Here is a 72089-nt window from a genome sequence, read left to right as displayed (position 1 = left end):
CTTTGTTGGAGTTAGACCTAAGTGGTTGTAGACTTGTTACTCTTCCTCAGTCTATTTCCTCCATCAACTTCACATTTCTTACAGTCCTTGATATCTCTCGCAACATGTTTAACACCTCAATACCTATATGGTTGTCAAATTTGACTGGCCTCTCAACACTTAATATTGGAATCAATTCCCTTCGAGGTGCCATTCCTAATGTATTTGCTAATTTGGTTTCTTTGCAAGAGCTTGATCTTTCATATAATTTTATTGAAGGCCAGTTACCAGTAGGTCTGGGACATCTAACCAACTTGAGCAGTTTGGATTTATCTAAAAACAGCGTTACTGGTAAGATACCATTCTCATTTGGCAAACTTTGCAACCTGCAAACATTTGCTCTGGCGTACAATGGTATAAGTGGGGAGATAACTGAGTTTGTAGATGGATTGTCGCAATGTTTCAACAGCAAACTAGAATGGCTACTTTTGGAATCTAATGGATTGCTTGGGGGTAAATTGCCGTACTCTTTGGGAGCACTCAAGACGTTGAAAACTTTGCGCCTCGTGTATAATTCCTTTTGGGGTTCAATTCCAGATTCTATAGGAAACATGTCGTCTCTACAAGAACTTTCTCTCTCCGAAAATATGTTCAATGGAACTATTTCCAAAAGTGTGGGAAAACTATCGATGCTTACTGTTTTGGCTCTTAGTGATAATCATTGGAAAGGTGTCTTAACCGAAGCTCATTTTCAGAATCTCACACGATTAAGTTGTTTATACTTGTCTGTAGCTTCTGCAACATGGTCGTTGGTTTTAGATGTGAAACGTGACTGGGTTCCTCCTTTTAACTTGTCAGTAGCCCAATTTGATAGCATGTTGATAGGCCCAAACTTTCCGGCGTGGATTCAAACTCAAACTAAACTATTGTTTCTTCGGCTTAGGAATGTTGGCATTTCTGATACCATTCCGCAAGGCTTTTGGAATTCCTTCTCAAGGATTGGGGATATTAGTCTTTCCAGAAACAAAATTCGAGGACAGGTACCACACTTCCAATCTTATCATCTTTTACGTTACTTAGATCTGAGTTTCAACAATTTTGATGGTCAAGTCCCACTTTTTCCTAGTAAAATGATGGAATTTGTGTTTCTCCGTGAAAATATGTTTTCTGGAACTATGCCGGAAAACATAGGTGAAATATTGCCCTTGGTATCTTACTTGGATCTCTCTTCAAATTTTATAAATGGTACAATCCCCCCTTCTATTGGAATGCTAAAAACTTTGCAAATCCTTGATTTGTGAAACAACTGCCTGGCTGGAGAACTTCCTCCTCATTGGGAGGAATTGCACAATTTAATTATGTTGGACATAGCAAATAACAAAATATCTGGCAAACTTCCAAGTTCAATGCAATTTTTGAGTTCACTAAAGTGGTTATCATTAGGAAAAAATCATCTTGAAGGAAAGTTCCCTTCTTTCTTAAAGAATTCCACACAACTGGTAAACCTTGATCTTGCAGGAAATAAATTTTACGGAAAACTACCAGCGTGGATAGGAGAGAGCTTATCATCATTATTAAGGTTAAGCCTAAGATCCAACTTATTTGACAGGGACATTCCTCAACAATTCTGCCTTCTTTCAAGTCTTCAAATCTTGGACCTCGCACAGAATGATTTGTCAGGAGGAATCCCACAATGCTTAGGAAACTCGAGTAAAAGTGATGAAAAAAGTCTTGCAACTTCTTTAGAGAAGATGTCAGTATTTTTAAAAGGAAGAGAGTATGTCTATGAGTACACCATTTATCTTGTCCATTCCATAGACCTATCTAACAATAATCTATCGGGGGAAATTCAAGCAGTAAACAGCACAAAGAAACAGAGGCAAAACGACATTCAAGATCAAAACAGGAGAAGGAAAACAACACAGTACAAATTGGTGTATCAGCACGTGTGAAGAAAAGGTGCATGTGACTTAGTTGTTTAGAACTCCAGCTGTCATGTATTCATTGGTGTAGTTATAAGTGTTGGTAGTTATACTGTTTAGATAGCTGTTAGAAAGTTAGTTAGAGCAGAGTATTTCGGCGCCCATTTTACTCTCTTGTATACATGTATATATATAGCAATCATAGCTTGTAATTATTATTATCTGATTTCAATGAATTAGAATTAGTTCAGAAATTCTCTCTAGAAATTTCTTTCTTTTCATGGTATCAGAGCAGTGCTTTCGTTGAAGCTCTGTTTTTTTTTCCCCCTTTCTTGTTTTTTAAACCCTAATCCTGTTTCTGCGATCTTTGAAGCTTCTACAATGGCTGCCACAACTGATTCTTCACAATCAGTGCCTATTACCACAAATTCTTCACAATTTGTACCTTCTTGTAGCACAGCCATAGCAGATAAGTATGCTAATAACCCATATTTTCTTCCAGCCAATGAAAATCCAGGTTTTGTTCTTACCTCTCAACCTTTAACTGGACCTGAAAATTACATGAGCTGGGCTAGATCTGTGTTCTTAGCTTTAAGTTCTAGGAACAAATTTGGTTTCGTTAATGGTGTAATCACTGAACCAGACCCCAATTCTCCATTGTTCAATTCATGGAGTCGATGCAATACTATTGTATTGTCATGGTTAACCAATTCTCTGAGTTTGGATCTCAAAGCAAGTGTGATGTACATCAATAATGCTAGGGATTTGTGGATTGATCTAAAGGATAGGCTATCACAGGGAAATACTCCAAGAATGTTTGAGCTTGAGAAGGAAATCTCTCATCTTTCACAAGGTTCTCTCTCGGTGAGTTCTTATTTCACCAAATTTAAGACTTTGTGGGATGAATTTGCCAATTATCAACCCTTTACTGTTTGTAATTGTGCTTGCACTTGTGGTGCTAAATCTTCTTAATTGGATGCTCAGCATAAGGAACATGTTTTTCGATTCTTAATGGGGTTGAATGATAGCTATGGAAATCTTATTGGTCAAATTCTGTTACTTGAACCTTTCCCTTCCCTTAGCAAAGTCTGTTCTTTGATATTGCAAGAAGAGAAAAGGAGGAATATTGGTCATGGGGTTTATATGACTCATCCTATTGAAATTTCTCGCCGCAATGTTTATGAATAATGGAAATAAAGGTCACACTCCAGCACATTATGGTGGTAAAGGAGGGGGGCATTCTAAGAAAGAAAGGCCATTTTGTACCTATTGTGGACTGTCAGGTCATATAGCAGACAAGTGCTATAAACTTCATGGTTATCCGCCAGGATATAAGCCAAAAGGGGGCAATAAGGCTATGGCTAATCATGTTTCTGGTACTTTTGGGGATTTTGATGCCTCAAACCCTCATCAACTTAATGGTGGTCTGCCCACTGTTGGTTTTCAATCTGATCCAGCCCTTGCTTCACAGAATGTTTTTGGTATTTCTACTGGTAGTGCTGCCTTGCAACTTGGTTCACAACCTCCTCTGTCACAATGTCCAATGTCTCAGGCACAATGTGAGTAGTTACTCACTTTCTTGAAACATTATTCAGCATCTGGATCAAGCAATGGTACTCAATCTCTTCACCAGGCTGCTTCAGTAATGGCACCTGCTGTTACCACTCAATCCCTTACAGCTTCTAGCTCCACTTCACCTTCCTGCCCTTCCAATTTTTCAGGTAATCCTCATTGGATACCACCAGAATTTTCTCATTCCATTTTTTCTGCTTAAATTGTCAATAGGCATGCATACAAATCTAATGATTGGATTATAGATACTGGAGCTACGGATCATATGGTCCATTCTGTCTCTCAGCTTACTACCATTACTTCCATGGTTCAATCTTGTGTCTATTTGCCAAATGGGGAGGAAGTTTTAGTAACACACATAGGCACAGTGCAGATTTCTTCTACACTTACACTTACTGATGTTTTATGTGTTCCCTCTTTCAGTTTTAATTTGATTTCTGTCAGCAAGCTCACCAAGAACCTTCATTGTTGTCTTATATTTCTTGGGAATTGTTGCTTTATCCAGGACCTTGCTCATTGGAGCACGATTGGTCTGGGTAAAGAATGCAATGGGCTGTATTTGCTGCAAGACATTGCCTCTCACACTGCTGTTTCTTCACACACTGCTGCTCTTGCTGTTACTGATGGCTGTTCTTCATCAAAATTATGGCACAATAGACTAGGTCATCCTTCTTTTTCCAAGTTTTCTTTGTTACAAGGTGTTATAGATGTTGCTGTTCAGAATAAAACATTCTGTTGTGATGTTTGTCACTATTCTAAACAGAAAAGGCTTTCTTTTTCTTCTAGTGTTCATGTATCCACTAGACCTTTTGAACTTGTTCATTGTGACCTATGGGGTCCTTTTGGTACATGTACTCTTGATGGATTTTGTTTTTTCTTAACCATTGTGGATGATTTTACAAGATGTACTTGGGTTTATCTTCTTAAAAATAAATCTGGCACTCAAGTTTTCCTTCCTCAATTTGCTGCTATGGTTAAAACTCAATTCAATAGTCATATTCAAATCATTAGAAGTGATAATGGTACTGAGTTTTTTTTTAAAAGATTTTTTTCATTCCAATGGTATTATGCATCAGTTATCTTGTGTTGATACTCCCCAACAAAATGGCATTGTTGAGAGGAAGCATCAACACATTCTTAATGTTGCAAGAGCTTTGAAATTTCAATCCCAAGTTCCTTTATGTTTCTGGGGTGATTGTGTTTTAACTGCTGTTTACTTACTTAACAGAATTCCTTCCAAGTCATTAGGTAATAAAAGTCCTTATGAGTTACTTTTCAAGTCTGTTCCTACCTATGCTCACTTAAAGAGTTTTGGTTGTTTATGTTTTGCTTCCACTCTTTCTCATAATAGGCACAAGTTTGCACCTAGGGCTAAGAAATGTGTGTTTCTAGGCTATCCTTTTGGCATTAAGGGTTACAAGGTTTTAGACCTGGATTCTAATTCTACCTTTATCTCTAGGGATGTCATTTTTTATGAGCATATTTTTCCTTATGCTACTAATCCTCAGCCTTTTGCTTCATACCTCAATGATTTTGTATTTCCTCATTTTGCTTCTGATTCTGTTTTTGTCTCCACTCCTGCTTGGGTTTCTCATTGTGATCCTTCTCCTAGTTCATCTTCCACTACTATCTCTACTGATTCTATTCTCCCAGATTCTTCTTCCACTCTTCCTTTAGATGATCATTTACCTTCACCTCTTTCCTCTTCTTCTCCTCTTTTAGTTTCTGCAGATGCACCCTCAACACTTGATCCTCCTTTGCTTAGAAGATCTGTTAGAAACCATCATCCTCCTTCTTACCTTTCTGCTTACTCTTGTAAATCTGTGAGTACTAAACCTGCTTCTGGATTGCCCTATGATGTTTCTCAGAATTTGTGTTACTCTCATCTTGGTCCTGTTTTCCATTCCTTTGTCATGGTTGTGTCTTCAACTCCATCAGATCCTGCTTCTTTTCATCAAGCAGTTCAGTTTTTTGAGTGGAGGGATGCCATGGACAAGGAAATTCATGCTTTGGAGCTCAATGACACTTGGACTCTGACTACTCTACCTCCTGGCAAGACTCCCATTGGTTGTAAATGGGTGTATAGGATCAAGTATCATGTTGATGGCTCAATTGAAAGGTACAAAGCTCGCTTAGTTGCCAAGGGTTTCACTCAGCAGCTTGGACTGGACTATTCTGAGACTTTTTCACCTGTTGTCAAGTCTGTTTCTGTCAGGCTTGTTCTTTCTTTGGCTGCTGTGAACAGGTAGTCCTTGTATCAATTAGATGTTAACAATGCATTTCTCCATGGAGACTTGCTTGAGGATGTTTATATGTGTCTTCCACCTGGATTTCACAGCAAGGGGGCAACTAATCTGGTTTGCAAGTTGAATAAAAGTCTTTATGGTCTTAAACAGGCCTCTCGACAATGGTTTGATAAGTTTTCAACCACTATTCTGCAGATGGGTTTCATTCAATCCAGATTAGATTACTCTTTGTTTACACATACTCAAGGTTCTTCTTTTACAATTCTCTTGGTATATGTGGATGACATTTTATTGACTGGAAATGATCCCACCTGTGTTGCTACTTTGAAGAAGGTGCTTGATGCTAAGTTTGGTTTAAAGGACCTTGGTACTTTGAGGTATTTCTTAGGACTTGAGGTAGCTAGAACTGAAGCAGGGATCAGCTTAAACCAAAGAAAGTATGCCTTAGAAATTCTAAAGGATACAGGATTCATTGGTTCTAAACCTGTCAAGTTTCCTATGGAGCAAAATCTGAAATTATCTAAGTATGAAGGCAAGCTTCTTGAGAACCCTGCACAGTACAGAAGACTAATTGGAAGATTGTTGTATTTGACCCTAACCAGGCCTGACATTACCTATGCTATTCATAGGTTGAGTCAGTTTGTATCTCAGCCAAGAGAACCTCACTTGCTTGTAGCTAATAGGGTGCTGCAATACATCAAGGGTTCACCAGGCAAGGGTCTTTTCTTTCCAAGTAATTCAGATTTGCACATTAAGGCCTTCTATGATGCTGACTGGGCAGGCTGCCCTGACACCAGAAGATCCTTAACTGGTTATGCAGTCTACTTAGGTGATTCTTTAGTGTCTTGGAGATCTAAGAAGCAAGGGGTGGTGTCAAGATCCTCAGCTGAGGCAGAGTACAGGGCAATGGCTAGTGTAGCTTGTGAAATCACTTGGATTTTGCAACTACTTAAGGATTTGAAGGTCAATCATTTTAAGGCTGCAATGCTGTTTTGTGACAATCAGGCAGCATTATACATAGCTGCCAATCCGGTCTTCCATGAGAGGACAAAACACATTGAGGTGGATTGCCATCTGGTGAGAGATAAAATTATGGAAGGCATGATTAAGACTTTTCATGTAGCTACTAATTCACAAGTGGCTGACATCTTTACCAAGGCTTTGGGGTATTCATCTTTTGCACGATTATCAATCAAATTGGGTCTAAGGGATATTTTCATTCCAAGGCAAGTAAAGTCAGCTTCCTTAGTCCAAGTCACTGAACCTAAGGCTCATGACTTGAGGGGGAGTGTTGAGACTGATGCAAGCAAGAACAAAGTAAACAGCACAAAGAAACAGAGGCAAAACGACATTCAAGATCAAAACAGGAGAAGGAAAACGACGCAGTACAAATTGGTGTATCAGCACGTGTGAAGAAAAGGTGCATGTGACTTAGTTGTTTAGAACTCCAGCTATCATGTATTCATTGGTGTAGTTATAAGTGTTGGTAGTTATACTGTTTAGATAGCTGTTAGAAAGTTAGTTAGAGCAGAGTATTTCGGCGCCCATTTTACTCTCTTGTATACATGTATATATATAGCAATCATAGCTTGTAATTATTATTATCTGATTTCAATGAATTAGAATCAGTTCAGAAATTCTCTCTAGAAATTTCTTTCTTTTCAATTACAAGCCTCTCAAAATTGGTCAACATGAATCTCTCTATGACTCACTTGACAAGAAAAATTCCTGGGAGCATTGGGAATTTAAAAAGTTTGGAATCACTTGATCTGTCAAGAAACAAACTTTCTGGTCCAATTCCACAAAGCTTGTCGTCCTTGACATTCTTGAGTCACTTGAACTTGTCATTCAACAACTTGTCGGGTATAATTCCATCTGGGAATCAACTCCAAACTCTCAATGATCCATCCATTTACCAAGGTAATTCTTTACTCTATGGACCTCCTCTTTCAACAATATGCCCAGGGGAACAACCTGATCCTAAAGCAAGACCAAATGGAGCAGAAAAGAATGATGAAGTGGGATTTGAGTCGTTATCGTTCTACATTAGCTTGGTAGCTGGCTTTATTGTTGGGTTTTGGGGAGTTTGTGGCACACTTGTTGTTAAAAGATCATGGAGGCAAGCTTACTTCCAAACTTTTGATAATTTGAAAGACAAGATTTTTATTTTCATCAAGGTCAAAGTTGCTCGCTGGTCAAGAGAAAGATGAAGTTGGAGGAAAATTCAGGACAAGGAAGGACTGCTTAGTGCTTGTTTTTTATGAATCACGAAGAATTTGTTGTTGTTGTTGTTGTTTTTGTTTTTTTTGTTTTTTTTTTTTTGTTATTTATAATTCTGTTGTTGTGTACAATTAAGTGCTCCAACCTTTACTTTCTAGAGTGGTATTTTTATCTTTTATTTCTGTCCGTTTTTAAATAACCAGTTTTCACCAAGATGGTTTGTGAATATCGTGGCCACCGAAAGAACACTGCCACCGTCTATAATTTTAGCGTACTATAAATTTTACATTACAAAAGATTAAGTCTTTAACATATGGAAGCTTATGGCCTGTTTGGGAGTTTAGAGAGGGAGGAGAGTAGAGGAGAGTAGAGGGGAGGAGAGTAGAGGAGAATGATTACTCTCCACCTTGTTTGGATGTTTTTATAATTAGTAAGGGGGAAGGGAGTAATTAGCCCTTCCCCTTGTTTTTAACATTGTAATTTTATAAATATAATAAGGGTAAATTAGGTAATTTACTTTATCAATAATTTTATGTGCTCTACTCTCCCTCCAAATCTCTCCAATTTGGGGGAATTAAAAATGAGGGGGTTGGAGGTAGTTGAAACCCCTTCAAACCCCTCCCCCTCCTTCCTTAAAAAACTCTCAAACAAGGTAATTGAATTACTCCCCTTCCCTCTACTCTACTCCCCCTCCTTTTTTAGACATCCAAACAGGCCATTAAAGAAATAAACCTTATTAAATTGTCATCATAAAGTGTCAAAATAATGATGGGAACACACTCATCGATATTTTTCTTCTAGTTTGTACTGATTTGGACTGGTTGGCGAAGTCTCTCAAATTTCTTTAGAAAGGAATACACAAGAAAGGGGAAAACAAAGAAAACATGAACACCACGGAGGAGATAAGAAAATCAATGAGTAGGCACAAGCACCCAAAAAAAAAAGGGATAAAGAGCACATGCAAGGACGCACTGAGCTAGAATTTTGGGTTGAGGGTCAAAACAGGAATAATAAAAATTTTAAGATTCAAGAATTAAAAAATATATTCATGACTGAATATAGTATGAAAAGCAAACTAACACTCATTCAATATCAACAAAATACCACCAAAAAAAAAACACAAAACAATTATTTCACAATACATTTTAAATTAAGCATTTGTCAAAATAAAACAGGATTTTTTTTTTAAAAACTGAAAACAATCTAATTAATTTTATACTAAATCTAAATTCATAATAATTTTTCCTTTAACGTACAAAATCAAATGGTACTTTAGAAAATCATCTCTTTCTATTTTGGTTATAAAACCTAGTTTTGACATGATTTATTATTGAAAATGCTTGTCATGTAGAGGTAGTAGAAGAAACAAAATGAATAATTACACTAAAAACTAGTACGCTATTGATATTTCTAACCAAGCTTTTGACACATTTCAAAAAGAAACCTTTTGAATTTGCAGCTGATCGAGCAAGTTTTTCAGAATGACCAATTTGATTTCTAGGAATTATTCTCTGAAATCTGTTGGTTTCATCTGGTATCGGCGAAACAAAATCAGAGTTAATGATGTACAAGGCCTGCCCCAGTCAATGATGTATAATGCAGATTCTGTGAACAACTACTCCTCTCTATCCAAGAAATTGAGGCCATGGGCAAGGAAGGACTACTTAATGGGGTATTTTTTACGAATGGCGAATTTTTTTAATTAGAAATCTTTGGATCTCTCTTCCATTTTATTAGTGGTAGAATTCCCCTATCTATTGGCATGTTAAACATCATACAGATTCTTGTTTTGAGAAACAACTACTTGTCAGGGGAACTTCCTCCTCATTGGGAGAATTTGCAATCTTTAAATTTGTTCAATGTTGCAAACAACAACATATCTGGAAAACTTCCCAGTTCAATGCAATTTTTGTGGTCACTACAGTGGTTGTCATTGGAAAAAAAAAATTCATCTTGAAGGGCAGTTCCCTTCTTTCTTGAGGAATTGCATACAACTCGTACGGTAAATCTTGATCTTGCAGGAAATAAATTCTATGGAAGCTTGGCAGCATGGATAGGAGAGAGCATATCATCATTATTGAGGTTAAGCCTAAGATCCAACTTGTTTGATGGGGACATACCTCAACAATTATGTCTTCTTTCAAATCTTCAAATTTAGGACCTTGCAGAAAATGATTTGTCAGGAGATATCCCACAATGTTTAGGGAACTTGAGCAAAACTGACCAAATAAGTCTTGCAAATTCTTTGGAGCAAATTGTAGTATTTTCAAAATGAAGAGAATACGTATAAATCCAATTTTCTATTTCTATGTTTTATTCTCCTTTTAACAATAAATACAATTTTCTTTTTTCTCTCTTAAACCTTAACCCTTCCTCTAAACAATTTCTAAACCTCAAAATCCATAAATCGTCCTAAACCTTAACCCACCACAACTACATACAGACAAAATTTCCAGATTTGTACGCAGTGTGTTGAAATTTCTTTTCAACATCATATGTGATCTTTTGATTTTTTGATTTTTTAATACCTGGATTTTGACGTGATTCATTGGTGATTATTATTATTATTATTATCTTTGATAACATTGGCGATTTATTTTGATAACTTGGGATGGCGTTATACACTCGAGACCAGGTCAAATGTAAGTGGGGTTAGCTAGAAGTTTCATTCGGAAATACAAACTTTTCAACCATTTATGTCGCTTTTCACATGGTCCTCTTTGATTTATTTTGTTGTGTTGTTATTAGAAGTTAGAACACAAGCAGGCTCCGTGCATATAACGGATTTGTGACTGGTGATTACCTATCAAAAAAAAAAAAAAAAAGGGATTTGTGACTAGCAAAATATATATATATATATATATATATATATATATATATATATATATATATATATATATATATATCTATCTATCTCAGAAAGTGTGACTAGTAATATTTAAAGACGTTTATGTTATATTTAAATACAATTATATGTCATATTTAAACAATTATATGTTATATTTAAATACAATTATATTGTCAATGATTAAACCCTAAATCTCTTATTCAACCATTAAAAATTTTCTTAATTGAGTTAACTGAAACTCACACATTGTTGTCTTTGATTTATTTTATTGTGTTACTTATTAGAATGTTGATATCTATCTATCTATCTATGTATATAAATATAAATATATATATATATATATATATATATATATATATATATATATATATAAAGAGCAGAGATCTTATGCAGGATTGCATGAGCTCCTGCCATGTGACACTTTAATATTTCATTTAACATTTTTAACTTCTTTTCATTAAATCTCTAAAAAAAAAAAAAAATTCATTAAGTTTTTATTTTATTTTTTTACTATTATTCAAAAAATCACAGTAACTTTATTTTAACTGTTATCTAAAAGATAGGTTACAGTTAAAATTAAATTAAAATCAAATCAAACCTTATGAAAAGCTCAAACCCACTTATTACATTACATATTATGACCTAGGCTGGATCCTTCCACATTAACTTTTTTCCCACATTCTTCAAAATATGGGTTGGCATCATAAAATAGGACACACTTTTAAAAACTCTCTCTATAATCTTCCTAATAAGACTCTTATTATTAAGTGTCACATCAATTTGCTCTTTCCTCTTCTTGTTGCTGATAGTATTTTTGCACAAAAATGGATTATTTCTACACCATCTTCTTTTATATGGTGGAATTTATTATAAATAAATAAATAAATTTTTTATATGATAGAAACAATAATTTCCTCAATTTGTTTTTTGTTTTAATTTCTAATGTGGAAGACTCTTGAAGCCAACAAATTATATGCTAGTTGTCCACTCTCTTTCAAAGAATGTAAAAGATAATTGTACACTTTAATCAGCCAAAATAATTAAATAATTGTGAAATTCATTTAGGCTATATATATATATATATATATATATATATATATATATATATATATATTCATATTTTTAATTATGTATATTCATAATAATTTTGGTTCTTTTTATTTTCTTCCTCTCAATAATACGTATATTATAATTGAACATAAGATGAGTGTTATTGGACCATAAAGAATAGTTAGAAATTATTTCAAAATAAAAGTATAAAGTTTTCGCACATCGCACGAGACATCAACTAGTTATTACAAATAGTCCAAACACACAAACAAGTAGGTTCTGTGTATAGCACGGATTTGTGACTATGAAGATTTTTTGTGACTTTTAATATTTAAAAAGTTAAAGACTTTAGGTTTTAATTGAACTCATAATTTTACATATTATCATTCTAATATATATTATTTAATTGAGTTCAATTCTATTTCATATTTAAATACTCCATTAGAATCTTGTCACAATTAAAAAAAAAAGGGCTATTAATAACTACCACAATGTGCAGATTAGATATAAAATAAAATAAGACAAAAGACTATTAGTAACTATCATCTTTGTGGGGAGTAAAAATATCCTGATGGGAACGTGGGCCTTTTGGGCCGTGTTAAGGAAGGCCGACCTGACCCTGGGTTTTGAAGTTGTTAGTACTATGGGTCGACCCATACGCCGAGGATCCGAGGATCCAGCCGAGGGTGAACTTACCCTCGGATGAGCACCAAAGAACTCGGGATTTCATAGTAAAGGTTAGGGGATGACACGGTTAAAGCCAATGGTTAAAAGGGGTGAACCCTAGAACGCCCCAGAAGCACCGGTGTTGAGGAAATGTCAAAGATAAAGGCTGCTACCTCCACATTCAAGACTCTGCACCTACCACCCTGGCCGCATTTATGGGGGAAGTGACACCTGAACAGTGGAAGAGAAACTTCTGGTTACTATTCAAAGGCACTGAGAAAAGAAATATCTAAGCTAAGGGGGAGGTGAGGCAACACGTGTACTAAGCATTCAAAAGAGTAGTATATAAAGAGCAATTTAAGACAGAAAGGGGGGACGGACTTTTTTTGTAACCTAAAAAGAAAAGAAACAAAGAAAGATATAATATAAGAACAGCCCTTGGCTTATGTCCGAGGAGGCCAATTTGCAATATTCTTTTTTGTTTTCCAAGTATTTACAACCCTTAGTTTGTTATTTGATTCCCACCCATTTCTAACCTAGGTTTCAAGCCCACACTCTACAAATTCGTATTGTTTAAGGCTCATTGGGCCTGCGCCCATAACTGTTCTTGGGTCCAGGTGCAATTGTGCACTTACAATCTTAAGACAAAAAATAGAAATAATAATAATATTTTGTCTAAGTTTTCCGTGCATTTTACAAGTTACTAATTTGTTCCTCTATAATTGTATACCAAAAAGTCTTAAATGGTATGCGAATTATAAATTCAATCTATATTATTGTATACCATCAGTTTTTGGACTTTCATTTTGGCTCGAAGCATTTGTTTTGCTATGAATTTACAAAGTTCATTTATATTATTGTTTAACCTCAGTTTTGGCCAAATTTTTCTTGAAGAATTAGTTTTGGTATCAGATTTACAATCAAATTATATTGTATATTATTGTATGACCTCTGTTTTGGCCTTTTATTTTTGCTTGAAGCATTTCTTTTGAATGTGAATTACAAGGTAAACCCATGTTACAAACCACGAAATCTATATATATCTAAAAGTTGAAGTGTAGCATTTATTGTTACTACGCTCCAGTTGAGCCACATCAGCGCCCACGTCATTATTATTTTTCTTTCCAATTTTTGTATAATTTTTTTTAACATTTACTCTTTTAAAAATATATGTATATGTGTGTATATATATATATATATATATATATATATATATATATATATATATATATATTTACACTTTCTCTAACCTTTCTCTATCCTTTATCTTTTCATCTCCCCACTACCCTCTACCTTAATATCAATTTTCATCTCCCCACTACCCTTTACTTTACCTTTTCATCTCACCAATACCCTCTACCTTAATATCACTGTTCATCTTTCCCTTCATCTTTTTTTTTTTTTTTTTGTCATTTTTTATTCAAACCTCTTATTATAAATTTGTCATTCTTGTTCCATTCTTTACATACTTTTCCTTCACAAAAAAGGCTCTCTCTCTCTCAATTTTTTGATGGATTTTTTTTTTTTGGCATTTTTGCTTTGGGTTGATAAATTGTTGTGTTCTTTAGAACTTTATACGAAGCTGATGTGATTTAGTTTTTTTATTAAATTGTTAATTTTATTACTTGTATTTTTCTTTAAATTTTTAGTTTGGGTTGCTTTAAATTCACCTATTTAGTTGTTCTATATATGTTATTTTTGTACAACATGACATTTGTTCTATGAAATTCCTTTTAAACTTGATATGTTATCTTTTCATTTGACTTTTTTTTCTCTCCTCATGTGCAGTGATTGACTTCTAACAAAAACTTTTCTGTTTATATATTTAGAATTCTATTTCTTCTTAATTCCAATAGTTTAAATTTTGTATGGGCCATAAGGAACAAAGGGATTCATAATGCATTCATGTTCTCCTCGTATAGTAATAAATTTGAGTAGTTGAATATTGTTATTTAATTTACCACTATTACATATTTTTTCCTAAAAGCTACATACCATCGATCATAAAACCAAATTGATATTTCAAAGTTCATTTGCATGATTACTTTGTTGTGTGGTGAGTTGAAACATTGTTGGGTAATGATGTATGTTAGATTGTGTGTCTAGCCTCTTGACTTGCAAAGGTTAAGTATTGATTTATGCTAAGTTTTTGTTTTTGGTATTCTTTAGAGCTATAATGGTTGATAGGTCTAATGAGGTTCCATTAATTTATGCGAGGCTTCAATCTCACCTAAATGACAAGCAATAAAACAAGCCAATTCATGTTTAGCTTTCAAGTTTATTCTTAAAAAAAAAAATGCTTAGCTCTCTGGTAACCACCAATTCATTTTGTTAACCCAACATCATAGAGTAATTTTAATTTAGTTATAAGGATAGGGTTTATCATTTTTCATGTTGCAAATATATATATATATATATATATATATATATATATATATATATATATATATATATATATATATATATATATATATATATATATATATATATATATATATATATATATATATATTTGGCTTACCCCCCATAGCCCCTTCCAAAAGAAGATCTAGAGAAAAGGATCACTCTGGAAAATTCTCTTGGAAGAAAACAGCCTCCAAGTATTATAAAAATCAGAAGTATGGTCACTTCAAAGATAACGATTTCTATAAGAAAGGAAAGAAATCTAGAGACTACCATAAGGTCAATGGTAAAAGAAAGAAAGGACTCCACACACAAAGCATCTGACAAAGGTCAATGTTTTAGATGTGGAAAGAAAGGCCACTACAAAAATGAGTGTAGATCCAAGGCCAAAGCCTTAATCAACACCTTAGTGAGTGACCAAACTAGCAAAGATAAGATACTCAAACTCCTAGAACTTGACCACGAAGAAAGTGAGTCATACAGTAGTTCTAGTGATCAAGAGATCTACCAGTTAAACCAATCATCCTCAGAACCTTCTAGAGCCTCCTCAAGTACCTCTAGTGGCCCAGATGCTCCTATGGCATGCAAGGATAGTTGTTGCAGGAACAAATCAGTCAATGTTCTTAGCACTCAAGAAGAACTTCTCCTTGATCTCATAGAACAGATCAAGGACCCAGTTGTTAAGGCTTAAAACCTTAGCAAATTCCATAAAACCTTAGTCAGGGAAACTAAGGAAACTGGACCTAGAACTGAACCTAGGATTTCAGAACCCAAGGTTAACCTAGAAAGGATTTACGATAGGTTCACCAAATCCAAGAAGGAAGTTACAGTCAACGACCTTCAAAAAGAAATCAAGGAAACCAAATCCGAGGTTCGTACCCTTAAGCAAGAACTAATTATTCTTAGAGTTGATCACTATTTACTTGACCAAAGATTAATATCTTGAAAACACTTCTCATCAAGGCAATGAGGAAGGTTCCCCATACCAAAACCCTTCAGATGAAGAAGAAATTTATGATGAAGTAGTTAACCCTATAGTTGATTTGGTTTGGACTTCAAGCTAAAATCAATAGCACTACATCAATTGACCATTTAAATTCAACCATACCTTCCATATCATTAAATTATAAATATTTTCTTTCATTTTTTTTTTAATTTTTAAAAGTTAAAAGTATAATGTTTTAATTAAATACAAATAAAAAAATTCATTATAAAATTGTACTTTTTTTTTTTTAACATTTACACTTTCTCCAACATTTCTCGTTCCTTTCACATTTCCCTTTATTTTCATTTATTTTCCTTCTTATTATTCTTTTATTATAAAATTTTCATTATCTTTTCTATTTTACATTTCTATGCATAATTTTCCCTCACAAAAAAAGTTATTATTCTCTCTCAATTTTTTGTTATTTTTCTTGCATCTCTGCTTTAAGGTATTAATTTTTTGTATTTTTAATAACTTTGCTTTGAGTTGATGCAATTTCGTTTTGTGTTTTAAGTTTTTTGTTGTTGTTGTTGTTCTCTTTGATTGTTAAATGTTATTCTATTGCATTATAAATAATAAAATATTATTTTATTACACAGCATGATTTGGATAATTTTATTATATATGAATTTTACATAAGTTACATAAACAATAGTAAAATAATAATAATAATAATAATAATAGTAAAATATATATATTTATGAGATAACTCTAAAAAAAATTATCACGCTCAACGCACGAGTCTGCGACTAATTGATCCTAATACCTATCTAAGTTGGCCAGCCCCTTAACCTTCAATGCTATGCATATTCGTTTGCACTGTATCTATTCTACCTAGCATGTTACCATAATAGGTTATATGGTACTTGATTGGCATTGGCCTTCTTTAAATAGTTGTTTGAGTTACAAATGGTTAACATGAAATGAAAGTTTTATGAACATGCATGTGCAAACCCGTCAAGACTTATCACATTGTGTGATACCCCGAATTATTTGAATTTGAAATAAGAATTTTATAACTTAATTGACACCTCTTGATATTTTTAACCAAATAAATGCATGCACGGAATCCCATGTTATAAATTGATTTGGCAGGGCAGTTCAAGTATCCACTACAATACATACAACAAAACTAGAGCCTTAGACGTCTAAGTACTTCACAAGCAGAATGGTTAGAACTATCATCTTTATTTTCCATTCTCTTCTCCTCAAACTGGTTCTTTCTATGTGTTTGTTGGGACCTGCCTTCCTAGGATTTATTGTACTCATTTCACGCACCAGCAACCTCACTTTCAGATGCTCACAGATGGAGAAGAATTCTCTTCTTAGCTTCAAAGAAAGTCTCATAGATCCATCAGGTCGTCTCTCTTCCTGGGTTGGTGAAGATTGCTGTAAATGGATAGGTGTTGGATGTGACAATAGGACATCACATGTTATCAAGCTTGGCCTCAGAAACCCATTCCAGATATAAACATACAACAAGTCGTGCTTGCAGGGTAAGATAAGTCCTTCTCTACTCAATTTAAAGCATTTGAGTTATCTGGACCTAAGCTTGAACAATTTTGAAGGAATCGATGTTCCACACATCTTGGGTTCCCTTGAAAGTTTGACATATCTCAATCTCTCTTTCTCATTGTTTTCTGGAGTTATTCCTCCACATCTTGGGAATCTATCAAAGCTCCAATATCTTGACCTTAATTCAAATTCATTCCTCATCATAGAGTACCCTCCTTTTACAAGATTGGAAGTCAAAAGCCTACAGTGGCTTGCTGGTCTCCCTTCTCTAAGGTATCTTGATATGAACTTTGTAAATCTTGGGGAAGTTGCACCCAATTGGCTACAGGCAGTTAATATGCTCCCTTCCTTGTTGGAATTACACCTAAGAGGCTGTGGACTTGTTAGCCTTCCTCACTCTATTTACTCCATCAACTTCACAATGCTTTCAGCCCTTGATCTCTCTTACAACATGTTTAACTCCCCAATACCTCAATGGTTGTCAAATTTGACTGGCCTTTCAACACTCAATCTTGCATCCAATTTCATTCAAGGTGCCATTCCAGATGCATTTGCTAATCTGGTGGTCTCTACAAGAGCTTGATCTTTCGTATAATCATTATATTGAACATGAGTTACCAGCTAGTAGGGGACGTTTGACCAACTTACGCAAATTAGATTTATCTGCAAACCACATTAATGGTAAGCTACCAAGCTCATTTGCCAAACTTTGCAACTTGCAGACGTTTAATCTGATGGGCGATGGCCTAAGTGGGGAGGTAACTGAGTTTGTAGATGGATTGTCTCAATGTTCCAATAGCAGACTAGAGACTAGTTTTGCATTTTAATGGTTTGCTTGGGGGTAACTTGCCCTACTCTTTGGGAGCACTTAAGATGTTGAAAATTTTAGTCCTCTCTACCAATTCTGTTGGGGGTTCAATTCCAAAATCTATAGGGAACTTGTCGTGACTACAAGAACTTGACCTGTCCAGAAATAAATTGAAAGGAACTATTCTGGAAAGTGTGGGAACTGGGAAATCTATCAATGCTTGTTTATTTGGATCTTGGTGAGAATTATTGGGAAGGTGTCTTAACCGAAGCCCATTTTAAGAATCTTACACGATTAACATCTTTAGACTTGTCTGTACTATCCACAACTTGGTCATTGGTTGATGTGAAACATGATTGGGTTCCTCCTTTTAACCTAAGATTTGTTCAATTAGATAACATGTTGATAGGCCCATACTTTCCGGCATGGCTTCAAACTCAAACTGAACTTGACACTCTTAGTCTTTATAATGTTGGCACTTCTGACACCATTCCGCAAGAGTTTTGGACTTCCACATTTTCAAGGATCACTGATTTGACTTTTTCGCATAATAACATTTGAGGAGAGGTGCCACACTTCCAATCTTATTCTATTGCATCATACTTGGATCTGAGTTTCAACAATTTCAATGGTCAAGTCCCACTTTTTCCTAGTGAAAAGATGGAAAATATATTCCTTCATACATATAATTTTTCTGGAACTATGCCTGAAAACATAGGTGAAATGCTTCCCAATTTACGACTCGCTTCAAATTTTATAACTGGTAGAATCCCCCCTTCCATTGCAATGCTAAAAAACTTGGAAATTCTTGTTTTGAGAAGCAAACAGCTTATTTGAGGAACTCCCTCCTCATTGGGAGGATTTGCGGTCATTAAATTTGTTGGACGTTGCAAACAACAATATATCTGGTAAACTTCCAAGTTCAATGCAGTTTTTGAGTTCATTACAGTGGTTATCATTGGAAAAAAATAATTTTGAAGGGCAATTCCCGTCATTCTTGAGGAATTGCACAAAATTGGCAAACCTTGATCTTGGAGGAAACAAATTCTATGGAAACCTACCAACATGGATAGGAGGGAGCTTATCATCATTATTGCGGTTAAGCCTAAGATCCAACTTGTTTGCTGGGGACATACCTCGACAATTGTGTCTTCTTTCAAATTTTCAAATTCTGGACCTCGCACAAAATGATTTGTCAGGAGGAATGCAATCATGTTTAGGGAACATGAGCAAAACTGATCAAATCACTCTTGCAAATGTTTATGAGCAGATGGTGGTATTTTCTGAAGGAAGAGAATATGTACATGAAACTACTATTTATCTTGTCCTTTCCTTAGACCTATCAGGAAATAATCTGTCAGGAGAAATACCTGCTAATATAACAAGCCTCTTAAAATTGGGCATTATGAATCTCTCTATGAATCATTTGACAGGAAAAATTCCTGAGAACATTGGAAACTTAAGAAGTTTGGAATCACTTGATCTCTCAAGAAACCAACTTTTTGGTCCCATTCCTCAAAGCTTGTCATCCTTGACATTGAGTTACTTGAATTTGTCATTTAACAACTTGTCTGGAGAAATTCCATCTGGGAATCAACTTCAAACCATCCCCGTCCAACTACCAAGGTAATTCTTTACTCTGTGGACCTCCTCTTTCAACAAGATGCCCCGGGGAAGATACTGATCCTGAAGCAAAACCCAATGGAGATGGTAATATTGGAGCAGATAAGAATGATGAAGACAGACCTGAGTCACTATCGTTCCACATTAGCATTATAGCTGGCTTTATTGTTGGGTTTTGTGGAGTTTGCGGAGCACAGTTTTTAAAACATCATAGAGGCAAGCTTACTTTCAAATCTTTAATCATTTGAAAGACAAGATTTTTGCTTTCACTAAGGTCAAAATTGCTCGCTTGTCAGGCAAGAACAGACTCCTTTATGTGTATTTTTTTTTTATGAATAACGAAGGTTTTATTTTTTGTTAAAATTCGGTTGTTAAGAGTTTTTTCTATTGTGTATCAAAAAATAAATAATAAAAATAAAAACTCTATTGTGTGATACATTTTATGTTTTGCTCCTTGCCATTTCCTAATAACCATTTGTCACCAAGATGGTGAGTAAATGTCATCACAAGGCCACCAAAAAATGTTTTTCAAAGCACTTTCAAAAACACAACCAAAACGTTAGAAAACAAATAGTTTCCTGAAATCATTTTCAAACATTTTCCGACAAAATGTTTTATGCTAAATAATCGGAGCATTGAAAACAAATATGATTCTTTTGGAAGCAAAGAAACTCAACACCCCAGCCGCCCTGGGAGGGGGAAAAAGAAGAGTTTAGAGATTATAATATTTGTCTAGAAACTAATTTATTGTCAAGTGTTAACACCATACTGCAGCTCCTCATCAATGTAGCTTTCTTCTTTTGGATGAGAATATAGAATCAATGCAGCCTCTTTTAAAGTACTTGTAAACTGCAAATGTTCTGATTTCCTTCCTGCACACTACGAATACTCATATACAATGCACGTCACACCAATTTTCTATCAAAGTAACAGAGTTTATCCTTATACTCCACCAACCACCACATTGCAGGCAATAACATTATAAAAAGCTACCAAATCCTAGCAAAAATAATTGTTGGGTCAAGCTACCAAAGGTTTTTTCTTTTTTTTGAAGAAATCAAAGGTTATTTAATTCTAGCAATAATCGAATTTCCTCTGAAATAATGTCCATTCAAATCAATATGGCATTGGTTGCATTTTAAGAGACTTGTCCATTTAGTAAGTAATAGAGAACGTTAATTCAGAGAGAATAAATTAGCCGAAACAATTTTCTGAAGTAAAAGTGGCCAGCACAACTCCACCTATTTCTAAACTCTGCCATGTAGATAATGTCATTCTTTTTTGTAAGGCGAAGACGTCAGAGCTGTTTACCCTCAAAAAGTGCTTGGAAAAATATTGCTCATGGTCGGGTCAAATGATCAGTGTGGAGAAAGCAGGTTTCTTCCCTTCTAAAGGAGTTAGCAATCAATTTCTTAACCAGATTAAACACAACTGGGGCCTCAAGAATGTGAAAGACAAGCTGGAGGGCAAGCTTAGCGGCTGGAAGAGCAAAAACTTATCTATGGCAGGTAGAGCAACCTTAATCAAATCTGTAGCTCAATCAATTCCAACATACACCATGGCTGGATTGCATGTGATCAACTTGATGCAGTAATCCGTAGGTTTTGGTGGAACCCCAAAACGAAGTAAAGTTCATTTTGGACTCCTATTGCTTGATCTTTGCTATGTAGGCCCCTAAAGGAAGAAGGTTTGGGTTTTAGGAATTTTTGGTTTCAACCAAGCCCTCATATCCAAACTTGCCTGGTGAATTTAATCTGGGAAGATGTCTAAACTGTGTATATTTATACGGTTACTGTAGCTCGTTTATCCCATTATTTTATAATTTTCTGTTCGCTCCTTTTTTTTTTTTTTTTTTTTTTTCTCTTTTCCGTGCTCAACAAACCTAGTTAAAACTCAACTCCTCATCTTCTTATTTTTCCTCAGATGCACACAAACACACCCACACACAAACACATCCACACAAAAAATCAACACAGAGATACACTTGCTCAAAAAAAAAAAAAAAAAAACAGAGATACACAAACACAGATCGGAGCTCGTGGATTGTGGATCGGGGCTTGAATTGGAGCTCGTGCCTTGGAGCTGTGGATCGGTGCTGTGGATCGAAGTGTGGATCGGAGTTGTGGATCAGAGTGTGGATCGGAGCTGTCAAGAGAGTTGATCTGGAAAATGGGTAGAGAGAGAGAGAGAGAGAGAGAGAGAGAGAGAGAGAGCAAAATCAGGAAAAAAAATGGGCAGAGAGAGAGAGAAAGAGAGATGCGCGCGTTTGTATAGGGTAGTTAAAGAGAAATAATAAAAGATTTAAGAAAATTGATTATTTAATTAAAAGATGTGGTAGGATAGATGAACTAATGTGGGTGTCTTGTAAAAATAGATGTGTAAAATAGAAAAAGTAGGTTTTTAGTGTAAAAATAGATGTATAAAATAAATGAACTGATGTGGTTGCTCTAAGTGTCTTTAATCAGAGGTATTTTAATTGGCGGATTCCAGATATCCCAAATTTTATTCCCATTCTCTCTGGGGTAGAATTTGGAAGTCTAAGTTGCATGAAAGGCATAAAATGCTGGTTTGGAGAACTACAACTGGTTGTTTGCCTGCCAAAGATAATTTGCATAGATTCTTTGAAGTTGCTGATTTCTCTGGTGCTTCAGTTGCTTCAACCCAAGTTTGGTTCCCCCCCCCCCCCCCCCCTAAGGTCATTACGTTAAAATAAACATTTATGCAGCAGTTGGCTTGAGGTTCTCAGCCATAGCTATGGTGGCTAGAGATTAGAGAGGGGAGTGGTTATTTCGCTTGCTTGCAAAAGGTAAACACCAACCTCCCTCTCTAGGTCGAGTCTGAAGGAATTAAGTAAGCCCTGTCTTTGGCAACTAACCTGGAGACCGATACAATTACTATTGAGACTAATTCCAAGATTTGTCAGGATGCTCTACTTGATTCAAGCCGACCCCCTTGGAGAATAAGATCCATCTTTTACTCATGACATAAACACACAAAAACCAACTTTGCAAGTATCTATAACCGATCCCAAAATTTTGGGACTAAGAGTTACTGTTTAACTTTGTCCAGGGAAGGCTACGGTAGGATTTCTTTTTCTTTTTCTTTTTTGGTTTTTTTTGGGGGGGGGGGGGGGGGGGGGGGCGTGTTTTCAAAACAATAAACATCGACTTGCATAATCAGGAAAAGAAAGAGCTGGGACTTTCCTAACTACTTATTCTTTTTTGCTTTTACTCCAACACTAATCAGTCAAAGCAGTCACTAGAATAAAGTTAAAGATGTCATTCAAATCCAAACCAAATTTTACATGGCAGTGATAGAACTAAAATTTTCTGCATGTTTGTGGCAAAATTCATCCATGCATATTAATAATTTCTATTAAAAGAAATGAACAGTTTACATTCATGTCCAGTAACAACTTTCAAAACTGAATCCTAGGGAAATAGAAACTGTCAAAACTGAATCCTAGGGAAAATAGAATCAGAATACAAAAAACACCTATCTTAGAAGTACCACAATTCTCCTCTGACCACAATGGGTAACTATTACAGTAAGAAAAATATCATTACCGATATCTGTTATGAAATCAAATGTGACTCTTCCTCCTGATGCCCTTACCACGACGCTTGCTTTTGCCCACCTTGAATTTCCTTTTGGATTTCTTCCCTATTCCACCAACGGGCTTTAAGGAACCCATGCTTTGATTTCCATCAGCCATCTCCATTTCTGCAAAATGATGGAAGACAAAATCAAGATCATCAAACTTGAAAGTGTTAACATGCAATGGAAATGAAGATGTACACATTTCAAACAGTTACTCTTAGTCAATTAGCAGATGGAGAAAAATCATGAAGTATATATGTAAATTGGTATAAATTTCTGTTCATTATTGTTTCTTATATTACTAAAAACAAAGAATTCAACTCAACTGAGTTTTCAAAGCTGTGTTACACTCAGTTGGAGTGCCGTTCTTATGCTCTGCTCTCAAGAATGCGAGTAAGGAGAGAGCTTAAGCTCTCACCAATGGGCCTAAACACATACTTTTGAATCCAAATATGTTGGGTTTGACAAGATCTTCAATAAGCTAGCTGGTAAGAAATAGTATTATCACCCTTAATAAGTGACTAAATAGCTTTTACAGAATGAACTTAGTACACATTCAGTAGCATGGTTCATTTAGAGAGAAGCTATATTCTTTTTTTGCTTTGCTCTCCTGCATGCAAGATATCATCCAACCATTGCTTATGAAACTAAAATGAAGCCTGGAAATAACTAACAACCATAGAGCATGAATAAATATGTTGATGTGTAGGTGGGTAATTAGCTCTTCATCAAAAAGCAAAACAAGCTATACAGAAAATCATCAAATAGCACCTAATTTTGTTTAACTAAAAGCCACCACAAAAGGAATGTCACTAAGCAAAAAGTATACATGTCAATCACAGAATTCGAGAAAACGTCAGTAATTAGAAACATGACTAAATAAGGGAACAGTGAACATGATCACTACCATACAGTATTAAACATGATTCCTCGAATTTAAAATTGGGCATGGCTACAATCAGTAGAGAGTAACTCATGGGACCTAAATATGCATATATAGATCAATTACGACCCATAAAAAATATATATATCAGAAACTAGAAAAACAACAAAGAAAGTTCACAAATTCTGCAAAATCAGCAAATGGGTACTGCTCAAATAGCCTTCAATCAAAATTAGTATGAAGAAATAAAGCAGAGAGAGAAAAATAAAGTGATGGGTAGTCAGAATTAGTGCTAAAACAATAAATTCACAAAAGAAAAAAATCAACTGGGTATTGATCAAATAGCTGTAAATCGAAAAGGGTAAAAAGTAATCAACCAAAAAAAGAGTTAAACAAATTGAATTCACAAAAACATCAAATGGGTACTGATCAAATAGCAGAAAATCAAAAAGGGTACAAAGTAAATCAACCAAAGAAAACAGAAAGAGAAAGAAAGCGCACCCATAGCGTTAGCAGAGGAGGTTGTAATATTAGTGGTGACCAAGTCCATAGCTGCGGTGGTGGTGGTGGTGGTGGTGCTAGAAGAGGCCCGTGCTGGAAGCTTAGGGGCAGAGAGAGCGGCTTCTTGGGCAGCAAGCTTAGCAGCGTCTTTGTTATCATAAAAAGGCTCTACCATATCTCTACGAATTGCACGAAGCCTCTTTACCCTCTTTGATCTCATTGACTTCGCCATTTTTTCTTCTTCTTCTTCTTCTTCTTCTTCTTCTTCACAAACGGCTCTTGCTGTTTTGGTTTTCTTTCTCTTTGTAAAGGCTTTTTAGGGAGGCCTTAGGGTTTTGGTAGTTTTTGAAAGATAGTGGAGAAGGGTTCGTTTGGTTGGCTTGATATTTGGTTTTCTCACTTGGATTAGGATTTTCCTGCTCCAGTTTAGACCTAACCAAACAGTATATAAATAACCTCTTTGAGTTTTTTTTTTTTTTTTTGAGAAACACCTTTTTTATGATGTGAGGACAAGTGCCAAATTTTTTCCAAATCAATTTTAAGTGATCCAAAATTTCCAGATTATTGGAACCGAATATTTTAGTGCCAATATGTACATGTTTCGAAAATTGTATGATTTCTTTATTTCTATATATAAATACTCCTTCTATATTAAATAGAAGAACAACATAATTCATGCCAACTTATTATCAATAATATATCGTTTATTACATGAAAGTTTCAACAAAAAAAAAAAAAAAAATTCATATACACATCATGGAATGTTTCTCAAAAGAAAGTGAAAAATCAATTTTTTTTTTAAATAATCCAATTATAATTGAATAGTACATGACTTCTGTCTAGTAAGGGAGAAAATTTGATCACAATGCCCAAAATTGTTAAAAAAAATATTACAACTCAACCCAAATTCTATTTTGGGTTGAAATATGGTTATCACTAAATGGCCCAAACAGCTTGATAAGAATTGGTTTACAAATTTTAAAAACATGGGTTGTTGTGTACCAGCATATGCACAAGTATTCTACACATCTTCTTTTATATAATTTTGTTATTTGTTTCACATTCTCCTCCAAAAACAAGGTGATTGTTCTCTCTCTCTCTCTCTCTCTCTCTCTCTCTCTCTCTCTCTCTCTCTCTCTATTTATATATATATTATTAATTCTTTCTTGCAACTCTATTTTAGATTGATGATTTTTTTTTTTTTGTCTCTACTTTTAGATGATACACTTTGGTCGTATGTTTTTTGAGTTATTTATCACATGTACTCTCTATTCCTCTTATAGTTTTGGTTTGAGTTAATTTTTAGATATTTTAAAAGTGAGATGATTATGTATTTGAATGTCTTTATTAATTATTTAAGTAATATCAATTGTAAATTTGTGATAAGGTTTGGTTATTATGATAATCTTTTTAAGAGAATAAGAAATTCAAATAATTAATTTTGGAACTTAAAACTTTTAATTGTAGGAAAAAAAACAATAACATGACTTGGATAATTTTGGAAATTACAAAATGATTTAATGTTACTCTATTACATAGCATGACTTGGATAAATTTGGTGTTTACAACTATGTATTTTCTTTTAAATATTTATCTACTCATCTTCTTTTATATAATTTTTTTATTTTTCTCACATTCTCTTCTAAAAAAAGGTGATTGTTCTCCCTCTCCCTCTCTCTCTCTCTCTCTCTCTCTCTCTCTCTCTCTCTCTCTCTCATTAATTCTTTCTTGCAACTCTATTTTAGATTGATGATTTTTTTTTTTGTCTCTACTTTTGGATTATACACTTTGGTGGTGTGTTTTTTGAATTATTTATTGCATGTACTCTCTATCCCTCTTATAGTTTTGATTTGAGTTAATTTTTAAATATTTTAGAAGGGAAATGATTATATATTTGAATGTCTCTATAAATTATTTAAGTAATATCAATTGTAAATTTGTGATGAAGTTTGGTTATCATGATAATCTTCTTAAGAGAATGAGAAATTTAAATAATTAATTTTGGAACTTAAAAATTTTAATTGTAGAAAAAAAACCATAACACACTATAGAAAAGTTTGAATAATATAAATCACTTGAAAAAAAGATAGTATTTTTATCTATTATCTCAAAAAAAAAAATAATGGAATATTATCTATCAAATGCACCTAAGTTTTTCAACCAAAAAAAAACTCAAAATAATAAAATGATATATTTGAAGAGATGGAGAGATGAAAAAAAATTTTAGAAATAATATCTCCAATATGTTTTATAGAATAAATCATACATTATACCACATTACAAAATAGTTGTATGTTTCCACACATCACATGGGTCTGCGACTAGTTTGTTATTTAAAATATGGTTTAAATTTTGTAATTAAAAAAAAGGAATTAACATAATGCATTTGACATTTAATTATATAGGCAAGATAGGCAAGATATCTAAATAATGTAATGTGTGGTTATAATTTGTTTCTAGTGTTCCTTACAAATGATTCATTGTCTTCAATCTAGACCGAACAGACCAAATTAGACCGAACTATAACTAGACCAAATAAAATAAATTGGATGGAATGAACTAGACTAACGAAATAGACCGACCTAACCAAATAAACCAAAGTAGACCAAAATGGATTGAAATGCTACCCTAATGTGGCTCAATATGAGCTTAGAAACAATAAATCTAATGCTTCAACTGTTAGATATTATATACATAATACATAGACGATCATTTTAATCATTTAAACAAATCGTATCATAATTTTTTTTTTATAAATGTAACATGATTAAAAGCACGTGTAATCATTTGAATTTGAAGAAATTTTCTCCAAGATGGTTTTGGGGAGAATGTTTGGTTGAACATTACAAGAAGTCCATAAAAAAAAATTTTGAACATTTTTCTACAACATGACATATGATGATGCTTATTTTTATTATTATTTATTGGTGGGGTAGATAGGGGAAGGAAATGTAACGATATCCTCCAATCCGGAGTTGGTAGGAAAGAGGCTAGCTTTATTTTAAAAGATTCCCTTAAACTAAACAAAATGGAAAATTAATAAACGGGTCAGCTTTTTTATGAATAATTAGGGTAACAATTTATTGGATTTTGTGAGTAATTAGAATTTTAATATCTTTGGTATCAAGGTTTGAGTAATTAGAGATTTGACATGCTAATTCACTTCTCAGCATCACTTTTAATAATGATGGATGGGATCAGCAATCTCAGCATTCTGGTCTAATTCACTTTTGCAATGAATTCAACATCATATTGCCAAAATAATGATGTAAAATCTAATAATAGCGTCTCTAAATGACAAATGTGCAGAGAACCATGAATACTATTCGAAGAAACTAATATCATTTTCTTCTTCTTAACGTCAAAATTCATATTGAAAAACTGATTGATTTAGGCTTCCTGGCTCTTTGGCTACAACTTCTCATGCCTTGCCAACGAACTCTACATCAAACAGGAGAACTGAATCTGGAGGAATAATACAAGAACCTGCATCATAGAATATAAATTATAAGTTTAAGACACTTGCACTATCAAATCTAATAATTAATAATCTGATTAACCCACTAATATATATATTTTAGCTGTAAAAGATTGCTAACCTCCTTTACACCCGGCACCTCTCACACCATATCCGAGTTCTGGAGGAAGCTTTAGTATGCGTTTTCCACCTAATTAAGTATGACATAATTTAATTTTTAGAAGAAAATTACAGATATATATTACAAGGTAAAAAAATAGAATTTTCTTGGATTCTTTTACATTGTACCTGCAAGCATGGGAGGGATTCCATCACCTCCTAGAATGCCTTGATCCCAGCCCTTGATGACCTATGAGACATGAAGATAAATCTTTTTAAGTATGAAATTTAGAATCATAAACCAGCAAAAATTGGATGGTTCTGCCCTATTACAAGACAATTAGAATTGTGCAAAGTGAGGACATGGAAACTGATTTTGTTTCCCCATTATTTTGTTTCTAATCTAAAACATAATTTGCTTTCTTTGACCTTAAGACTATGGTAATTTACGCATCTGCACCATATTTTTTTTTTCCAATATATTGATTGATTAAGTGATGAAAATTGTTTAACAAGCCAAATTGAACAGAGGTCACTTCTCAGCCTGTAGGAAAATCTCAAACTGAAAGGTGTCAGCCTAAATTCATAAGCGTCTAAGAAAGAATCATAAATTCATAATTATCATTGAATCTCGCCCCATGCTAGCATATGATCACTATTAGTCTATTAAGCAAACACATACATTATACATACCTCGCCAACACCTACGCGAAATGTAAGAGGCTTCCCTCGATTGTAGCTGCTATCAAAAACCTTCCCATTTTCCAATTTCCCAACATAATGTGCCTGTTCATCAGTTCATTCACTGAATTACAGAACTTTTCAAGTATAGTAAGCATATATACATATTCCATAAGTCCAGTGTTTAAGCAGTTGAACAACAGCTAGTTCATAACTTCATATAACAACTATGAGACAGGTATATATGCAGATTATTCCTACTGATTCTACTTTATACTAACATTTTTTTTCACATTTCTGAGGCCAATAGACCAGGTACACACTGCAAAGAAGAGAGAATATGGGCTCACATCCAGTATAAATTAGCTTGACAGACTTCCTTAGAAATAGAATGAGAAAACTATATGTCACCTTAATCAACTGTCCCTTGGCAGCCTCAGGGCCAGTTCCTACAACTTTATCACAGAAGGCGAGGCCGGAAGGAGCTACCGTTAGTTCACATGGAGCCGCTTCAGCTGCTACACTCTCTTCTGATTGCAAGAGAACATCAAGAAAGCCAAAAAAGAAGCTGAAACCAAGTACTTCTCTTCTGCTGGGTAGAGTTGGGTTCACATTTTTTTGTACAATAGGCAAAGAGCTTTTCTGTGGGTACTGGCTTGACAATCTGATATTTGATGCTTCTTTTGAATCAGAAATTTTTATTAGTCGTTTATTGGGTATTCTAAATTTTCTGGGATTCACAATCCCAATTGAAAATGCCAGTGAGCTCATCTCTAGTCCTCCACCAACCAGTACTTTGATAGAGATAAATTGGATAGGATTCTGCAAGAATAAAAAAAAGTGGGACTGAGATAAAATGCAATGAAGTACTAAGGGCCTAAAATTATGACCCAGAGAAGCCCAGCATTGCTCAAACTTAAAGCCCAATGTGTAAATGAATAGATTTGTTATTTTACACAATTGAGTGGCCCATAGATTTTTTTTAAAAAGAAAAAGTGGCCCATGGAAATATATTTTTTAAAAATGGAAGAAAAGATAATTGTGATTACGAACATGGTGTGGGATCCATGCCAAAAAGCTACATAGCGCGGCTTTTTTATTTTTATATTTTTCTACCTTGAGATGTGTCACATTAATAAGGAGAAATCTTTTAGGAATTGAAATTAGGTGCAATACGAAAATTGTACCTAATGCATTTATTATGAATGGCCGAGAGGGAGGAGGTTTAATTGCAATGCAGTTGCCAATTGCAATTGCATTAAATTTCAATCAATCTTGTAGCAAACTAACAGTGTAAATAGACATCCGTAGAGATTCTTGTTTGAGCACTATAATGCTACGGTGATGTTGAGATGAATTAGAATCTGATACTATAAAGAAGTTGATGTCCTAGGAATTTCTATGTTGTAAGCTAAGAGTTATCTAGTTAACCCCCACGTAGTAGTAATAAAGGTTAGTTGATTTTGAGTGTTGGTCTATCTTAGTTTATATAGATCAATAGCCTTGTAACTCAACCAATACCTTTATATGTTTCTAACGAAAATATCTAGATTTAAATTCTCTCATTCCTAATTATCAATTTATCACAAAAAAATAAGGTTTTATGGGGGTATTCTCTTAAATTTGTTTGTGATAGCTTGATAGACCTTGTCTCTTTTATGGTGGATTATTTATGCACATTATACCTTTTTCTCTCAACTATTTTATTTTTTATAGGTGGTCCTCTGAGTATGCTTTTTGTTGGGTTGAAAAATAGTCTCCGGATTAATTAACCAATCACCCAAATTAATTAATTAGATTAATTATGCAAAGGTCAAATTAAGTTTGCGAAAGGTACAATCACATCGCCAAAACTTTGAATTGAATAACTATATTTGATTTTTCCCTTGTGGATGTCATTATGTGATTACTATACTTTTGGAGATTTTTCTGCTTTGTTTACATATTGAGGTTTACATAATAAGTATTAATCAGTTCAGTCAAGTGCCCGGATTCATGTAACTGGGTCTGGGTCGTGAGACTCGTGACAGTTAACTTACCAGGTGAAAATTCATCATCACCTTGGTTCATAGAATCTGCTGCATCCAACCATATGAAAGGGTAGGCTAAAAAGTTATTTACATTTTACTTAAACTTGTCAACAAATCAATATATATATAAAAGCAAAGACCTCACGTGAAAAAGCATAAAGTTCTGTCAAGTGGCATATTCTATGCAAAGAGAATTAAAATATTCTCATGTGTCACATTAAAGATAAGAACAAATTAAATATTGACTTTTTATTTCATTTTGGTTCATTGTTTCAAGACTTTTTTAATTAAAAAATAAATATGTTTTGTTTCATTTGGTTTAATGATTCAAGACATATTTGTTTTTGTCTAATTAAATCAATCTATATATATATACACACACACACATACATATATAAGTAGATACCTCATCTGCGAAAGCATGAGGTTCTGCCAAGTGGCGTATTCTATGTAAAGAGAATTGAAACATTCTCAAGTGTCACATTAGAGATAAGAACAAATTAAATATTAAATTTTTATTTCATTTTGATTCATTGTTTCAAGACTTTTTTAATTCAAAAATAAATAGTTTTTGTATCATTTGGTTCAATGATTCAAAACATATTTGTTTTTGTCTAATTAAATCAATCAATACACACACACACACACACACACACACATAAGTAGATACATCAGGTGGGAAAGTATAAGGTTCTGCCAAGCACCGTATTCTATGTAAAGAGAATTGAAATATTTTCAAGTGTTACATTAGAGATAAGAACAAATTAAATATTAAATTTTTATTTCATTTTGGTTCATTGTTTCAAGACTTTTCTAATTAAAAAATAAATATTTTTTGTATCATTTGATTTAATGTTTCAAGACTTTTCATCTCTCGCATATACATACAAAGCTCTTTACATTTTAATATATGCACCATTTTCACCTCTTGCACTTCTACTCCTTTATATATACCTACCTATAGTCCTTCATGCCATACCATGTCAAATACACACAAATCAAAAATGATGTTATTTACCTTCAATTTTTCAACAACACCTACCTAGCTCTAACATTGTTGTTTCATCTAATTCTAACCCGTTTAAATTGGCTACAACCAAGGAAGGGCTTGCATTTTATATTGAGTGACAACAGCAATTACGATTTTGATGTTAAGGTCGAAAGTTGTAGATTTGTGGGCTTTGTAAATGATGTAGATGTGATTAATTGTGGGTGTTTAAAATGTTTATTTTGTTTTAGAATTAAAGAGAAAGAGAAAGATTCATTCTATATCAACTTTTATTCTATAATATTCTTCCAAAATTGTTTTTTCTCATTACTTCAATTGAATAATTATAATAGATATGTGTGTGCAATTTATAATAGTTACTTTTTATGATGAACTCATTACCAATAAAGTTCTATAACAACTATGTTATAATGCATATACAACATTCTTCAAAATTATCTTACATAATATATTACAATATTATCCGTGCATCGCACGGGTAACTTACTAGTTAATATAAATTGCCAATGGTATTGAACAAATTTATATTCCCATTTCATTCAGTGACATCCTTAATATGAAAAAAAAATTGAAACCACAGCATCCAACTGGTTAATCTAATTACAATTAAAAAAATATGACACAAAGTTATATGGTAGTTTCTCTAAAAACAAGTGGTGCGGGAACATATTTATGTTTTGGTAGAAGAAAAGAGGAACGAAATCTCCACTTGGTATCTCAAATTCAAATAAATTCCCTCAAAATAAATTTAAAAAATCAAGCTCATATACTATTCTTTAAATCAGAATGGTCAAGAATCTTAAAAAAATAATAATTAATTTATTAATAATAAAGAAACTTGAAACACTTAACTACAATGGTTGCAAAACACAAAGATATGGAAGGACTGTGTGCACTTATAGTATGGTTGTGAAACTTAATTAGATTGAAAATCATTATGATCAGATGATAAACACAAAAATGAGCTTTGGAACATAAATTCTTTAGCAAGTTTGCAAAGATCACTTATATTGATGAGCCCTGGAATATAATTGATGGCAGTGAGGCCGTGAAGTGGTGAAACAATAGCATTCTCAGTCCAATCAGGCTTTTCTATTTGTTCTTGTTTAGCCTACATATACCCAAACTGTCCCAAAGTGAGTATTTGTAACTTCTTTAATTGCAGAAGCAAAACCAAAGGAAGTTAGAGAGAGAGAAACATGAAATTCCAAGAGAAATCACAAAACAAAGAAAAAAAAATTACACAAAGGCGAGTTTTGGGAAAAATAAATAAAAAACAAGAAACGTACCTTAGCTATTTGTCTCACCAACTCTCTGCGTGGGCTGAGATTTATTTCTCACCGGAAAAAATAAAAAAATAAAAAAAGTGAATTTTGGGAAAGAATGTCAAGATTCATACAGAAGTAACAACATTAAGCATTCTATGGCAAAAAAACATAAGTAATTCATAACGAACTTTCTACTACTAATTTAGAAAAAAATACAAACACTTAAGAGTCCCTTCTTTTCTGTATATAAGGTAATGGTTGCTCACAAATATATTGTTCATGCATAGGTACATTATTTTTTCATTAAAAAAAAGTACATTATTCTCTCTCTCTGAAAGTAATCATCGACATGCTCTTTCTTATGCTCTTCAGTTATTTTAGGTGCTCTTCGTAGCAATTTATGAAAAAGTTTTTCATCTCTCTTATTTATTAAGGCATAAAATCATGCACTGTGAAGCGACTTCAACCACCTGGTGGTTAGCTGGCAACTTTTTCTCCTCCATGCAATAATCAAACATTGGAAAAGCGCAAACTGCAGGTCCATGAGGATGTTTATATTCTTTGCTAACTTCTGACACCTCTCAAATGCATAAACAAGGCAATCAATAAATTTTATTTTGGCAATATGAAATTCAAGGAGATCATTAAGGGTAGCGCCATGGTCATTAGAGTGTACATCAACAAGAGTGAGGATAACCCATATTATCATTGCCAACATAGATTTTTTCATAATCTCCTAGCCATAAATATTCTGGTCACAATATAAAATTTTCTAACTTTTGAGTAATGACATAACAATAATTAAGGGCTATACCCTTAGACCTAAAATTAAATAGAATGATTACACACCATTGAAATAAATTCAATTTAATATATAAATTAATTTATTCTTTAAAAAAAACCTCTTTAGTCTTTACAAGTATATCAAGTGACTTCAAGTATAATTAAGTAATTTCATTTCATAATCATCATAAGTTATCTTTATAATTTTTATATAAACCTATAATTCTTCACAAATGTCAACTATACTTGTATGAGTGCAATTGACTTCAAACAAAGACGTGAGGAGAATATTCCAAATGTCACAATACAATACTATTCTTTCAAGAACGTGATAAACAAATAAAATGAGAGTGTATCGAGTTGAATTCATCCTACTACTCATTCATGAAAAGACATCATATATGGTAAGAACTATATGTGAAAATACTGGTAATAAAAAATTTATGGACAAGACATTTGATTGAATAAAAAAAAAAGGGATTCTTACATGTTATGAAGAGAAATTCTTGCATACTTGTTTTCCTTGAGTTTTGCACCAATTAAGAGTGATTTTCCTTTTGGCTTTACATATTCTTGTGGGGTTGTACGTCCAGTCTAGAGATTGGGTTTTATCTATATTATTTTATAAATAATAATATTAAATAAAAATAAAAAGGATTGCAAGTGTGGCCACTACCCCCACACCACTTAAACCACTACTTTGCGTTATGGCGTGGTCGGATCACATAGGCACTAATAAGGCTTGCTACTACTAGACCACCTCCTCAATTGATTTTATCTATATCAACATGTGTGTCCTAATTCACCTTTTTTCATCTTATAATAGTGAATTTGATGGAGTTTTCCTCTAGCCCATTTATTGAGAAAAATACATTTTACCACCCTAAATTATACTTCTAATTACACTTTGGACCCTAAATTTTTCAAATGCACATTTTGCAATCTAAACTATGATCATTGTTACACTTTGCACCTCAATATCAAATTTGTTGTTGACTTAGATGATAATATATGGCACCACGTGAAAAGACCTAGTTGCCATTTTCTCAATCTCTTAAAAACAAAGGAAAAATTATACGTTATCACCCTAAATTATACTCCTAATTACACTTTGCACTCTAAACAAAGTATAACAATGGTTATAACTGAGGATGCAAAACATGCATTCAAAAAGTTTAGAGTGCAAAGTGTAATATGAGGTATAATTTAAAGTGGTAAAATGTAATTTCTCCCCATTTATTCTTCCTCTTCTTTTGTTATTGGGGTGTTATCCTATGGTTCTTTTGTTATTGGGGTGTTATCCTATGGCTGCAATTAATCATTTTATTATCATTGACTACATGATTGGGCCCATTACATATTTAGCCCACTTAGTAAAATATATATTTTTTTAAGAAACAAAAACACACTCTTACACACAAGGGAACTCTTAAGAACAAACGGGCCTTTTTTGAGATGAGATTTTTATAATTTTTTTGTAATTTTTTGAAATACGTATGAGTGAAAAAATGTGTAAAAAAATGTAAAATGTTATTTAAAATGTGAACATGTGAGTTTGAGTTGGTTAACCAAACGGGCCTTTAAACACAAGGGAATGAGAATAAAATTCTAACATAAAGACACACCACAAACTTCACTCAAAAATCATGGCAACTTTTAAATAAGGGTAAGGCAAGTTATACACACTCTCTTAAACAATGGGGATAATTACCTACCTTATTTTTTTTGAAGGAAGAAACACACAAGTAAAATACATATATATATTTTTCTGTTAAAAATACACTAACTAAAGCTTATTAGACACACTTACCACACTCTTTCTTTTTGTGGACATTTCCATTTCTTTGTGTGAACTTGATACATCTTAAGCTTTTTTGGTCTGTCTTGATTTTGCAATAAACTTTCGTGGGAATGATTTTTCTAAATCTTTGCGTAGAAAGCGTATACTTGTGAAGATTGACATTATAGTCTAATCTTGTGGGTTGTATGCTGAGTAAACCATTTTCATTGAGTCAAATATAATGTAAACCAGAATAATTTTGGGTGCCATAGAATTACTCGAATCATGAACATATGCTTAGCCAAAGAAAAGAAGAAGAAAAAAACCAAAAAGATTTTAGACAAGAAAAACCACACGATGCTATTCTTTTTCTCTTCGTCATCATCCATGTACAAATGTCTGGAAAAATCTTACGTACCAACTTGTTAGACGTCAAAAATAGCTGCAAACATACCACATACAAATCTAAAAATAATTCCAAGATCACTCAATGACAAACACCTAATGAGTTGATTGGTTGTTCCTCATTAAGCATAAATTTCCCTCTTCTTGTATCCAGAAGACTCTGATTTCTCTCACTAATTCAGTTGACCTCCATAACTTTGTGTGGTATTCATAGTTGTTGAAAAAGGTTGATATGGCAAGAAAATATTACCAACTTGTAATAAAAAAAAATTAAAAATTAAAAATATAAATAAAAAACTAAGAACAATACAACACAACAAAATGGGCACTACAAATTCTTTCCTTTCTTTTCCTTCCCAATGGATTTATCTTTTCCCTCCACTCCTTTAATAAAAAACTCACAACTCAGTAATGAAAGTAGTCTAATCAATGGCAAGATCCCCAGTGGGCAGGAAAAGGCTGAAGCTTTCTCCAATGCTCTAGTTAATCAACAGAAACCAATTTCAAAATTCTAGAGGAAAAGGGAAATATCACCACCTTCAATTTGAACCAAAGTTGGAATTTTTTTTTCCTGGGTTCTGAATAACTTCTTCTAGAGAACATTGGAGCAAGAAAGCTTTGCTGTTCATTTTTTCCTTGCGAAATTATTTTCAAAAGGCAACAATATTTTCTGCAGGGGGCACTCCAGATTTCCTGACACCGATGAACATAAAAACAAGAAATTCATACAAACAAGGGACTTGTTTACAATATAATTAAACTAGGTAACACATTTCTTTAGTACCATTTGTTTTCCTCCAACTGCAAGCTATTGTTATTTTCTTTTCTTTTATGAGGAAATCATTTTATAACTTTTTAATCAGAAAAATGATTCCTGTACTTGTGCATACAAAGCTCCAAATTTATATTCGATTTTTTTTTTTCCAATAGATATAAAACATCTAATTGTCCAAAGAAGCATTATGATTTTATGGTAAGCTGACTATCCTTAAGAGATCAAGACTACATCAAAGACTAAATAAAATCCATGTTATGCAAGTGCCACAATACAAACAAGACTTATTAATTAATTCAACTTGATACCTTCTTCATCTTGGGTGCATTGGTCACCACTAATGGCATGCAGTGAGAAACCTGGAGTTTCTTGCTCATCCATTTGCTCTAAATCCATAATGACGTCTCCATCTTCTTCTACAGTACAGCCATGATCATAGTGATTTCCCTCTTGCTATCCTCTTCCCTTTGAGTGCTTCCCTCATGATGCGGCAAGGTGTGCTTCTCTGTCCTTCCGTGTGGAAGAGAGTGCCTCAAGCTTGGCTTAAATCTCTATGATTCTCTCAAGCATTTGTTGCCGACTTAGTCATGAGAGAACTAACATTTTGTTCAACTACACTCTTGTCCATTCTAATGCTCCGATACCACTTTGGTACACATAGGACCGTGTCCTTGCCAATGGTGGCTAGTTTTGGATAGATTACAAAGACCAAAATAAGATAAGATAAGATTAATTTATGACAATCCTGACCTCCAACTACTAAAAAACTAATTATTTATCTATCTGACAATTATTAAAGAGTTACACTGCTAGTTTTTATATTAGATGCTACAATGTTCAAATTCAAAAAATATGCTCATAAGTCAGAACAACCACATTACAATTTAAGATAAGAGTTTAGGATGGACGTATGGTGTAGGAAGGATGGATCAGAAATTGTTAAAAAATGTTAGGATTGTTTGAAAGAAGTGAAAAGTTTTTTCCTGGTAAATTTATAGTTGAACTGCAATGGGGTTGCAATTTTGATTCCTTAAATTTTGCTATTTCGCTGGCCATGGGTTCATATCACCAATTCTTGATGTCCATGATACATCAGATATCATGTGTTCTTTTATCAATCTATCAGTTATTAAACTAATGCATGTAAAAACTAAATCTCTCTCTAACTCCAAGTTACCATCACATGGTGGAACTAATGTATGACCTCTACCCCCACCTCTTTTTGCTGCAGCTTCTCTTATCTTATGAGGAAGAAGGAAAGAGATTATTTTTTATTAAAACAAAAAAAGGAATTTATTAAAATAATAATTTATGTTACCAACCATCGCACTACTGTCATGCATATCCAAAATGCATGACTATAGAAATCAAATCCACACCAAATGCAAGTTCTATTACACAATATTATTTAAATATGATTACTATAGAGAAAAGAAACAGCAAGAATAAAATGAACAAGGTGTACTGTACATAATCAACAGTATGCAACAAGACAAAATGAAGTGTAGAAAGCTTCAAGCAAGAGCTTTATAACCTCACCTGAAATAGCAAAGTCCACAGCAGCAACAAAAAGGAAGTGCAGAAGCCCATTTAAACCAAAAGCCTGGTTAACATCAACACAACTGGTTTCCAGTATATAATTCAACACACCCTTGCTTCCAAACATGATAGCAATCATGAGGGCTATCTTCTTTAAATCCCATCATTTTTTACCCAATTCTCCTCCCATACCACAAGCTTCCCTCATTGATATAATGACATCCTTCTTCCATAGAACTTTTAAAACCAATTAAATCATCAAAGCCCAATAATTCAAGAAAAATTGAAATGATGTTGCTGTCTTGTTTCTCAAATTCACTGCCCATGATGAAACCTGCTTCAGAAGGTTTCCCCTTGGAACCACTGCACATGGAAATCACACTCTTCTCAGATCTTCACACAGTCTCTCTCTACAACATTTGTAACAAATATAAGATTCACAAATGCTGCTCCTGAATTCACAAAAAGAGCAAAGAGCATATTAGAAAGAAAAAATGCACTCATAGAAAATTACACAGAACACAGACAGAGAAAGAGCTCCACTCTTATAAACATATATAAAATATACTAATAGATAAAAAAATATTCAGCATTAGCCATAAATTCATACAACTATCACCCACATTCAAGCCAATATTGTTATGGCCGTGATGCTAACCAATGCTCCCAAAATCTTAAGGTGTTAGGAAGAGTCACATGAAAGTCTTTATCCAATGGCAGCAGAGCAAAACCCCACGTCTACGAGTGCTGCGGGTGGGCATGACTGCATGAGGGGCATCACAGTGCATTGGGAGACTTGCACCAGTTGGCAGGGTTGTACTGCATCGATGCCACGTGATCCCCAATAAGGCCACATGACAACAAAACTTTAGGGTGATTGCTACAAATTCCAACAAATATGAAACAGAACTTCGTCACAATCACAACAAACACGACTAAACATTTTCTCATAGGAACCAAAGATACACTAAGCCTATCAACAAAACCATGAGATTCAAAACATAGCTTACATCCTTTTATTTCATTTTCTTAGCAACCAACCAAGATGCTTTAATTATTAATAAAATAAAATGGAAAGCCCCATATCCAATTGCTCTTTTCCCCATTCATTAATTCATTCATTATCTTTTTTTGTTTCTTATATGCTTTAACAGACAAAAAATGATATTTAAAAAAAGAATCATACTCTTCAAAACAAATCAGTCAAACAACAAATGCAGTACAGAGATTCCGAAAATAACTTCAAAACTCCCATACCATCAGAAACAATAGGAAAATTAAAGCAAACACCACAAACCATGTAATGTAACTACCATGGCAGTAAGATGTTCATAACCCAGATAATGAAAAGCACAACCCAAAATCTAACCAACCAATAGTCCATAATGTAGCATTATAAAAAGATGCAACTTTTAATAAGATAAAAAATCCTAACAATTTTAAACTAGGAAGCAAACAGCTGAAACATATTTGACAACATTAAAGAAGAATGAATCAAGCCAAAATAATGTGATGCAGGTGATTTTCACCCATTAACGTTGCAGCAGACCCACACCCAACACAAAATCAAAAGGTGAAAGCATAGTCTTTTTCACTCACTACATAACACAGAAACAGAACTTTCTTTCAAAAAAACATGCATGAAATAAATTAATAAACCATATGAAGCCACGGCCATTGAAAAGTTCCAAAGTTAAAAGGTCAAAAAGTTACAAAAAAAAAAAATCATGATATCAAGCCAAATTTTAAGTTCAGAAACCGAGATTTGAACATATAATTTCAAAACTACCATAGAATGCCACACTGTTTGGAAAAGAATGACAATTTTAGGAACAATTATTTTTACTTTTAAAAAAAATTAGCAAAAAGAGCCCCACCTCAGCTCTGGAGTATTACATGGAAGAATAAAGGGATTTTTATATATCTCATTCCTGATTCTTATATGGGCATCAATTTAGTCCTCGTATTTTCAATTTGAATAATCGACTCCTTAAAGATTATGATTTAAGTCAAATTAGTCCCTGCAATTTCAATTTGAACACTTGACCCTTAGACATTATTTTGTGCGTCGGTTTAGTTCCTACATCTTAGCGTGAAAAATGGTTTTTTTTTTTTAATTCATTTCCTTACTTGAGATCAGATCATTTTTCGAATCCTTTAAAAATAATAATAATAATAATAATAATAATAATAACTTAGGGGAATAGATCCTAGTGTCCTACTTATTAATTGAGACAAAGTCACTATCAAAGAACAAATTTAAATGGAAACATTGAAATTTTCTTCTATAAAGCTAAATTGTCTACAATAATAGGAGATGCGTGTATCAGAGTTAAGATTATAACCTAAGACTAAAGCTCATGTTGATCTCAAACTGGAGCATTTTAGAGCATGAGAAGGAAAACTGGCCACAAAATAAGAACATATGATAATGAACAAGTACAGAGACATGAGTTGAAAGAGACATAACAACAAAAAGCATTGGGACATATTTGAACAAATCCTTACAACATAATGTCTAGAGAGACATAACAGGCCACAACATAGGAACATGTTTGAATAAATACAGAGACGAAAGTGAAGGACCACAAACCTAAGCCATGAGTTCCATATATGCAATCTCTCTCTCTCTCTCTCTCTCTCTCTCTCTCACACACACACACACACACATATTTTGCTTTGCTCTGCAGAATTTTAAACACAACCAGCTATTTCTGAAGTCTAATTTCAACCTTAAAATCCCTGACAATTCTAATTGTTAACGCAGTACAATTCCTGATGCCATTAAAGACTAACTCACATACCTTCTAAAATTATGTTCACAATTATGTGACCCAAATTTATTGGAAAAGGCCTATGAATCTCTAATGCAACACCAAACCAAGAAGAAATCCCCAAAGTCTAGAAATTTAAGGATGACAGAAAAGGTCTACCTTTGGATGGAGCCTAAAGGACACTATAAACCTTGCTTTTATCCAGCATAAACTTCAATGTTCATTACTTCTATAATTTCAAGTCTTTTTTCTTATACACCTTATGAACCAAGCTAAGATTGTAAGCTTAAAACCTTGATTTCCCTAAGCTTCATTATCTGACTTGTTGCACGATTACAGCGCCCTAAAATTTGAATAAGCACCAATTCTGATGCCTAGGTTTTCCTATGCCTCAATTGGTTCTGCATATGAGGTCAACTGAGATGTTTTTCATAATAAGAAAACAGCATAGAATAAAGAATTAAGCACATACCTAGGATGTGAGAAGCTTTTAGCAATCATACCCTGTTTCCTACTGGCACCCTTTCAAAAATTTGCTTTGCACTTCAAAATATCCCTGCATAAAGAAATAGTAAATAAATTTTCCAAGACATCAGCAGCAATAAAATAAAATAAAACACTATGCAGATGCCATCTCCATTTAAGAAAGAAATGGATAAACAACTAAAAACATCGATAATTAAGAATTTTAAGTGGTTCAACCCAACTGACAATAAAGATTTTAGTAATTATTTTCTAGCTGCAACTGCAAAAAGGCCGTCATCTGATTCAGAGGCAATCTTGTCTCATCATATTTCTCTCTCTCGGTTTTTTTTTCCTTCCTCTTCTTTTTTACTATCCTTTTTGCATTTGTTCTGCAAAGTTTATAACCATATCCTGATGTTCTTTAAGCCTAATCTCAACCTCAAAATCCATCAACCGAATTATTAGTGGAGTAAGATGCCCTGAAATGACCAATTTGCAATCTCTTCTTCAAACAGTACAATCAAGTTCATGATACCCTGAAATCATTGGAAATGGTTTGTCGATTTATAGTGCAGAAGATAAGCTAGAAGGAACAAGCAAGTTTAGAACACTAGAGACATTAAAAGAGGAGAAATACCTTTGGATGCTACCTAAAAGATTGTAACATTAATATTGCCTTAGATAGTATGCCCCTCCATAATTCATTAGTTCAATAATTCAAAATATTTTCTTATACCCATATGAACCTAGCTATTATTGTAAACTATAAAACTTTAGTTTTGCCAATAGACACAATAGTTCAATATTTTTCTTCACATGCCAACTCTTGTTTACCAAGAGAAGGCTGAAACTGGGGTATCAACAGTGGTTCTACCACACTGATGGAGTCAAAAAGCCATAGTTGTAATCCTAATAATGCTACAGCTGGTGTTGACCATAGATATTTATACTTTGTGCCAACCAGTGGAAATAAAGAAAGAATAACACAATGGACGAGGAGGTTATGTATGTGAGGTAAATCTTCACCCTTCTATGAGGTTATTAATAGTGAAGCAGAATAATTTTGGGAAACACGTAGACGTACTTGGATAATAAACATATTCTTAGCCAAAACAAAAAATCGCACCGGTGCTATTTTTTGTCTATAAGAATCTTGTGTACCAACTTCTTAAACGTCAAGAATAACTGCAAACATGCCCCATAAAATTTTAATAGACACTTAAAATGGAACCCAACAAGTAAAAAAATGTATATTTTGAAAGAAATCAATAAAAGATTTATATAAAAATTCAAATTTTTACATAAAAAACAAATAAGATCAAAACAAATTAATCAAATCCCAATTTCAAAGAAAATAAACAAAATTTAGAGTTTGCTTATATAAAACTTACACCTTCAGAAACCAGATAATGAGGCCCAGGCTATTTCTAGGCAAAGAAATAGAAATTGGGCAAAAAGAAAACATAAAGTTCTGTTTTTTAATTTGTGTGTGGAAAAAAAAAAGAATAGAGTTCCTTAATTTTGGTTTTGCTTGTGCTTTGAAAACCCTACGTCTGGAATTAAAGATAAATTTCCCAATATATCATAGTTGAAGAAGATAAAAGAAGTTAAAAGAAAAAAAATCCGAGAACAACTGGTTTCCAGTATATAACAACACACCCTTGCTTCCAAACATGGTAGCAGTCATGAGGGCTGTCTTCTCTTCAAATCCCATAATCTTTGACCCAATTCTCCTCCCATACCACAAGCTTGCCTCATCAATATCATGACATTCTTCTTCCACAGAACTTTTGAATCCAATTAAATCATCAAAGCCCGATAATTCAAGCAAAATTGAAATGATGTTACTGTCCTGTTTCCCAAATTCAACACCCATGATGAAACCTATCTCATAAGGTTTCTGCTTGGAACCACGGCACATGGAAATCACACTCTTCTTAGACTTCATATAGTCTCTCTCTAAAAATTTGTAACAAGTAGAATATTCACAAATGCTGTTCCTGAATTTACAAAAAAATAAAAAGATCAAAGAGCAAATTAGAAAGAAAAAATTTACTCATAGAAAATTACACAGAAACACAAACACACGCAGATAGAGCTCCACTCTGATAAACATATTTAAGATATACTAATAGATAAATAAATATTCAAGAATTTATTCATTTAGCCATATATTCATAAAACTATCACCCAAATTCAAGCCAATATGGTTAGGACCATGAATGCTAACCAGTGCTCCCAAAACCTTAAGGTGCTACGAAGAGGCGAATCAAAGTCTTTATCCAATGGCAGCAGAGCAAAGCCCCACGTCAATACATGTTGCAGGTGGGCATGAGGGTCTTCACAGTGCGTTGGTAGACTGCATCAATTAACTGGGCTGTAAAGCACTGATGCCACAGGATCTCCCATACGGCTACATGACAGTGAAATGTCAGGGCGATTGCCGAAAATTCCAACACATGTGAAACAGAACTTTGTCACAATAACAAGAAACACAACCAAACATTTTCTCATAGGAACCAAAGATACACTAAGCATATCAACAAAACCATGAGATTCAAAACTAAAATTACTTCCTTCTCATACATTTTCGTAGCAACCAACCAAGATGCTTTAACCATTCATAAATTACAATGGAAAGCCTCATATCCAATTTCTCTTTTCCGATTCATTAATTCTCTTTTTTTGTTTCTTATATGTTTTAACAGACAAAAAATGATATACAAAAAAAGAATCATACTATTAAAAAAAATCAATCAAATGGCCCCAAATGTAGTAGAGAGATTCAGAAAGAGAAAAAAGAAAGAAAAAAAAAACTCCCACACCGTCAGAAACAATAGGAAACCAACAATGTATTTATACATTTACTTAAAGAAAACACAACAAAGAAAAATTCATGTAATGTAAATGCCATGGCAGGAAGATGTTCATAACCCACATAATGAAAAGTACAACCAATAATCTAACCAAGCATGACAATTTTAAACTAGAAAGCAAATAAGTTAAACATATTTGACAATTTTAGAGTAGAATGAATCAAGCCAAAGAACGTAATGCATGTGATTGTCACCCCCATTAACCTTGAGCAGACCTACACCCAACACAAAATCAAATGCTGGAAGCACGGTCTTTTTCACTCACTACATAACACAAAAATGCAACTATCTTTCGTAAAACCCACATGAAAATAAATTGATAAACCACGTTAAGCCACGGCCGTTAAGTCAAATCAACATTGTGATGTTTGAAAATGGGTTGTCAGGTTTACTAAGTCGTGTGAGACAGAAAGTGGAAAAGTGAGAAAGAAGGAAAAAAGTACGATCATTACCATTACAGTAGAAATAACTTATGCATGTGTCTGTGTCTATATCATGCAATGAACGCATTTTGTAGCTCAATTGAAGTGGTACTTTCTCCCCTCTGGGGAACAAGATGGACAGATCTCAAATACACATCACTTGTATCTTAACTATCAAGCCAATTAAGAAGAAAGAAATGAATGCATTTTATGATCATCAATTGACTAAAAATATGAAATTCATGCTTACAGGTACGTAACAAAATGTGCATTTCTTGCACTTGAAAGTATAGCAAGGAACTCCCTGTCACTTATAGCATTCACCCATGTATTGCAGCGACATAATGGACAGAACATTCACCAGTGATGCTATATTTCTTGGGATATTTTTTTGAATACAGAATCCATAGCAGAAGCTCTAGCATATTTCAGTGCAAGTTTTTCTGTAAAGATGGAATTACCTACAGTAGGAGAAGATGACTAAATTAGAGTTAAGATTATTAACCAAAGACTAGATGATCACAAACTGGAGGACATAAGAGCATGAGAAGAAAAAATGGTCTCAAAATTAAGAACAAACGACAGTAATTACTTGATAACATAAACTTGGAGGTCACCTCTGTGCAGAGAGAGAGAGAGAGAGAGAGAGAGAGAGAGATCAAAAAATTTGAATTAACCAAGTACAGATAGGAGTCTAAAGATCCACTCTTTATCATATCAAATACAACCTCTCTTTCAATAACATTAATCTACAATTTATTTTGGAATGTGATAAGTGATAACAGATGGAAGATGCACTACAACTACTACAAGTGAGACATCAAACAAATAGAATACTAGGTTTTTACCATGCATCAATTGGTTTTGCATATTAGATAACCTGAAATGTTACTCATAAGACGAAATAGCATTGGAGTTTCTAATAAGAATAGAATAAATAATTAAGCACATACCTCATTGGCAAGTTCATCCCCTCCAAACTCTAGGATGTGAGCATTTTTTGGAAATTGTCCCCTACTTCCTACTAGTACCCTTTCAAATGTTTGTTTTGAGCTTCAAACTGTTCTGCAAAACCAAATTGCACACAAAATGTCCAAAACATTACCAGCAAAAAAATTGAAAAAAGAAAAAAAGTATATATGAGTACGTGATACATAAGATGTCATGTGTTCTTTCATAAATCCAACAAAAATTAAACTAATGAATGTCAAAAATAAATCTCTCTCGAACCCCAAGTTACCATCACATGGTGGAACTAATGTATGACCTCCCTTGTTAGCCACGATTGTTGTAGTAGCAAACTTCAAGCTCCTCTTCCACCACCTCTTTATGTTGCAGCTTCTCTTATCTTATGAGGAAGAGGGCAAGAGATTCTTTTTTAATAAAACAAAAGAAGGAATTCATTAACATCCATCCCAAATACATATCCAAAATGCATGATTATAGAAATGCATCCACCCCTGCTTCTCTTATTACACTCCAATTATGCACATCCAAAATGCATGATTATAGAAATCAACATCCACCCCAAATACATGTTCCATTACACAATATTACTTAAATACAATTACTACTATAAAGCAAAGAAACAGCTAGAATAAAATGAACAAGTTGTATTGTGCATAGTCAACAGTATGCAACATGCAACAAGACAAATGAAGTGCAGAAGCATCAAGCAAGAGCTTAATAACCTTAGTTGAAGTAGAAAAATTCACAGCACCAACAAAATGAAGTGCAGAAGCCCATCCAAACCACAAGCCTGGTTAACATCAACACAACTGGTTTCCAATATATAACTCAACACACCCTTGCTTCCAACCATGGTAGCAGTCATGAGGGCAGTCTTCTCTTCAAACCCCATCATCTTTGACCCAATTCTCCTCCCATACCACAAGTTTACCTCATCAACATCATGACATTCTTCTTCCACACAACTTTTGAAACCAATTAATTCATCAGAGCCCGATAATTCAAGAAAAATTAAAATGATGTTGCTTTCTTGTTTCTCAAATTCAACGCTATGCATGAGAACCAATTGATTAAAAATATGTAATTCATGCTTACATGTTTGCGACATAACGTGTATATCTTGCACTTGAATGCATTGCAAGGAACTCCCAACCATTTATAGCATCCACCCATGTTTATGCAGCTTCATAAAGAACAAAATGTTTGTTATCAAAAAAATAAAAATAAAGAACAAAATGTTGACCAGTGATGCTATTTCTTTGGATATATTTTGGAACTCAAAATCCATAGCAGAAGCTTCAGCATTTTTCAGTGTAAGATTTTCTGTAAAGTTAAAATTACCTACAATAATAGGAGATATGAGACTTAAGATTATTAGCCAAACACTAAATCTCAAGTTGATCACAAACTGGAGGGCATAAGTGCAGGATAAGAAAAATCAATCTTAAAATTACGAACAAACGATATTGTCACTTGATAAAATATATTTGATGGTCTCCTCCATGCAGAGAGAGAGAGAGAGATCAAAGGTTGTGAATTAACCTAAAAGAGTACAAATTAGATGAACCAAACATACCACACATTACACACCATCAGAGAGGAGTCTAGAGAGACATAACAGGCCAACACATAGGTACATGTTTGAACAAATGTGAAGGACCATATGTTAGGTTCCAAATGAGCACTCCTCTTCCATATCATGACATTCTTCTTCCACAAAACTTTTGAATCCAACTAAATCATCAAAGCCCGATAATTCAAGAAAAATTGAAATGATGTTACTTTCTTGTTTCTCAAATTCAACGCCCATGATGAAACCTAGTTCAGGTGGTTTCTGCTTGGAACCACTGCAAATGGAAATCACACTCTTCTCAAACCTTCACATAGTATCTCCCTGGAAATTTGTAACAAGTAGAATATTCACATATGCTATTCCTGAATTTACAAAAAAGAGCAAAGAGCAAATTAGAAAGAAAAAATTTACTCATACAAAATTACAAAGAAACACACGCATGCACGCACACCGAAAGAGCTCCACTCTGATAAACATATATAAGATATACTAATAGATAAATAAATATTCAAAAGTTTATTTATTAATATATTCATAAAACTATCACCCAAATTCAAGCCAATATGGTTAGGACCATGAATGCTAACCAGTGCTCCCACAACCTTAAGGTGTTAAGAAGAGGCGCATCAAAGTCTTTATCCAATGGCAGCAGAGCAAAGCCCCACATCTATACATGTTGCAGGCGAGCATGAGGGTCTTCGCAGTGCATTGGTAGACTTGCATCAATTTACTAGGCTGTAAAGCACTGATGCCACGGGATCTCCCATATGGCTACATGACAATGAATCGTTAGGGTGATTGCTGAAAATTCCAACAAATGTGAAACAGAACTTTGTCACAATAACAAGAAACACAACCAAATAGTTTCTCATAGGAACCAAAGATACACTAAGCATATCAACAAAACCATGAGATTCAAACTAAAATTACATCCTTCTAATACATTTTCATAGCAACCAGCCAAGATGCTTTAACCATTCATAAATTAAAATGGAAAGCCCCATATCCAATTGCTCTTTTCCCATTCATTAATTCATTTATTCCCTTTTTTTTGTTTCTTATATGTTTTAACAGACAAAAAATGATATTTAAAAAAGCAATCATACTATTAAAAAAAAATCAATCACATGGCCCCAAATGCAGTAGAGAGATTCAGAAAGAGAAAAAAAAAAAAACTAAAACTAAAAACCAAAATCAAACTCCCACACCATCAGAAACAATAGGAAACCAACAATGCATTTATACATTTACTTAAAGAAAATACAACAAAGCACAATTCATGTAACGTAAATGCCATGGCAGTAAGATGTTCATAACCCACATAATGAAAAGCACAACCAATAATCTAACCAAGCCTGACAATTTTAAACTAGAAAGCAAACAAGTTAAACATATTTGACAATATTAGAGTAGAATGAATCAAGCCAAATAATGTAATGCATGTGATTGTCACCCCCATTAACCTTAAGCAGACCTACACCCAACACAAAATATATATATATATATATATATATATATATATATATTTCTTTTATGACGAGTAAAAAAGTTAATTAAAAAATCATGAGATCAAGCCCAGTTTTTATTGAGATATAAGATCAAGCCCAGTCTTAAGTTTAGAAATCAAGAATTGAACTTATGATTTCAAAACTACCAAAGAATGCCACATTGTTAGGAAAGGATGACAATTTTAGGAATTTTTATTTTTATTTTTAAAAAATATATTGGCAAAAAGACCCCCCTCCTCAGAAGGTTGCAGTGCTTGTAACTTTGAAGAATAAAGGGAATTTTTATCTCACATTCTTGATTCATATATAAGCACAATTTAGTCCATGTATTTTCAATTTGAATAATTGACTCCTTGAAGATTATGATGTGATTCAAATTAGTCCCTGTAATTTCAATTTGAACACTTAACCCCTTAGACATTATTTTGTGCATTGGTTTAGTTTGTACATCTTACCATGATTTTTTTTCTTAATTTAATTTCCTTAGGTGAGATCAGATCATTATTTGAATCTTAAGAAAAAGTAAGAGATTTATGGGAATAGGTCCTACTTATTAATTGAGACAAAGTCACTACCTCACTACGAATTCAAATGGAAATTTTTTTTTTCCACTTATGCATGTATCTGTATCTATACAATGCAAGTCGATTTTGTAGCTTAATTGAAGTAGTACCTTCTCCTCACTGAAGAAAAGGATGGAGAGATCTCTTATACACACCATTCATTTTTGTTAATTATAAAGCCAACCAAGAAAAAATAAATGAATGCATTACTTGATCATAAATTGAGTAATAAATTGTAATTCATGCTTACATGTTTGTAAAATAATGTGCATATCTTGCACTCAAATGCATGGCAAGGAACTCCCAGCCATTTATAGCATCGGCCCATGTTTATGCAGCTTCACACTAGTGTTTCTTCTTCAATTTCTTGGACACAATATTCATGGCAGCAACTCCAGCAGATTTCACTGTAATCTCTTCTGTAAAGCTAAATTTACCTACAATATTTGGAGATACCTATATCAGAGTTAAGATTACTAACCGTAGACTAATGCTCAAGATGATCTCAAACTGGAGGACTTTAGAGCATAAGGAGGAAAACTGGCCACAAAATAAAAACATATAATAATGAACAAATACTGAGACACAAGTCAAAAGATACGTGACAGCCGATAGCATCAGAACATATGGAACAAATCTTTCCAGCATAATGTCTAAATAGACATAACAGGCCAAAGCATAGGAACATGTTGGAATAAACCGAGACAAAAGTGAAGGACCACAAACCTAAGTCATAAGTTCCATATATGCAATCTCTTTCTCCATATATGCAGTGCTCTCTCTCTCTCTCTCTCCCACACACATACATATATATATTTTGCTTCACTCTGCAGAATTTTAACCACAACCAGCTATTCCTTAAGTCTAATTTCAATTTTAAAATTCCTGACTCTTCTGATTATTACTGCAGTACAATGCCAGCTGGCATTCTAGACCAACTGACATACCTTTCTTCTGAAAGTATAATCACTATTATGAGACCCAAATTCATAAGAAAAGGCCGCCTATGGATCTTTAACCCGACACTAGGCCAAGAAAAAATCCCCAAAGTTTAGAACTCTAAGGATGACAGAAAAGGTCTACCTTTAGATGGAGCCTAAAAAACACTAAAACCCTGATTTTATCCTGTATAAACCTCATTGTTCATTACTTCTATAATTTCAACTCCTTTTCTTATACACCTTATGAACCAAGCTACAATTATGTAAGCTATAAAACCTTGATTTCCCTATGCTTCATTAGCTGCCTTGTTGCAAAATTACAGAGCCCTCAATTGGTTCTGCATATGAGATCAACTGAAATGTTTCTCATCATTAGAAAAAGCAAAGAATAAACAGTTAAGCACATACCTAGGATGTGAGATGTTTTTACCAATCATCCCTTGTTTCCTGCTGGCACCCTTTCAAAAATTTGCTTTGCACTTCAGAATATCTCTGCATAAAGAAAGAGTACATAAATTTTCCAAAAGATCAGTAGCAAAAAATATATATGTAATAAAATAAAACGCTATGCAGATGTCATCTCCATTTAAGCAAGTTATGGAAAAACAACTAAAAACATCGATAATTAGAATTTTAAGTGGTTGCACCCAACTGACAATGAAGATTCTAGTAATTATTTTCTAGCTGAAACTCCAGCAAAGGCCTCCTTCGGAAAAATAAATTATGGAGTTTTTTAATTTTGGTTTTGCTTGTGCTTTCAAAATCTTGCGTCTGGAATTACTGAAATTATAAAAGAAGTTTAAAAACAAAAAATCAGAGAAGAGTGAAGAACATACCAGGGGAGCGTATGCAGCAGTTCAATTTACGTGAAGATTTGGGATGTGAGAAATCTTATCCCAATCCTCTCCATTTTCCTTCTCGCATCTTTGATTTAATTGAGGACAGTCCAAAATTTCCAGGACCTGTAAAGAGGTGAGGTGACTCATCCCTTCGGGAAGTGACGTCAGATTGGGACACTCCCGAATCACTAATCTCTGAAGAGAAGTTAGGTTTTTCAACCACTCCTCTGGTAGAGACTCCAACTCCTGTATCTTCCACAAACGCAAATGCTTTAATTTGGAGAGAGGAGGGGAGAAGGAGGAGGAAGAGAATGGAAATGAAGAAGCCCTTCCTCCCGTATTATTAATCTCTATTATCTCTTCCAATGTCTTCAAACTGCTATTCCTCAAAGTAAGCCCTTTAAGATTTGGAAATAGCGGCATGCAAGTCATCTTAGGGCAATTCTCCCGCCATAAACTAGAAAGACGCGGAAATGACGGTATGTGCTGGTGATAGTGATTTGTTGATGATATTGTTGATGTCGTTGTTGCCTCATTCCCCTTATCCACACTCCTCCACCATCCCTTTAGATTCAGGCACTTAGCGAGCCAGAGTTCCTCAAGGAATGGGAAAAATGTTGATGGTGATGCCAGTGAAGCAGATATCTCATCATTCATATCTCCCTCTGTCATGTACTCCAGACCATCCATTCCCCAAATACTTAGTCTTCGAAGACTTGGGAGTTGATACAACGGTGGCAAATATTGGCACTTCTTACAGTTGTGTATACTTAACTCAACGAGATTTGTTAAGAATGAAAGCCAACTTGAAACTCTCACACCCATGTACCCGACCACTCTCAAAGATTTTAAACTTTCGTGTGGTTGCAGGCTATCCATGGAATTTTCATCATCACTGGCACCTACACCATCATCACTCTCTGGATTCCAGTCTAATTCCAACTCACTGAGACGTTGCTTGTCCTTCAAATTTGCAAGCTTGAATTCTGAGGTGGCATCTTTCACCCGTGCCAAATTTTTAATCTCTAACTTTCCTCCCAGGTCATTTAGCTTGTTTAATTCTGCTAGTCCACCGCAATGCTTGGAACAACCTACAGGACCCTCACTCACAGCAAATAAGGTCAATGTTTGAAGAGAAGTCAGTTGCCCTAATCCATATGGCATATGAGTCAAATTCTCACAATCTTCTAGGTCAAGGTGCTTGAGGCTGACCATTTTTTGAATATCTACCGGTAAGTTCCTAAGCTTTTTACACTGAGAGAGCTTTAGGGTGTGCAAATTCACCAATTTTGTAATAGAACTAGGGAGAACCTCAATATCATTAAAGGAAAGGTCAAGGTACTTTAGATGCATCAAAGTACCTATAGTATTTGGCAACATCTTCATATTTAAACCATGTAGGTCTAATGCACGTAAGTATCTAAAAGTAGAAATAAGTTTTTTGAGAGTTGATTCTTCAATTGTTCCTTGATCATATTTCCACTTGTTATATGCCAATATAAATGTTCGTATCTTGTTTGCTTCAACCAATATGCTAAAATTCTCCTTAAAGAATGAAACATTGTAAAATGGAAATGATAGATGGCGACCTTTTTCATTCACCTTTTTTGCGTTAGAATCAACTAGTGTACAATCAGTCCTTGATACATATTGTGCAAGATCATGGATTAAATCATGCATTTTAAACTTCATATTCATGCCCCGATCTTCTTTAGCTTCTTGGAAGAAGGATCTCCAAAGTAGCTCTATAAAGTACTCATTGGCAACATCCTCCAGTTGAATGTTCTCATTGGGTGATAGGATAAACCCTTGTGCTATCCATAATTGTATCAATGTCAACTTATCAATCAAATAATCTTTGGGAAACAATGAACAATATGCGAAACAACATTTCAAATGTGGTGGGAGATGATCGTAACTCAATTTTAAAACCGGCATAATACCATCTTTCAACTTAGGTACCTTTGTGAGTTCAATATTCTTGATGTATGACCATTCAGCTTCTGTTTTTTTGTGATTTAAGACCCGTCCTATTATCTTTATAGCAAGAGGCACTCCCTTACATTTTTTTACTATATCCATACCAATTGCTTTAAAGTTAGTATTGATGGTCTCTTGCCCTTCTTCAAATGCCATTTGCTTCAATAATGACCAAGACTGATCCTCAGACAAGCCCTTTAGAGAATATTGTGACATTGGGCTGGTAATATGTGCAACTAATTTAGTCCGTGTAGTTATCACCACCTTACTTCCCCTTTTACCATCCAACAAAAGAGTTCTCAATTTACCCCATGTTTCTTCATTCTCATTCCACACATCATCCAACACAAGTAAATACATCTTTTGATTAAGAATTTCGCGAAGTTCAATTTGCAAATGTTCCATTATAAGGCTTTCAGGTTTTTTTCTAGTTGCGGATATAATTATATTTTCAACAATTGTTTTCACGTCAAATACATCAGAAACACACACCCAGATTTTCAATTCAAAACGAGCCTTGACTGTGTCATCATTGTATACATATTGAGCAAGTGTGGTCTTCCCTAGCCCACCAATTCCTACAATGGATATGAACGAAACATTTTCTTTCACATCAGAGTTTTGCAATAGACCTATGATGACCTTCTTATCCTTCTCTCTCCCGATAACTTCTTTGTCACGTACAAAGGAGTGAGTTTCCCTCTCCCTACTCACAGCCCGTGTCTCTATAGGACGCTCTATCAATTGGAAATTGTTCCTATTACTCGCTATATCATTAAACCTCTCCCTCATAGCACTTAGTTTGCCAGCCATCTCCTTACCAAAAACAACTGGGTTTGAACTAGAAACTAAAGTGCGTACCTTCTTTACAATTTTATGACCATCCATCACCTCTTGCTGCAACACATGAGTGGTGAACTCGCTCAACAAGTCATCCGCATCAAAAGCTGCATCCCTGAGCTTCATGAGCCAGTCCTTGACTTGGTGGTTCTTGACCTGCTGCTCCTCTGCATCCTCAAGTACAGCTTGAATGGTGGAAATAGTGTTTTTCATTTTTTCGAGCTCATCGTTGACACCCCAGATCGATCCAATCCGATTGAGAGTGGAAGAGCCCAAGCTTTCAATGATCGTCTGCACAACGCCATAAAGGATTGCATCGGCCATTTGCTCTTGTTGGATGAAAGAAAACGTAGCAAGCTTAGCTGATAGAGAGTAGTTTGAGATATAGGAGGAGGTAGATTAAAGTGGGTGTGAAGAAGGAAGACTTGGCTAGATATGTAAAGTCAATAGTCCACTTAGAAATAAATAGATAAATGTAAACAACGGCTCCACTGCTCAATAGATAATTACTACTTTAACAGCAGCTCCACTCCTCAATAATGGTTTCTGTGAAGACAAAAGAAAAGGTCAAGACGGCCCAGTATTGCTCAATAAATAATTACTACTTTAATAGCAGCCCCCACTCCTCAATAATGGTTTCTGTGAAAGACAAAAGAAAAAGGAGTAATTGAGTGTATAGTCACTTTGATCCAACGAAGGAAAATAAAGATAAAATACTGGGACATAAAAGCTAAGGAAAAGTCTTTCCACACCGAAAGTTTCAGAGAGTTTAATTTATTTCTGAGTCGCTCTTTGATCACATAAATGCAGTGAGTGGTTGGAACAATAATACATGATTTGTGGTTGATAAAATGCCTCAAAAATTTGTATTGTATGGAATGTTGTGCTAAATGGTTTATTTATTGTACGAATAATTTGGAACTGATTTCCGAAATTAAATTAGTAAGTTGAAAACCCAAAATTGAAGTTTATGGTGTCAGATAAAACACTTACAACCTATTTTTATTTTCTCCATTAAATCCTATAAATTCTATCTTCACATGTCTCTCTTCCCTTACTGGCAATACTCGAAACAAAAAATTTCACCTTTTTGTATAATCTTGGCCATGACTCATAAACCAACCTATCATCTGGTTGATAATTAAAGCATAAGCATGGTAGAACTTATGTGTTCCATGATAATTAGGCTATTCTGGCATTGATGAGATAATTTTCTCTTTTCTCACTTGCATAGACGCAGCCATATTTTCATTTTTCTTGGAAGTGTTTTTTTTTTGGTCACTAATATTCATTTTGTATTTGTTTGTATGTAATTGGAATTTGAATAAATCTGAACCTTTCAATGTCTTTTCATAATCCTCACCTTCTATCATTTTTAAATTCTAATAATGTCTCAACAAAATTAAGGAGGTGAAAGTGAAATTAAATTGCGGTACTATTATCATATCAATAATCAACTTATTAGTGTTTGTTTTATGACTGATCAAAATGAATTAATAAATTTTTGATACTAAACTCACTATTATCTTAACAAAGTGATGAACTCATGTGGCATACTGGAAGAAAATCAGGGAAAATACGTGCCTTCATTACCATTGTCATGTAAGTGGATGTCTTTTTTTTTCTTTTTTTTGGATTCAATTTATGTGCATATTTCACTTTAGTGTATTTTTTTATTTTCTCTTTTGCTTATATTTCTTTATGATTAATGCACAAATATGTGTGTGCTTGTGTATGGTTTTTTTTTTTTTTTTTTTTCTCTATAGTTTTTTGGCAAGCAACTAAAAGGCATTTGAGATTTCTCAGAGTAGTGGCAATGTGTGCTACTGACTGATTTTTAGGTTTGGAATATAAGAAATAGGTAATAGGAGCTTTTTACGGCCAAATTAGGAAATTAATATTATTTTTTAAACATTATATATAGTAGTTACTGTTTACAAACTATATTTTTTATTAGCATCTCGAGTCTAGGAGACTCGATTTTGGCTAAAACCAAGTTTCAAATACTCGATTTCCATGGTTTGATCACATTTGATGTGGCATTTTGTCCACATAGTGCCCACCCAGAAATCGAGTCTTAGAGACTCGATTTATAAATAAATAAAAAAATTGTTTTAAGCCTGCATCTCTCTCTCTCTCTCTCTCTCTCTCTCTCTCTCTCTCTCTCTCTCTCTCTCTCTCTCTCTCTCTCTCTCTCTCTCTCTCTCTCTCTCTCTCTCTCTCAGTGAAGCCTCCATGGCTGATCGGCCTCCATGACTCGATTTATAAGCCTTTTACAAAGCAAGTATAACCCTTTACACATTCTCATCTCATCACTATCAGAGAAGAAAGAGAGAAAGAAAAAAAAAAAAAAAAAACCCAAAAACAGAAACAGAATCAAGTCGGCGAGGGTGGCTTTAGACGAGCTTCAGCTCGGCGTGGGTGGTCATCGGTGCTCGTGGCTAGCTGTGGGTCGAGTTCAGATCGCCGTGGGTCGCCCACTTCGCTCCGTCGCCACAGCCTCTAGATCCATTTCTCCTCCATCGCCACAGCCTCTACATCTCTTTGATTTTGCCACTATTGCTTCGTCTTCCTCTTCTGGCGTGGGCCTTGTGCCGTCGGTGGTCATGGGTGAGTTTTTTTTTTTTTTTTTTTTCTATCTTTCTTCTCTAGTGGCGGATCCGGTCTGTTTGAGGGTGGATTTGGTTGGATTTATGCTGAGTTGTTGGATTAATGCTCGGATTTGTGGGTTGTATTTGATAGTGGCTGGTATGTGCTTGTAGATGGTGGCTGATCTGTGTTTGTGTTTTGTACTCAAACACTTGTCGTGGGTCACCGTGGGTTTGTGTTGTGGGTTGAAAAAGCTAAGTAGAATGGGTTTTCTTGGTGGATTAGTTATGGTCTGTGCTTGTTCTTGGTTGATCTATGTTTTGAACTCCGGACATTTGAAAATTTTTGTTTTACAGATATAAATTGAGTCTGTAAGACTCGATTTCCAAATGGACGTCACGTGAAAAAAATGCCACATCAAACGGAATCAGACCATAAAAATCGACCATCAAATACTCGATTTATAGGCCCAAAATCGAGTTTTTTAGACTCGAGATGCTAGTAAAAAATATAATTTGTAAACAGTAACTATTAATTATATTGTTTGGAAATTATTGTTAATTTTCCATTTTGGCCAGCTTTTTACTATAAAAAAGAAATAGCTAAGAGTTCTCTCTTATTATATTTTTCTTTCATGTATATTACTTTTTTTTCTTTTTTTTTGCCTTTTCTTGCTTAAATAGTTTAGAGTTCTCATTCAATGAAAAATGATTGTTGTACATTATATGGGTTCTTTTTTTCTTTTTTCTTATTTTGAGAAACCAAACTAGGAACCTGGGGCTTTATTCATAAAACTCAATGAACATCAAATTAAAAACAAAATAGCAATATCTTCAAGGAGGTCTTCCAACCACACCTGCAGCCCCGTACAATGTTTAGCCTTTTTCGCTAGAGCATCAGCCACAATATTACAATTGTGTTTAACATGACAAAAATCTGAAAATTAAAAAGGAGAGACTTGATACCGAATATCATCAATGATATTTCCAATGGCAGAAAATCTGGATCCCTACAAGTAATGACTTGGATAACTATCGCTGAGTTGCCTTCCAAAGTCACCCTTCTTAATCCAATTTTTCAAACAAACTAAATTACCCGTCGACAAGCAAGTGCCTCCAATTCAACTACTGATTGAGGGCGGGATAGGAAGAGATAAAGCTCCAATTACTTCCCCGGTGCTATCTTTGATAATCACAACAATACCTACTGAGTTTGTTGCTTTAAAGACTACTGCATCAAAGTTGCTTTTGTAATTTTTAAGGTGGGTTTGGATGGAGTGGTTGGCGGCTGCGTTTCACGTTTCTGACTTTTTTTTTTTTTCTTGCGCACAAATTTTAACAGAGACATGATGCACTGTTACTGTATATAAATAGTAACCATACAGTAATGCACTATTTATATATTTTTGAACTTTTTTTAATTAAAAATAGAACCCGTAGTACTATTCATATATTTAAAAATTATTTTATTATAATATTTTTAGTTTTCAGCTGTATCTAAACGGACCCTTAATTAGATTAATTGATAAAATTTCTTATAAATATACAGTAAAATTTTACTATATTTATTAAAAAAATAAAGATTTGTTAACAAAAATAAGGGGACGGGGAGGACTTTAAAAAATTATGAGGGGTCATTAAATTTTTTTTTTGTTTTTTGGTTAAGGGGGTCATTAAAATTTGCTCGTAAATCGATTAATTTTGTTAATAAAATAAAAGGAAAAGGTACAGTTTTGAATACTGGTGCAAGACTGACATAAACATAAAGCCTATAACTCTATTCTACTATACTCAGCGCTCCATTCGTTTATCTTTTCAATTGAATGCAAATTTTGTACCAAATCGCTCTACCGACAGATCATTTATTAGTGTGGTCAGGTCAGCATGTGGTCCTCTTCTCATACCATTCTTCTTTTATCTCTTTTTCTTTCAGACTCAGTTTTCAATGACCTATACGTGAGGATGGCAATTTTGCCCTTCCTGCTTCACTCCGCGGTGATTTTTCCTGTTCTGCAAAGATGATGAGCGGAAAAGGGGCAAGATTTTAGCCTACGGAGTGAGATGGAATAGAGATAAATTTAGGTTTTTCCCATCACGTGGAGCAGGACGAAGATAGGGCAAAACAAAACCATACAAGACAGGGACGAAGATTCTATCCTTTGGCCGCCCCACTCCATTGCCATCCCTACCTATACTGCAAATAGAAAGAGACTGCTGTTGAATTTTTTTTTTCTTTTTCTTTGGGACTGAATCTAGGTTTGTTGTTTGTTCTTCGTCACCATAAAGACCTATAATTTGGAAAGATTATAGAATGCAAACACCTAAGAAAGCAAGTCCGTACCCAAACAAATTAAGGGGTGCGATTATGTCCTTAATAAGAGCATTTTCATCCAGCCTTTCATAAAAAAAGCTATTTTAACACATTAAAGACTTACTTTATTATTTTGACACACCATTTTACAATTTACCATTTATCACATCTTTTATTATTTGATTCTAAACATTAAATTAATATATCCATACGTTAAAATAATATTTAACTAAAATTGCCACCAAATCCACAGCAATCATAGGCCCACCTTCAACAACACCTCTACCAAGTGAATAATTATAAGATCCTTGTTTACAAACAAGTGATGTGATCCACCATTCCAGTAAAAGACTCACACTTATTTAAAATTGTGGAGTTTTAAATAAAAACTTAATACTGACTTAGCAATAAGTGAGAGTTTTTTACTGAAATAGTGGACAAATGACGTGTTCCAACGTGAGTACCATATAATTTCTACCAAGCACCACCTTTAACCACCAAACACAATAACCGGCCAAACCCATCGATCACAACAAACAAAATCACCTGCCAAACCCACAAAGCCAAACCCATCACTAACTAAACTCACTGTCAAGCACACACCGCCAAGCACCACCTTCAACCACCAAATCCATCAACCACTAGCTGCTGTTAAAACCCATCTACCACCATCGATGAACCCAAGAGAGAGAGGCAACACCACTGCCACAACCAGCCTGCCACCAACACCACCCACAGCCCACCTGCAACCACCACCACCACCCAAAACTTCCAAATTAAGGGCCCAAATAAACCCACCACCACACACAACCTACCGGCAACAACACCACCATCACCACCCACAGCCTACCTGCAACCACCACCACCCAAAGCTTCTAAATTAAAGCCCCAAATCAACCCAAAACCCAAAAAAAAAATGTTGAGATGAACCTGCGGCTGGGCGAGAGCCAGCTTGGTGAGATCAGCCTTGGGGCACGATCGGCCTCAAGTTGAGCTCTGGCGGCCGATGCGAGTCATGGCATGGCGGCGGCTTGGTGAAGTCTGCTACTCGGTGAGATCGGCAGTAAATGAGGACGGCAGTGTGCTCTAGAGAAAGGAAGAGAGGAGAAGCTGAGACTTGAGAGTGAGAATGAACGAGGAAGAGAGACTCAGTGCAGATGGGAGAGAGAAAAGACAGGTGAGAGAGGCGAGAGAAGAGTAAGAATAAAAAAAAATATTAAAAACTTATACCACATTAGTCTGTACCGTGCCAAACATAGCAGCGTACTATAGCATATCTCATATTTTTTTTGGGCATTTAACACATGCTCTAACAGATCAAGAGAACACAATCAATAACCAATCTTTCACCACACTAGCCACATTCATGGTCAAAGCCCAAGTCTTTCCCACAACCACAAGCAAAAACAATACATCAAGATTAGCACTTGTTGTTGTATAAACACTTTGGCTCCATTTATCACACCCACTCAAACACATGTTTTTAGTTTTTAAATAATATTACACGTATTTTATACATTTTTCACCCACACGTATTTTCACACTTGTTTTCAAACACATGTTTTCAGTTTTTAAATATACATACCAACATTCCCTTTATATCTAAATAATACCCCTTTCTTATCAAAAAAAAAAAAATCAAGATTCAAAGCAAAAGCACATAGAGAATCGGTATATGATGTTTGTTTAAAGAATTTTAGAGAGATAAAAAAATAAAATAAAAAATAAAATATTGAGTCTAATGTGTGTACATAAAAAAAAAAACATATGCACATGATTCTATTGCACTACAATATCGTTCATCATCCAGATGTGGTTGTTCATAAACAATGGCGAAGCACCAAGATTTGACTTGAAAGGGAGGGGGGAGGGGGAATTTACGCATGACACACATTTTCTTTCTTTTTCCCCCCTAATTTTTTTTTTATAGGCTATGAACCAAGACATTGATAAAATTATTCATTTCTATTATTTTAAATGAAATTTATAAAATAAGAGAAATAATATGTATTAAATATATCTATAAGAAAATTTTGACCAAAGAAAAAGGGGGAAAACTCAATTTATATGTCAGTTATAAAGGAAAAGTTTAGTACCGCATAATTTTTTACAATTTCTTGTCATAATTGTGATATGTCAGAGTGTGATTGGTAAAAAAAATAGTGAGTTTATGTGTAAGTAATAGTTATTCACTCACAATCTGCCACGTCAGAGTTATGGTAAAAAAGTTGTGGATTAATTTATGATCCTAGAACTTCTCTAGTTATAAATGAAGGGTAAACTTTTTTTTAATAGGTCCAGGATAATTTCCCCCTACCCTCGACATAATAAGAACACAATAGAGGTTTGGGCCGTGTGATAATGTGTGAAAAGTTTTTACCACAAATTTTACCATAAAATGCTATAAAACTTTTTTCACTTCTTTTTCTTGATCAATCGAAAATAACTTTAGTTTGGCCAAGTTTTTACAATGAAGTAAGCACCCAAAAATGCTAAAATATTATACAACTAAAAAATGCTAAATTCATTTTCTAGTATTAGTAAAATTCTCTATTAAAATTTCTCCCTATCATTCTAGGAAACTGAAAAGATTACCCGACCTTCTCATAAATACATGAAAAGATACCAAACGCCCTATTGTTCGTAGTCGTTTTTGTTTTTTTATGTTGTCAAATGCAATACCGCTCTTTACTTTTACAATATAAAAAATTATTTTATGAGATAATCTTAAAAGACATCTCTCTTACAATATTACACGTTGTTAGAGAGCTTTAAGTTTGCTTTGGAATGCAAGATTTGGGACTTTTTTTTATACGGATTTAATTAATTGAAGAAAATGTACAGGCTCTGCTCATATATACAAGAAACACAAGAAACAAAGTACATGGACAGGAAAAATAACTGAATAACTAATCTTCCTAACAGACTAACAACCGTAACCGTAAACCCGACTATCCACAAGGATCAATCATATTTTTACACTTGATGATCCACTTATGTGAGACAGATGATAATTCAATCTAAGGTGCATGTAGTTTACTAATATTTGGTACCACGAGTAATGCTAAAGACACATAAAAATGCACAACTTTGTATCATAACTCGTCATGTGGCGAGTTGTGAGGGGTGGAAGTGTGTTTTCACATGGTCCAACATCACACATCCACCAATCACAACTCGCCACGTGACGAGTTGTGACACAAAATTGTGCATTTTTATATGTACTGTGCATTACTCTTTGTAACACACCCACCAAAAAAAAAAAGGAAGATCTTCTTGGATAATCAACTTCCTTATTCCGGTCATTGTTCTCCTGCCAACTCATCTATATCAAATCCTGTGATTTATAAGTCATTGTTTTCAAGGTAAAAATGCAACCACTCTTCCAATTACATCTATGGGATCCTTTGGATGTTGTCATTTCTTGATTATTATTGTAAGTACTTCAAGAATTTGGTGAATGATGAAAGATTGGGGGGGTTTAGGTTTCGTTCAATTCATTTGGGGCTTTTGCTTTGATGAGATGATTTAACTGTATAATTTACTGACAGGTATTTGAGGGTTGGTTTCCTAGGGCAACCATATGAGTTTTGTTGTTTCATGTGTTGAGATAAGTTGGTTTTAAAGTGTGTTCCTTTGCATTTGAGAAGGTTTTGACATATATGAATGTGAGCATGCAGCCACGGCTTGATGCATTTGGAGGCTTAAGGCAAAAATTGATTATCTTGTATTAGATGCAAAATTACTACTAATTAATATGAACTACGTAAATTTTTTTTCTTTTTTTAGAAATTTTATAAACAGAAAAAAGTTTGACAAAATTTTTCATACTTGTTGATGTGGCAGATTGATAGTAGTAAGTAAAAAAGTGGTGTTAGTGGTAGACTTAGATGAAAACTAATAAAAGTTTGTTAACTCAATTTTTATTATTATTCTTTTTTTTAGAAGTGCAACATTCACAATATTTTTTTACAAAATATCCTAGGTTTTAAGTTGTTTTTTGTTTTCTATTTGAAAATATCACTATAATTATTTTTTTGCCATCAATAACAAACTACTACTTAACATTAGTTTTAAAAGTGTTGTGAAAAATATTGTGGACGTTGCATTTTTCTCTCTTTTTTTTTTTTTTTTTTCATCTGGTAAAAAAATATTATTTTATTTATTGATTATAAATAATTCTATTGGTTAAAATTTGGGGGCCTTTTTTTTTATTTGGGGCCTTAGGCGACTGCATTTCTTGCTCCAGTATTCAACCGGCTCTGCGAGCATGTGATTGTTGTATGTCAAGTGTTTTATAAAGTACTTCCATGAGTTATGTGGTTGGAATGTTGGATTGCTTGACTCGTTGTTGTAATAATTGTTATATGAGGTTATGGGTTGCATTCCTAGTTTTTAATATGTTCTAACACCATTTTATGATTAGGATAACACTTGATCAAGTGGTATGGTTTTGAATGTAGCTAAACTCTAGTATTTGCATATTTGTTGGTTTGTCCACTAGCCTAAACTTCTGGTATTTATATTTAATACCATTGATGAAATGGTTTGTTTAGGATTAATACATAACATGTGTAGAATACAAGGAATGAATTTCATGTCAAAATAATATCGTTTGGTCGTATTTGACTATTTTACAAGATTATTGTACAATGTTGTCATTTTTTTTAAGTTCTACACAATTAGTGCTTAATAATCTCTCTCTCTCTCTCTCTCTCTCTCTCTCTCTCTCTATATATATATATATATACATATATATATATATATCTAAAAGCTGAACCGTAATATTTATTGTTGCTACGCTCCTGTTGAGCCATATCAGTAGCCACATCTTCCACCCATTTACAACGTTCTTTCTCTTCTTCTTCTTTTTAATTTTTTTTTTCTCTTATTAATTTATCACCTTAATGTTATACTTTCACTAAATTTTCCCCTTCCTTTATCTTTTCATCTCTTCACTACTATTTATCTTAATAACATTTTTCCTCAATCCCTTTATTTTCTTTTATTTTTGAATTTTCTTATTCCCCCTCTTACTATAAAGTTACAATTCTAAATTTCATTCTATACATAGTTTTCCTACGCTCTTAAGGTTATTTCTCTCTCTCAATTTTTTTTTTTTAAATTTTGGTGGACTTTTTTTTTTCTTGCATCTCTACTTTAAGTTTATAAGTTTTTGTATTATTTGAAACTCTAATTTGGGTTGATGTGATTAAGTTATGTTTTTAAGTTGTTATCTTTTTTCTTCTCTTTGATTTCATAGATATTATCCTATTGCATTATATATAAAGATAGTATATAAGAATATAATGATATTTTATTACATAACATAACATGACTTGGATAATTTGGTGTTTATTTCAATATTTTTTATTTTTACTTTCTTTCTTCTCATATTATTTTCTATAAATTTCTTATTATTCTCTCACATTCTCTCTTGAAACGTGGTTATTCTCTCTCTCTCTCTCTTCATTTTTTATTTTATTTCTTACAACTCTTCTTTATATTGATGACTCATTGTGATTGTTAAAACTCTATTTTGGGTTCATACGTTTTGGTGTTGTACTTTTTAGTTTCCCATTACAAGTAGCATATTTTTCTCTCTTATAGTTTGGTTTTATTTTTGTTTGAGCTAATACTTGATTATTTTGGAAGTAAAAATTTGAATTTATATCAAAACACAATCTTGGCTATGCTAATAACAGATCGGCATTTGGTCCACTTCATCAATTCGGTCTGATTCGATCTACTTCAGTCCACTTTGGTCAATTTTGGTCCAATTTGGTCTACTTCAATTCAATTAGGTCCATTCAGTCTACTTGGCCAATTCAGTCCAATTCGGTCCATTCAATCCTATTCGGTCCATTCGGTCTACTTTGGTCAATTTTTTCCAATACGGTCCATTCAGTCCACTTCGATCTATTCGGTCCATACGGTCAACCTAGGTCTATTTGGTGCAATTTGGCCAATTCCGTCTAGTTAGGTCTATTTGGTCCATACGGTCCACTTAGGTCTATTCGGTTTAATTTGGTCCATTCCATCTATTTGGTTCTATCCAGTCCAATATCGTCCATTCGGTCCAATTTGGTCAATTCGGTTCAGTTAGGTCTATTCTGTCCAATTTGGTCCATACGGTCCACTTGGCCAATTCGGTCCAGTTAGGTCTATTTGGTCTAGTTCGGTTCTTTCGGTCTACTTTGGTCGATTCAGTTTTATTCGGTCCAATCCAGTCCATTCTATCCACTTCGATCTATTCGGTCCAATTTGGTTGATACGGTCCACCTAGGTCTAATCAGTCCAATTTGGTTCATAATGTCCATTTGGGTCTACTCGGTCTAATTTGGTCCATACCATCCATTCGGTCCACCTAGGTACATTCGGTCCAATTTGGCTAATTCAGTCCAGTTAGGTCTATTCAGCCCAATTTGGTCCACACGGTCCATTTGGCCAATTCAGTCTAGTTAGGTTTATTTGATCTAGTTCGGTCCATTCTGTCTACTTTGGTCAATTCAGTCCTGTTCTATCTATTCCGTCCAATTCGGTCCATTCAGTCCACTTCGATCTATTCGGTCTAGTTTCACACACCCACGCATATTTGTTTATTTATTTATTTTATTTTTTTTTGCTTGAATGTATAATCAACCTCTGCAATCCATTTAAAAGTAATGATATTAAAATAAATGAGTAATTGCCATAAATATTAGATTTGTATATTCATAATCTTAATGTTTAGAAAGACTTTTACTTAAATATAGTCGGACCGAAGTAGACTGAAATGTTATGTTAATGTGGCTTAAAAAAAGTGTATGTTAATGTGGCTCAAAAAAAGTGTAGTACCAATACATGTTATACTACTTAAGATTTTAGATATTATGAGTTTGATATATATATATATATATTGGATTTAGAATAGGACCGAATGGGAACAAGGAGGACCGAATAGGACCAAAGTAAACTGAATAAGACAAAGTGGGCTAATGTGGACGGAGTAGGAACAAATAGGACTGAATAGGACCATAGTGGACCAAATAGGACCAATGTCGATTAAATAGGACCAAGTGGACATATTGGACTGAATACGACAAATGTGGGCCGAAAAGAACCAAAGTGGGCAGAATGGACCAACGTGGACCGAAAAGGACTGATGTGGACCGAATGATACTTTTGAATATTTATCATTTTTTTGCATTTTTAGGGCTCATATTTATAATTTATATTTTGTCTATATTTTTTAATTTAAAACTAAAGAGTTTAGCCAAGATATAATAAAATCTCATACTTTTCAACCTAAAAATTAAAAAATATATATTTTTTGAGCTAAACTTGAAAAGGCAACCTAAAAAAGAATCAATTTAAGTCCCAATTTGTCCAAAATGGACTGAAATTGACTGAGTGGACCAAATGGGACCAAAGTGGACTAAAATAGACCTAAATGGACTGAATAGCAATTGTTTAATTTTTAGGGAAAACAAATTATACATTATATTACAATTCCAATTAAAAAATAATTGTTTATCCCCACACATCGCGTGGATTCGTGACTAGTTCATGATAATTACCATAGATTGAATCTAGAACTCTATAATGGTTAGAATGAAAGCTATCACATGTAGATGTAAGGTTAATCAAGTCTCAAAGCATTTGGCTTAGTATTAAAATTATAATGATTTTCTTTTTGGGATCCTAAATCTGTCAGAGAGAAATTCAAGTCAGCCACAATATAGAAAATGTATTTTGAGCTGGTACATATTATACATATATTATCTTATCCCTATTTAGTTTCAAGCTAATTGGAAAACTCTACATGAGCCAAATGAGTTTTGCAAAAGAGCTGACTTGTTGCATAGAGAATCTTAAAGTATGATGAAATGTTGAGCTTTTTTGGAATTTATTCCAAGCTTTGGTTGAGTGGATTGGCTTGTAATTTCATATGTATATTCTTTGATTTGTGTATTAATTAGTTGATTTTTATTATGGCTTGGTTTGATCATTTAGTACCAAAAATAAATTCATGAGACTTGCTACCTCCATTTTAAGGTGATGTGTTTTGTGTTTATTCTATTAAATGCACATTGCTTGCCATGAGGCATTTACATTCTTTGAGAATACCTTCAATCTTCAATCTTCATTCCAATTCCACATGATGCCCAAGATGACTTGATCAAAATCAAATAATTTGATTGCTTGATCAAAAATGATATTCTGTGATTTAAATGTTTGCTTTATTCCGTAAATGGATTTTAAGCAACTTGCATACTAAATACAACTGGTTCTTTGATATGAACTAGTTTAATTACATCATATAGATGTCTTCCTCAAAATTGCCACTAAGAGAAGCTTTCTTGATATCCATTGCCATATTTCATCCAAATGAAATATAATGGATAAGAGAATCTAGATAGAGTCAAACATGACTATTGGTGAAAAGATCTTTTCATAATTGATCTATTTCTTTTTGAAGAAATCTTTTCACCACTAGTCTTGACTTTGAAGGTTTACATCTTCTATTCTATCAATCTCATTTTCTTGTCGACTTATTTGAAAACAATAGGCTTAATGTCATTAGGCACTTTTACAAGTTCTAGACTTTAAATAGAATCTAATTCTATTTACATAACTTTGATCTAGTAATCCACATTCATATCATCTATTGCCTCAACATAGGACTGAGGATCAAATCCATATCCTTGTGGGATGACTTCTCAAGTTTATCCCAAAAGTATGAATTTATTAGGTAATTTGATAATCCTCCCACTACGATATTGTACTAGTGTACTAGCTATCTATAGAATAATGTCTTGTAATGTATCTAATACAACCATCTCATTGCTAAATGTATCTTAAGATTATTTAATCATAATCTAGAAACTTTGTATTTGTACTTTACAAACACCTTGTTTTCTTTATGACTGCTAAAAATAATCTTTTGCAATTCCTTTTGGATACCCAACATAAACATACATTTTTCTACCTTTTGATTCCAATTTTTCAAATTTCCTTTCTAGCACAAGTGTTGAACATCTCAAAAAGTGGAAGTATCATATACTAGGTTTTCACCCAATCCACAATTTGACAAATGTCCTGGAAACAAACTTTTGGAATCAATTTTAGAAAATGTATAGTAATAATTAGAGTATATCTCCAAAAGAAATAGGTAAATGTAAATATTTATCATGTACTTTACCATATCTAAAAGAGTCATATTCCTCTTTCATGTATGCATTGACTTAAAGAAGTCATCCTCTAAATAGAATTCGTAGACTGGGAATATAACAAAAAACTAATGGTTCTAAAATCTCATTTTTCACCAGTCTTGAATATCATTTAGATTAATAAAATTAGACTTAAGTACCAAAACATACAACACTAAAGGATGGAAACTTTCTCTTTAAAAAGTAAAACATGTAAATTTCCATTTAGATTACAATTATGGACAATGCTTAGCTTTCCTTTTTGACAACTCCTAGGACAACTAGATTGCCCATTTGTTTGGTATTATTATTATTTGTCCCTTACCTTTTGATTAAGGCTAAGAATTTGAATTAAGTCATAATGTTCCTAGCCTTAGTTTTTAGGATGTCTTCCGTTGCGTAGAACTCACTCATCAACTCAGATAAAATATAAAAGAATTTATTTATTTTCAAAACAACCTGAATTGATCAAATGATTCTAACATGGAATTGTGGAACATATCCAAATGAGATTAACAATTAATCTCTACATCCAAGGATTCCAATTTATTTAAAGATGAAAATATTTTCATAGAATTGGAACTCCTTAAGCCTTTCTTAGCACTCAATATGATTTATACTAAACATCTCATTTAGACTTAATATAAAGTCTAAACCTAGTGCTAACTCTTGCATCTCATGCTGTAGCACAATTGAGATAGAAGCCAATGTAACATTTTAGCATTTCAATGAGACTATGATCACATCATAAGCTATCTTCCAAAAATGTATCATGCATAGGAAATTATAACAACGTTGAATTGAAACATATTTATGTACTTCAGCTCCTTTAAGCACAATGTCCAAAATTGTTTCTTAGTCAATGTGATTCAATTAAAATAGTAGCTAGAGAACAAAAATTTATGACAACTTTAATTTAAGACTATGAACGTAATTACAAGGACATTATAATTTTGCATCCACAACCATATAATATGGAACCCATGAAAACATATTATATTAGGTGCAACGATAACTCAATCCCGTAATTAATATTCCTCAATAGCAAGGTTATACCAATCACTATTATCAAGTGAGAACTATTCTTATTATTAATGCTATCATGGTAACTCTTACCAAACAAAAATAATTTGTCACTCTTCCTTTAGCCTCTAAGTAATAATGACATAGCTCCGTTGAGAGGTTAACATTACACTTAATCTAGTGTACACCATTGCCTAGATTCTATGCGAGTCACTGAGCAACTCCACAGTAGCGTGGTTGTTCTCAATGTAAAAACACACTTCATCTATCATTAAGAAGTTTAGCCTGTAGTACCATGAATTAAACAGCCTCCGTAGAGAGCAAGGCATATACACCAAGGCGAGGTGCCTAATCACACTACTATAAACTGACAATGGAGGCCGTGAGACTTAATCCTTGAATCTCTCTCCCACTAAAAATTTTAAAACAAGTGGACTATTTTTAAATCATTGTGATCTCATTACAATTTTAACCCTACACATTAAATGTGTTTAATTGTTTAAATTTGATGTGATCTGACTAAGCTACGTCACAATAGCGTAACGAACATTCGTGTAATCACAAAGAAGTTTAATAATGTAATCTGTGAAGTAAATACTCTCCGCATGTAATGCAAGGCTCAAGGCCAAGACAAGGTACCTACTCACATCACAATAAGCTTAACAAAAGGCTTATTTTAAATCCAACACTCTCACCTGTTATTTGGGTTTTCTTTAGAATATTATGATCTCATCACAATTTATAACCTTGCACTTGTTAAATACTCTAATCTCATTAGAATCACTAACTAAAATAGAAGTCCTAAAATATTTAGGATTCCATATACTCTAATGGATCAAAAAATTAGTTATATAAAACTCTATCTTTAACTTACTTGATAAAGAATTCTAATCTTATTAGAATCTATATAACTTTTAATTAAAATAAATTAAGGACTTTTAATCATACAACAATTCCAATCTCATTAGAATGTTTCTTAAAAAACAAGTCCTAAACTAATTAGGACTGAGAGTTCTATTTAACTAATATCTTTAATCTCATTAGGTCTCTTAGTTAGATAATGATTAATAAATGTCCTTAACTTTTAAGGACTATAAAATTAACCACTTTATATAGAATTATGTGTAAACTCATCACACACATCCTTGCTTTTTATCAATGTTTTATCACTTGATCAACACTAATCAAATTAATTTTACATGATCAAAAAACACCTTTTGATTTTATAAATAAACATTTATAGATCAAATATTAAGGTTTTCAAGATGAAGATCAAGAACCCTAATATGCTAGAAACCCTTGAAAATAAAATTCTAATCTCATTAGGAATAAATTTCATTAAAGGAATACTTTAATCCTAGCATTAACATGAGAGCATCTATATTTTATATTATCAATCCAAGGATATCAATCCGAATGAAGTTAGGCCTTGAATCCTATTTAATGTTAAAAGTCAGCACTGTTACTATTACATATACCATGACACCGTATAAATCATGGCATATTAATTCCAACGCTTGATCACAAATGGATCAAATGGAATTAAAACATGTTTATAAGATGGCCAAGGAAACAAATGTTAACATAAGGATTCAATCTTGATAACATATAAATCATATCAACCTTTTATCTATAATATATGGATTCAATAGATATAAGGTACTTCAATCCTTATGACATACGGATTCCACATTATCCAAAAAAAAAAAAAAAATATATATATATATATATATATATATATATATATATATCAATCAATTCATGAATACAAGCTTATCCGAAAGAGTAATACTCATATTGAAAACAAGTGAGTATTACTTCATAAATAATAATACCTATTCAATCCCACTTGCAATATATATATATATATATACACACACACGAATTCAGTATGAAATAAAGTACTTGAATCCTTGATGCATACAAACTCCATGAATACAGCACCATAAAAGCATGAATATTAAAAACCATGACACGGCACCATAACTTGGTGCATAATCATGACACACAGGATTTATTGCACAATAAATCTAAAACAAAATTATGCAAAAAATTACTGCAGGATTTTCAAACACCAAGAAAACAATTTTCTTTAATTCTAAAACTCAATCACATGTTGTACAAGCATGATATTATGAACCTAGCTCTGATACCAATTGTTAGAAAAACTGGTTTTGCATCTCATACAAAAACCACAACAGAAGCAATACAAGAATCTACTTCATTCATGAGAGATTACATGTAATCTTGAATTCTAGAACAAAGAAGAGAAAGCATACATTGGTGCAGTAAAATTCGAAAACAAGACTTGAGAATACCTTCAATCTTCATCCCAATTACACATGGTACCCAAGATGAGTGGTTTCTCAATTAGTTCTTACATACGTTAATTTTCCTTTGGAAAAGTATATTTTCAAGATTCTGTAGAGAAAAATTATTTTCTCTTCTTTTAATCATACGTACGTTTTAACTACTTTGGTAGTTACTTTATTTAATAACTCTTATTAAAGAAATAACTGATTATCTAATTGGGTTAGCCTTTTTGGGCCAGCTCAATT

At 33.6% G+C, this 72089-nt stretch overlaps 7 protein-coding genes and 2 long non-coding RNA genes across 9 annotated transcripts in view; 4 read left to right on the top strand and 5 right to left on the bottom strand.

Annotated features, from left to right (window-relative positions):
• The window catches only part of LOC142643940 (receptor-like protein EIX2), a 1872-nt gene extending 592 nt beyond the window's left edge, over positions 1–1280 (top strand). The window contains exon 1 of the mRNA XM_075818646.1: positions 1–1280. This exon is cut by the window's left edge and continues 592 nt beyond it. Coding sequence (XP_075674761.1) covers positions 1–1280 — 1280 coding nt within the window.
• Positions 1281–2282: 1002 nt separating this feature from the next.
• Positions 2283–3089, top strand: LOC142643939 (uncharacterized). The gene is made up of 2 exons (XM_075818645.1): positions 2283–2765; positions 2886–3089. Exons 1-2 carry the CDS (start codon positions 2283–2285, stop codon positions 3087–3089), a joined length of 687 nt encoding a protein of 228 aa, XP_075674760.1.
• Positions 3090–7410: 4321 nt separating this feature from the next.
• On the top strand, positions 7411–7929 carry LOC142643938 (receptor-like protein EIX2). Its single transcript, XM_075818644.1, has one exon. The coding sequence runs from the start codon at positions 7411–7413 to the stop codon at positions 7927–7929; it is 519 nt and encodes a 172-aa protein (XP_075674759.1).
• Positions 7930–17197: 9268 nt separating this feature from the next.
• LOC142643937 (receptor-like protein EIX1) lies at positions 17198–17989 on the top strand. The gene is made up of 2 exons (XM_075818643.1): positions 17198–17266; positions 17387–17989. Exons 1-2 carry the CDS (start codon positions 17198–17200, stop codon positions 17987–17989), a joined length of 672 nt encoding a protein of 223 aa, XP_075674758.1.
• Positions 17990–23173: 5184 nt separating this feature from the next.
• LOC142642309 (uncharacterized) lies at positions 23174–25175 on the bottom strand. Its single transcript, XM_075816669.1, has 2 exons — positions 24822–25175; positions 23174–23560 (listed from the first exon to the last, which is right to left on the bottom strand). Exons 1-2 carry the CDS (start codon positions 25051–25053, stop codon positions 23421–23423), a joined length of 372 nt encoding a protein of 123 aa, XP_075672784.1. The 5' UTR covers positions 25054–25175; the 3' UTR covers positions 23174–23420.
• A 2841-nt stretch (positions 25176–28016) lies between these two features.
• Positions 28017–29926, bottom strand: LOC142642638 (peptidyl-prolyl cis-trans isomerase FKBP13, chloroplastic). Its single transcript, XM_075817036.1, has 5 exons — positions 29491–29926; positions 29092–29184; positions 28588–28648; positions 28421–28489; positions 28017–28307 (listed from the first exon to the last, which is right to left on the bottom strand). The coding sequence occupies exons 1-5, from the start codon at positions 29848–29850 to the stop codon at positions 28243–28245; spliced, it is 648 nt and encodes a 215-aa protein (XP_075673151.1). The 5' UTR covers positions 29851–29926; the 3' UTR covers positions 28017–28242.
• A 6302-nt stretch (positions 29927–36228) lies between these two features.
• On the bottom strand, positions 36229–47254 carry LOC142642803 (uncharacterized). The gene is made up of 11 exons (XR_012845734.1): positions 46897–47254; positions 46446–46578; positions 46159–46270; positions 45456–45666; positions 44138–44320; positions 43567–43907; positions 41915–41998; positions 39292–39548; positions 38669–39120; positions 37438–37813; positions 36229–37047 (listed from the first exon to the last, which is right to left on the bottom strand). It is a non-coding gene; the product is annotated as an uncharacterized LOC142642803 (long non-coding RNA).
• Positions 47255–51595: 4341 nt separating this feature from the next.
• Positions 51596–54877, bottom strand: LOC142642802 (putative disease resistance protein RGA4). The gene has a single exon (XM_075817227.1). The coding sequence runs from the start codon at positions 54740–54742 to the stop codon at positions 51617–51619; it is 3126 nt and encodes a 1041-aa protein (XP_075673342.1). The 5' UTR covers positions 54743–54877; the 3' UTR covers positions 51596–51616.
• A 4837-nt stretch (positions 54878–59714) lies between these two features.
• Positions 59715–60554, bottom strand: LOC142641956 (uncharacterized). The gene is made up of 2 exons (XR_012845557.1): positions 60248–60554; positions 59715–60167 (listed from the first exon to the last, which is right to left on the bottom strand). It is a non-coding gene; the product is annotated as an uncharacterized LOC142641956 (long non-coding RNA).
• Between the last annotated feature and the right edge of the window lie 11535 nt (positions 60555–72089).

Source organism: Castanea sativa, chromosome 7, assembly GCF_040712315.1.
Source record: "Castanea sativa cultivar Marrone di Chiusa Pesio chromosome 7, ASM4071231v1".
Lineage (NCBI taxonomy): Eukaryota > Viridiplantae > Streptophyta > Magnoliopsida > Fagales > Fagaceae > Castanea > Castanea sativa.
This window is presented reverse-complemented; position numbering and strand designations above follow the sequence as displayed.

What these genes read in the sequence shown, in the direction of transcription:
- LOC142643939 (XM_075818645.1), top strand. Translation starts at nt 2,283, where the DNA reads ATGGCTGCCACAACTGATTCTTCACAATCAGTGCCTATTACCACAAAT. An exon ending in TTTCACAAGGTTCTCTCTCG is followed by an intron (nt 2,766 to 2,885) that starts GTGAGTTCTTAT and finishes TTGGATGCTCAG; the next exon opens with CATAAGGAACATGTTTTTCG.
- LOC142643938 (XM_075818644.1), top strand. Translation starts at nt 7,411, where the DNA reads ATGAATCTCTCTATGACTCACTTGACAAGAAAAATTCCTGGGAGCATT.
- LOC142643937 (XM_075818643.1), top strand. Translation starts at nt 17,198, where the DNA reads ATGGAGAAGAATTCTCTTCTTAGCTTCAAAGAAAGTCTCATAGATCCA. An exon ending in CAGGTCGTCTCTCTTCCTGG is followed by an intron (nt 17,267 to 17,386) that starts GTTGGTGAAGAT and finishes TCGTGCTTGCAG; the next exon opens with GGTAAGATAAGTCCTTCTCT.
- LOC142642309 (XM_075816669.1), bottom strand. Translation starts at nt 25,053, where the DNA reads ATGGCGAAGTCAATGAGATCAAAGAGGGTAAAGAGGCTTCGTGCAATT. An exon ending in CTCCTCTGCTAACGCTATGG is followed by an intron (nt 23,561 to 24,821) that starts GTGCGCTTTCTT and finishes ATCATTTTGCAG; the next exon opens with AAATGGAGATGGCTGATGGA.
- LOC142642638 (XM_075817036.1), bottom strand. Translation starts at nt 29,850, where the DNA reads ATGAGCTCACTGGCATTTTCAATTGGGATTGTGAATCCCAGAAAATTT. An exon ending in CCAAGGGACAGTTGATTAAG is followed by an intron (nt 29,185 to 29,490) that starts GTGACATATAGT and finishes ACTGATGAACAG; the next exon opens with GCACATTATGTTGGGAAATT. An exon ending in TTCGCGTAGGTGTTGGCGAG is followed by an intron (nt 28,649 to 29,091) that starts GTATGTATAATG and finishes CATGTCTCATAG; the next exon opens with GTCATCAAGGGCTGGGATCA.
- LOC142642802 (XM_075817227.1), bottom strand. Translation starts at nt 54,742, where the DNA reads ATGGCCGATGCAATCCTTTATGGCGTTGTGCAGACGATCATTGAAAGC.